General features: G+C 41.2%; 2 protein-coding genes and 1 pseudogene across 4 annotated transcripts; 1 reads left to right on the top strand and 2 right to left on the bottom strand.

Moving 5' to 3' along the window:
* Window positions 1–1,215: 1,215 nt before the first annotated feature.
* Window positions 1,216–12,690, bottom strand: LOC130465605 (uncharacterized). Of its 3 annotated transcripts, none has more exons than XM_056834436.1 (6): window positions 12,039–12,690; window positions 2,597–3,437; window positions 2,101–2,412; window positions 1,877–2,017; window positions 1,696–1,803; window positions 1,216–1,619 (listed from the first exon to the last, which is right to left on the bottom strand). In XM_056834436.1, exons 2-6 carry the CDS (start codon window positions 3,239–3,241, stop codon window positions 1,383–1,385), a joined length of 1,443 nt encoding a protein of 480 aa, XP_056690414.1. In that variant the 5' UTR covers window positions 3,242–3,437; window positions 12,039–12,690; the 3' UTR covers window positions 1,216–1,382. The 3 variants fall into 3 exon arrangements, with proteins under 3 accessions (XP_056690414.1, XP_056690415.1, XP_056690418.1); XM_056834437.1 differs by lacking the exon at window positions 12,039–12,690 and adding an exon at window positions 11,985–12,003; XM_056834440.1 differs by lacking the exon at window positions 12,039–12,690 and adding an exon at window positions 3,942–10,110.
* Window positions 12,691–24,931: 12,241 nt separating this feature from the next.
* LOC130466602 (uncharacterized) lies at window positions 24,932–25,032 on the bottom strand (annotated as a pseudogene).
* A 25,606-nt stretch (window positions 25,033–50,638) lies between these two features.
* Window positions 50,639–51,106, top strand: LOC130465441 (uncharacterized). The gene has a single exon (XM_056834197.1). It carries the CDS (start codon window positions 50,639–50,641, stop codon window positions 51,104–51,106), a length of 468 nt encoding a protein of 155 aa, XP_056690175.1.
* Window positions 51,107–60,948: the final 9,842 nt, after the last annotated feature.

The following is a 60,948-nucleotide window of genomic DNA, read 5'->3' as shown; positions in this document are numbered from 1 at the left end:
TCCCTCCCTCCGAATCGTCCTAGAAAGCAAGCTACCCGAGGCCGATTGGGTCCAAGCTAGGTACGACGAGCTCGTCCTTTTAAACGAACGGAGATTGAGAGCTTTACATCACGTGCAAGTGTATCAAAAGCGTATCGCAAGGCAATTCAATAAAAGAGTAAAACCTCAAAGAAGGTGATTTCGTGTTAAAAGAGGTCCGTGCACCTACCACGGACCCCCAAGGAAAATTCCGGCCTAATTGGACCGGACCATACTTTGTAAAAACCATCCTACCAGGCGGTGCAGTCCAATTGGCTGACATAGAGGGAGCGGAATTCGCTAACCTCACGAATTTAGACCAATTGAAAAAAATATTATGTTTAATAAAGTTCAGTCCGGAGTTAAGGCATTTTAATAATACATATTAAACTCATAAGCAAGCATTCTGCACACTACTCTAAACGGCATAAGACTCACTAAAATATTAAAAAAAAACGACGAAAACGAAAAGCTTGCAAGAACTGAGTTTCAACGCCCAGGGCTGGGCGTCATAATTTGTCACGCCCAGACCTGGGCGCCGATCTTTTCCAACGCCTTTACCTGGGCGTCATTCTCTTCTGCCACCAGTCCTCCCGTTTCTGCAAGTGTTGGTACTTCTTTCTCGAATTACCAAAAGAATCACGAACACTTAGGGGGGTAGCAGACGAATAATAAACACCCATTTCAAAAAACATATATAGTAAGAACTACGCACGACCTGATTCTGACAAAGATACGTAGGCAATCCGTACCAAGGATTCGGTCCAATAAAAAAAAAGGAATAATAAAGTCATGGAACACATCGAGAGGGAAAGACATTACAAAGGGCACTATACCCCGACCCATGCACGAGTAAAGCTAAAAGTCCAAAGATACATAGAAAAGGATAGCCACAAGAAACTTATGAAGGCACAAACCCAACAGAGGAGTATGCCACGAGTTGACAAGGACAAAAACCCCAAATATAGACATAAGAAAATATACATATGTAATACCCCCCAAGTAGTCGGCTAGTCTAGTACGTGTGCACTCTTGTACGAACTCATTTTTGTTTACAATATATAGAATCCTTTCTTTTTTCAAAAATTGTCGTTGGTTTGAAAGTTTAGTACCGTCATAATGCTACGTGTTGAGACCTCATGTGATAAAGGCAACCTAGCAAGCCCAATGAAGGCTCAAACATTCTTGCACCAAAGATTCGCAAAAAAAAAAAAAGTATATATATATATAATAAATCATATGTACATGCGAAATACAAGAATGAATAAAATACAAAAGTGGAAGTAAGCCTAAGGCTCGTCCTCGGCTTCACCACTCCAAGCCTCACGGGTCCATCCCGTCCACCCCCCATGGTGCGAGGACCCCTAGGGTGAACATCCCCAACGCTGAGGCTGCGGCTGCAACTCGGGGCTAGACTCGCGAGCCACTGACATGGAACGCCGCCCACGCTCCCGCTCAGGTCGTGCCCCAGAAGTACTCGTCCCCACGTCACAACGGCGATGCCGTAAGGGCGAGTGCCGTTCCCGTTCTCTCTCCGCGGGGCCGCGTCCCCCGAACCCCGACGGCCCTGTGTCATCGGCCCCGGCTCGCCCTGTCTCCGTCTGTAGAAACAAAAAGAAAAAATAAGTGACAAGAATAAGACAACCAAAGAAAATGTACAAAAAGCAGGCACATCACCTGAGTAGAGCGGGGGCTCCTGCAAGAAAGTGCGGATCGGGCCCGAACCAACGCGGGCTTCAACCGGTTGATCACCCCCACCATCGCATTGGCCGTACGGGCCGGGACCTGAAATGGGAATGTCAGTAACAAAAGAAAACAAAAAGAGAATAAGAAAGATGCATAAATGAAAGGTGCATACCGCCTGTACTCCCTCAGGGAGCGGAGCATGGAAAACCCGGCCCTCCGGGATAATCTCCACAACCTCGGATCCACCCTCCCCAATATATGAGATCCGAGCATCGGGAGGCACCCATCCTCCTAACGAAGGATCAGGATGCTCCTGCACGAAACACGATAACATGAATACATGGGCACGAGCATGGGAATACAACAAAAATAATGAGAATAAAAAGAGCGACTTACAGCGCCAGGCTCCGGGAGACGAAGAGAATCCAGGATGAACTGATGGTAGTTAGCTCCCGCTATCACCAACTCCGTCGCCGGGACGCCCGCCCTCGAATGAACCCTCCAGGCCTCGCCTATCGAACGGGTGGCCAACATGGTCGCAGGTGGAGGATGAGGCACCGAGAAGACTCCAACGGTCTGCATACGTACCCGCTCTCCCAGATACCAGACGGGGTCACGGCGACCAACGAATAAAACCCGCATCTGGCTCAGGGCATAACTGACCGAAGCGTATGCACCCCTAAAAGAGAGCCATGGGGTCCAGACCACCTATTTGTAAATAACAATCACAATCAGATCTCGCACACCAAAAAATAAATAAAAAGAAACCAGATAGGGAAAAGGTAAATGCTCAAAGGCCCAAAGCTATAAAAGAAAGAAAATGGACAGTAAAACAAAATGTATATCAAAGAGCCCAATAAAGACATGAAAGCAAAAAGAGCGAGGCACATACCTCAATAAACCGCGGCACCCCCGCCAATGCAATGACGAAATGACGTCTACGCGGGTCCGACTCTCGCACCGCCAGACTCATCTGGCCCACGAGCGTCGCATAGCCGAAATCGCCCCAACAGTAGGCGCCTAGCGAAGATACGTCCTCCACCCAGTCTATCCACATCGGGTCAAAGGTGTCAGTAGGGCCCGACAGAAAGGTAGAAGTGGTGAAGTGGAGGTAAAACAGCCGGGCCTTTCTCAAAGGCGACTCCTCCACCCCACGTTCCAGGCCCCACATCAAGTCAGCATAGGGTATCCCACGGGCCTGGTACGAAGGCAATCTCTGACCTAGCAATGAGCCCATGAGCCTAGTGCCCTCAGCAACAGTCGGCGGCGGGCCATCAGACCTCAAACGAACGAGAATCCCTGTAAAGGCCAAGCCTGTCAAAGCAGTGTAATCCTCGGGAGTAATCGTCATCTCGCCCCAAGGAAAGTGGAAAGTATTGGTGGTATCCCACCACCATCTTATGAACGACCGCAAGAAAGATAGGGAGATGTTGAGTCGCAGTACCTCCCAGAAAGTCTCAACTACCGGGAACATCGAACTCTCCCTCACCAAAGCATGGGCGTCCGAGCTCAGGAAACCAAAGACGGTCTCGCTCATCGCCGCACCGTAACCATGGACTGTAGTATCCCTCCTCGCGTGAAGACGAGTGGTCACGTGATGCTTCAGGTCGTAGTGCAGATCCCGACCGTCGTAGTATTAAGGACCCACCCATAGGGGTCCCGCACCGATGGACTGACGTGTCATGCCACGCTCCGCATGGTCACCAGAGGAAGGTGATGACTCGCCAGACATGCTGGTCAACGACACAACAATAAGGCATTATACCTTTAACAAAGTTGGCACTCACACCATCCCTAAAAAGAGGGCATTCCGCTCATGAAATGGAGTCATACAATTTTTTTTCCCTAAAAACATAGTACTAAGTTCATATTTAGCAAAAATTCTCTAAACAAAAATTAACTCCAACAAAGTCGAAATTCTTTCATAATTTGTCACTCATGAATTATGAGGAACGCAAGCAGTATACCAAGAACACCTACATTGCAAGAAAATACTAGAATCGTAGGTACACTTGGGGGCTAGTATAAATGTGCCCAAATTCAACAAAAACCAACATACTTGCGAAAACTAACATGCACAAACTAATTAACATGTCATATAGAACATTTTCAGCTATCTAATTGAAAGAAAGGGGCACGAAATCAAAAACCCCCAAATCAATTTTCAAAGTTCAAGAACACTCAACAAAAAATGCTCAAAATTGACAAAAAGCTTAAAATTACTCAAAATTACTTACATTGGGAGGATTAGGAAGTGACTTGGAGTAGAATTCGTGAAGAAAAATGAAAGAAACGAGTGGAAAATGAGTAAATTGAGTGAGAAGCTCGAGCGAAAATGGCGAAAGAATGGAGGAAGAAGGAAATGGACCGCGCTTTTAAAGGCCAGCCTCCCCCTTGCATTTTCAACGCCCAGCTCTGGGCGTTAGAAATTCTCGCGCCCAGTCCTGGGCGCTGAAATTGCTTACCCAGACAGCGAATATTCGCTGTCGGGGCATGCGCAAGTTTCCTTTTGTAAGAATTATCTGTTGTCTTAATATTCCTTTCCCGCAGAAAAACAAAGGCATTCCAAAAATCTCGTTATTTATTAACGAGAGACATACACGGCGTGGACCCACTTATAGGACACGACCACTTGGAAAATATTGCGACCCACAAACAGGTCGTAATCATGAAAGCCTTTTATAAAGAATATATATAGGTAATGAAAAAAGAAAATGAATTCTCCAAAAACAAAAAAACAGGCTCGCCATCTTCAGCCGGCGGGGTCTGCGTCACTAACCGCGCAGGTCCTCAGTTTTCAAAAATAAAATATTCAAAAACAAAAACAGGCTCGCCCACCTTCAGCGGGCGGGGTCTGCGCCACTAACCGCGCAGGTCCTTACTTGTTGCAGCAATAACTTTTCCCGGTTTATCCTTTTCCAAAAATCAAAGGATGGTTTATCTTTTTCCAAAAAACAAAAGGTGGTTTATCTTTTTCCAAAAATCAAAGGGTGGTTTATCTTTTTCCAAAAATCAAAAGATGGTTTATCTTTTTCCAAAAATCAAAAGATGTTTTATCTTTTTCCAAAAATCAAAAGATGGTTTCCCTTTTCCAAAAATCAAAGGATTGGTTTTCCGCTTTTCCAAAAAAGAGCGATGTGCTGGATTTTCCTTCGTTTTACGTCCTATAAAAACAAGGGGGTTTTCTCGTTTAGCTAACCCTGAAAATGAGAATCTTTAAAAACATTTTTGCCTCGTGATCGGGCTTGGCCAGGCCTGGTTACACTTTATAGCTTTGGTTTCGAAAATGTCTGTAGATACTTCCAATGACAAAGTGAGGGAGTTTCTATACATCTGTAGGTACTTCCAATGACAAAGTGAGGGAGTTTCTATACTTAACAAATTCCAATGACACGTGAGGAATATGTTAACACTTCAAGTGATGACCCTTAAGTCAAATGTTATCACTCGGGGGCTCGTGAGACCCTCGCAAAACAGGTCACATATACCATGGCTTGTATGACCCACTCCGTCTGATACTTTGACCATCGTCTTACTCCAAGACTCAGTCAAAGTGGGGGCTAACTGTAGACACCTACTTTTGTCCCCATTCCCGAAAGGAAAGGTTCGATGATGAGAACATAAATCTCCACTTGGCAACGCTTCTCCTATAAAATAACGAATCTCGATCACCCTTTTCATTTCAGCCAAACCTGCTATTTATAGAAACCTGCTAAAAATAGTAACTACCATAACGGGTAGTTGTTAAAAGTGGCATGACATAAAAGATAGAAATCTGTCGGAATTAGGTGTTGCACTCCAACATAAGTCCTAAAAGAGATAGAATTGGCAAAGGAATTCTATTCCTGCTATAATTCGGAAATAAGAGTTACGTATTAATTAAATTCCTAACGAACCTAGAGTTCGTAACGGGCCCAGACGCATTCCGTCATAAGTTGATACGCACTAAGAAACTCGGATAAGTCTCAAAAGCTCCCTGATTAAGAGTCCAAATCTGACAAAAGGCTCGGCTCAGACCCTATTTTCAACGCCTGGGTCTGAGCGCCAAAATCATCGGCGCCCAGCCCTGGGCGCTGAAAATACCTGGGGCCGTGTCGTCTCCGAATTCTCTTTGGGTTCGGATTCTAAAGATCTATCTTTCCGCAAACTCTTTCCCTATAAATACAGCCTCAAAACCGACGTGAACAGAACACACAATTCATAATCTGAGTATTCACTCCAACCCTAAGCCTAAGCCTCACGCTGCGAAATTGTCCTCGCGTTCTGTCGCAATCGACCCAAAAGTCGAACAGAACGTATCCTGTCCCCGTAGCTGATGAATTAAGCCTAAATACTGGAACACTGCTCAGAAACCCGAGATTCGTTAAATATAAGGAGAAATAGCAAAGCCAAGTGGTTAGTTTTCTGAGAACCGTGACGCACCTCTCAAGGGTGCGTTGTAATGTGTCCCTTCGCATGATTTAATCGCTTTCATCACCCTTTTATAAAATTGTTAAACTATTAATTTGATTGATCTATCACGCCTAATAAAGATAATACCTTGGACAATTAAACTATCATGCTAGGTACCTTAAATCAATCTAAATAAGATAATCACGACCGATTTAGTATTATGTGTTGCATATTGCTAAAATCAATTCAGAATAGTTTAATAGTTTAAACGCATGTCCCTTCAATTATTTATGTTGAGCTAGTAAGGATAACCTGCCTCTCGAGTTATCGATGAGCACTCCTCTCTGTAGTTACAGTCCCCCGAACTCTCAATCTCTGCCCTGCGGGTGTACGTTGAGCGATCCCCACACCAGGGATCACAAGGGAACCTATGGCCGTCGTGGTCGAACATAATTGCACTCCCTTTATGTCACGATAACCGGGTTTTGTCAGTTTTTCCCATTGTCGTTAAAAACTGAATGGCGACTCCTATATTACTAGTCGATTGGGTGTAAACTCACAGGAAATCTAACTACACTTGATCTGACAACGTCACGCCCACGAGGAACGAGGTCACGCATTAGCCTCGTGCTTTTTCGACCCCCTCACAATAATCAAAAACTTTTATATTTTAAATTTAACGACAAATTAATAATCCATATTAATTTCACTAAATTTAGGCGAAAAATCGAAAATTTATTATTCAAATTAATTTCCGATTACATATTTTCTTAGGGATTCAAATCTAGGTCATAAAGTTTTAAAACTTTTCAGTTTTGACAAATTTTGTGGTGGTTTTTAATTATAGGATCCTAATTAAATTATCAATTAATTATGAAATTCAAAACAAATTCTAAATTATTTGAAATTCAACGAATTAATTATAATTACAAATTAGCTTGTATAATTAACAAAATTAGACCTTAAAATTGTTAAACATATACAGTAGGTCAACCATAGATTCAAGATTTACATACAAGATTCGCAAATATTTAATTTAACATCATAAAAATTACAAATTTTGCATTCTAAAAACTAAAACCTCCGAAAAGTCATAGTTAGGTTTCGAATTTGGGAATTCTGGGTTCGGCATCAAATCTATGATTTTTGTCAAAATTTTAAAACGTCGTTTACATGCGAAATTCACTATAAAAACAGAATTATTGACAAAACTGCCGAAAAATCCTACGAACATATAATCAAATAATCGCACGAATTTGCAATCAATTACATCCACGAAATTAATCTCTCCTTTAATTCATTGCAAGTTTATAAAATTTAATCCATGTTAACTATAATTGATTATAGAATTAATTACAGGCTCGTGATACCACAATTAGGTTATGAATAATACAACAATATAATTCATGTGGAAAAACCATAAAGCCAAAATCCAAATTAATTACCACATAGTCAATTAGAATAATTTAAGTGACATACAATGTGATGCGTGCCTTCCCTAGCTCCTCCCGAACTGAACAAAAACAAGTCTTTAGAGCCCCAAACGTTGCCCCTCCGTACAAAGTCCACAGCACGTTCGGATCCACCTTAGGTTTAACCAACTAGGATTTTACTTAAGGATTTATGTATTCGGTTAGGCTTGTATTATGTTCTCCCTTGAACACAATGGGAATAAATAATATGATTTCAATTCAATTGATGTGTATAATTATGAGCGCCTAGCCTCATATTTATAGTGTAGGAAACAAGGAATTTGAGTCTTGCTAGGAATAGAATTACCAACCCTATTAGGATTGAAATTCTTATTCAATTAGAATTGCAACTTTAATTAAACTCTTAATTTTTTGAATTCTAGTAAGATTAGGAATACTTAATTCAAGGCTACTTGGGAATTAAGTAGTCAGGTATTTCTTGGAGCCCAAGACGAAACAACCCAACGCAGCCACAACGGGCCACGTTGGTGTGCGTGCTGCCTCGGCCCAGTGCATTGTGGCCCTCGCCTCGGCAGGCCTTGCACTCGCTGCTCGTTGGCTGGGCGCAGCCCATGAGCTGCTGCCTTGCCGCAGGCTTGGCGCGGCCCATGACCTGCTGCCTTGTCGCAGGCTTGGCGTGGCCCATGAGCTTTTGTCTTGCTTGCAGCTTGGCAAGGCCCATGGCTGCTGCCTTGCTCGCAGCTTGGCGCGGCCCATGAGGCTGCTGCCTTGCTCGCAGAGCACGGCCCATGGTGCTGCCTTGCTTGTCGAGCGATGGGCCGGCTCGCTTGCCGGCTTGTTGCTCGTCGAGCTTCCGATTCGTTTTCTTATTCCGAAATTCATTTCCGTTTTGAACAAATATTTACGTTTCCGTTAATATTTCCGATTTCGGAAATAATTTCCCTTTCCGGTAATATTTCCGATTCCAGTAATATTTCCGTTTCCTGCAATATTTCCGATTCCGGCAATATTTTTATTTCCGATAATATTTTCCGATACGAACCATGCTTCCGTTTCTGGCAACATCTACGACTTGGATAATATTTATATTTCCGTCATGAACCATATTTCCGTTTCCGACAATATCATCATTTCCGGAGTATTCTTTATTTTGCCATTTGACGATTTCAGCTCCCACTGGAACCGAGATCCGTCGTTTCCGAATGTTCATAAATGGAGTACTTAATGAATAATATATTCACTTAAATACTTGATCCGTTCACGTACTATTTGTGTGACCCTACGGGTTCAGTCAAGAGTAAGTTGTGGGTTAATATCATTAATTCCACTTGAACTGAAGCGACCTCTAGCTAGGCATTCAGTTCACTTGATCTCATTGAATTTATTAACTTGTTAATTAATACTGAACCACATATATTAGACTTAGCATTAAATGCATACTTGGACCAAGGGCATTATTTCCTTCATTAAGAACCCCCAATCATGTTGAAATGGCTAGTTTCATCACTGTTGTTATCAAAGGATTTATTACCTTCAAATTCAACATCAGCATCAAAAAATTCTAGTCACCCACATCAGTATCCACACCAGGGAATTCAGTTTGGATAAAGGGTGGGAGGAGGCCATGAAAATGCATCGGGGATGATGTTTTGTTTTGCTCTTTAGAGGGAGCAACTGCAGCAAGACTGTTTTCTTCACCCACAACAACCTTGATAGTTGGAGGATTTACAGAAGGGATCACAACATCACAATTCTAATCATCAGAGGACTCGTTTTCAAACATGATCATACGCTCAGCAACATTTAACTTTGACTTACCTTTATCCTTGGATTGGATTGGAACTTTTGTGCTGGTTTCATTAGCCTTTGCAGCAGCTATTTCTTCATTAATGAAAACCCCCTTTGCAAGAGGCCTTTCAGAGACAGTATTAGACACTGAAGACCTTTTCTTTGAAGTTTTCCATTCTAAAGGTTTGCAGAGGAGCTTGCATTGGGAACTTGAGCTCGTTGCTTAGACTTAGCATGAATCACATAAGCTTTATGGGCTGTGAATTCATGTTGAGTCTAGGCAGCAGGGGGAGCATCATGTTTTTCTTAATTAATTTTTCAAGCAGGGATTTTTTCTAGAATGATTTGAACACTCTTCTGGGGGGAGTGAGAGGAGAGGACAAGCTTTTATGGTGTGAACTTCATCACCACATAAAGCACATCCTTCAGAAAAGTCTCCGTACCATATCAGGTACTTGAATAGCTACCACCATGCCTCATAATTTGAGCATAAGTTTTCAGAGGCTTGGAGATGTCGACTTTAACACATTCTCTAACAAACATGATTTTTTTACGCAGCAATGAGCATTGATCAAGCCTTACCAAAGATCCAATATTATTTCTTGACAGTAAAGTAGCAATGGACTCAAAGTTGATGAGCTCAGATGGGAACCTAGAGATGCGGATCCAAAGGTCGACCCATTGAATTTTTTCTGTAAATTGGTCGAAAATAGGTCTCCATGGCTGGAGAACCAAAATTTCACCTTGCACATGCCACAGTCTTTCATTCCAGACAATCTGCATATCATTGTGGTTAGCAAAACGCAAGAGAATCCAGTGATTACCTATATCAAGGTACTCCACATATCCCATTACCATTCTCCAATCAGCCTTAGTCCTTGAGATAATCATCCTCAAGCCAAGAGGCTCACCGAGAAATTTAGCAAACAAGAAGGTCTTAGTGAGTTCCTCAATGTCCTGTTGGACTTGAGGAAGGTCATCTATGAAGGAAATAATGCCCTTGGTCCAAGTATGCATTCTATGTTAAGTCTAATAAGTGCGGTTCAGTATTAATTAACAAGTTAATAATTCAGTGAGATCAAGTGAGCTGAATGCCTAGCTAGAGGCCGCTTCAGTTCAAGTGGAATTAATGATATTAATCCACAGCTTACTCTTGACTGAACCCGTAGGGTCACACAAATAGTACGTAAACGGATCAAGTATTTAATGGCATTAAATACTCCATCTATGGATATTCGGAATCGACGGATCTTGGTTTCAGTGGGAGCTGAGATCGTCACAGGCAAGAAATGAATACTCCGGAAACGATGATATTGCCGGAAACGGAAATATGGATCGTATCGGAAATATAAATATTATCCAAGTCGTAGATGTTGCCGGAAACGGAAACATGGTACGTATCGGAAAATATTATCGGAAATAGAAATATTGCCGGAATCGGGAATATTGCCGGAAACGGAAATATTGTCAGAATCGGAAATATTATCGGAATCGGAAAATAATTCCGGAAACGGAAATATTAAATATTTGTTCGAAACGGAAATTAATTCCGGAATCGGAAATATTAAATATTGTTCGTGTCGGAAATGAATTCCGGAATCGGGAAATTAATCGGAAGCGTATCGTACGAATTAGCATCGGACGAGGCCTGCCAGACGAAGGCCCAGCACGAAGCCGGGCCATCGCCCAGCAAGCCAGCGCGCCACAACGCACCAGCCAAGGCTGCGCCAGGCCCACCGCAAGGCAGGCCCAGCGCGCGCCAACACTGCGGCAGCGTGTGGGCCTCGCAGCAATGGGCTGCGAGCTCGCGGGCTGCGCGCGCGCGCATGGCGCCCCTCGTGGGCTGATGTGCGTGCGTGTGTGTTGGTGTGCTATACGAATCCTAAAGCTATCAGGTTTCGACTAATGATTAAATTCCTAAACCTAAAAGGATGAATTAATTAAATAAGAATTCTATTAGGATTCTAGTTTAATTAATTCGTATCTTAATAGGATTACAATTCCCTTTCCATACCTCTTTAAATAGGTGCCTAGGGTCACATATTTACATAGAGTATTCAAGTATTCAAAGTGATTTTTGAGAGCAAAAATTCAGTCATACAATTGCCTATACTAGCCGAAAGTTCTAAGTACCTTAAGGGCGATCCTAGTTGGTCAAGCTTAAGGCGGATCCGGACGTGCTGTGGACTATCTACGGAGGGACGACACTTGGATTCCTAAAGACTTGTTCTTGTTCGGTTCGGGCGCAGCTAGGGAAGGCACGCAACAAAGTGTATGCATCTAAACTATGCTAAATGATTATGTGTAAATAATATGCTTTCCTGGCTTTATGGTTTTTTCGCATGATTTATATTTTGTCATATGAATCATAACCTAACAATCTAGACTGATATCAGAACCCACAGAGGGAGCAGAAGGGGAGTTAGGCTTTTTAGGGGAATTTGGAACAATAGGGGAGCTTGGCTTATGGGGGGAATCAGGAGCAGAGACATTATCCTCTCTGTTTGGGGAATCAATGGGGGAAACTCCTTCCTTAAGGTCATTTAAGACAACATTTTTGTAAGAATAATCAGACATAGCTAAACTGACACAATTTAGAGCTAGAAAATAATCCAAACTATTTAAAACGGCTAGGGCGTAGAAACGAAATGGTGATTGAGAACATACCTTTGTATCCCTTTTATATAGGGATGTTGGAAACACTTAACCAGGAGGTCTTACCATATTTTGGAGTTGTAGATCAACTTCATGACAAGTCGCTCTCTTTCATGTCCTTGGTTGCGTGGTGGAATTTTTGTATCTGTAAAACCCAGAAAGATAAACTTTCTTGCTGGAATAGTTAAATGGCTCCGGTGTCAGACACACTCGATTGATTTGGCGAGTCTTGCTCCACATGTGTTTCTTCACATGAAAACCCAGTACGGAGATTTCAGTAGGTAGCTTAACCCGATAATTAATAGCGAAAACATACAAATCCTTCTGAGTAGCTCCATCATCTCGCGGATTTTCGAGCAGAGGAATACACCTATACTTAGGTTTATGGTAATAAAATGATACTTGCTCTGAAAAGCTTAATCTACTGTTGAGGTGGCGTGGAGATTTGATAAATGGGTCTGCAAACCTTACCCACTCAAATCTTATTGTTTCTTGCAAATTCACTCTGTTTTGACTTTTGGGATAAAATCTGCCATGCCAGGCATGGGAAAGTAAGATCTTTTGGAGATTTACGATTTGAGGATAAATTGACATGAGAGAGGAGTATTGTTACTGCGGCTGTAAGAAGGAATTGAGCTAAAGTTCTAGGTTTTCTTTGGTGTTCTTTTCTCTTTCTCTCTCTAGCTTTCTCTCTCATCTTTGATCAGTATATGGGGATGACTTGAGCTTTGGTATTCTTTTTTTATCTGCGCTTGTTAAGAGTCTTCCTTGTTCGATATTTCTTCACGAATGTGCTCTTTGTGTTTCGAGTTTTGAACGATCTTGATAAAATAAACGGGTAAGTTATCTCTACAAAAAAAAAAAGTACATTTATTTAACAGGTTTTTCATAAAATTCTCCAGAGGTTTCATGGTACGCACCAAATACACATGCGTGTTTCAAATAACATAATATATTCCTATTTAAACTTATTTGGACCAAATGCCCTTAGACTTGACGAAAGTCTTACACCGTTGGTCATTAGTTCGAATTAGCCCTTAATTAACCTAATTAACTAATTAACTCTAATTTTTTATATTCTTAATTTAATTATTATTTTCTCTTTTTTCTTTATTTTCACTCACCCCTTCCTTCTCTTCTTGTTCAAGAAGTTCAACACCATTAAAAAATGAATTTGAAAATCCCTAATTAACTAATTAACTCTAATTTTTTTATTCTTAATTTAATTATTTTTTTTCTCTTTTTTCTTTATTTTCGCTCACCCCTTCCTGCTCTTCTTGTTCAAGTTCAACACCATTAAAAAATGAATTTGAAAATCCCTAAAATCCTCCATCGAAAAATCGTCAATTTTTTTTGAAACCTTGAAAACTTAGATTCAATCTCTAAGAACAAAACCAAGAAGAAGCATTGATTCGAAACCAGCCTTAAAGACGCAAGCCGAGATCTCTCACTCTTCAAGTTCAAATCCGGTGTCGTCGTTACGCTCAATCTCTTCATCGATTTCGGATTGCTCAACTCATTGTTCGGTGGTAAAGCTGTGGCTAAAATAGCATTCGTAACACATTTTCTGAAAATTGAAGAACAAACTCAAGACCAAGAGAAAAAGAATTCAGAGTTTCTGAATTCTAATCCTAGAATCGGAAATCTAAAAACCAAAATTGAATTACTAGGTGCTCTAATCTCTACTAATCGCTGCTTCTATATCTCCTAATTACGCTGTTGCTACTGCTTTGTGCGAACAGAATAAAAAAAAATCCAGAAAGAAGTTAAGGAAAATCGAAGAAGAAGAAGAAGAAGAAGAAGAAGAAGAAGAAGAAGAAGAAGAAGAAGAAGAACAACAAAACTGAAGAACGAAAAACTGAAATTCTAGCTACAAAATTAACTTTCTCCTCTTCTCTAATCTAATTCTATGTGCTATTGTCCTGTACTCTCACCAACATACAATTCGCATTTCTAGAAATCGAATTGAAACAATCTGGGGAAAAATTGAGAATTTAGAGTGAAGATTTTTTTTTTAACTGGAGTTAGATTGAAGCGGAGATCAGTGGTGGTGTGGGCGGAGGCCGGTGGGGCGGAGATCGGTGGTGGATGGTGGTGGAACCAGAAGGGAAAGGGATGGATTGTTGTTGAGCTTGTTGAACCAGAAGAGAAGGAAGGGTGAGTGAAAAGAAGAAAAAAGAGAAAAATAAATAAATTAAAGTATAAAAAAATAGAGTTAATTAGTTAATTAGGGGTTAATTATTAATTAATTAGGTTAATTAAGGGCAGATTCGAACTATTGACGAACGGTGCTAGACTTCCGTTAAGTCTATGGGTATTTGCTGAAAATAAGTTTAAATAAGAGTATATTATGTTATTTGAAACATGCAGGTGTATTTGGTGCGTTATGTGAAACCTCAGGGGCATTTCATGAAAAAACCGTTCATGTAATTTAGGTGGAAATAGTTCATAGTTCTTAATTTACATTTTCATATCAACAGGCTAATATGGAGGATGGTTTTTTAACATTTTTTTCCATGACAGTGAAGAATATGAGCATTGTTAACCATGTGTATTTTTTTTTGCACTTGGGGAGAAATAAGGGGGAAAAGCTAAAATTAGGGTTTTAATGATTGGGGAATTTGCACTTTGGTGATGAAAAACCAAAAACCTCCTTGGTATGGGGATTTTTTAGATTACGGGTGGGGAAATCCACTCAATCTTAACCCGTTACGTGGCATGACATGAATTGTAATGATTATTTTTCAATTAATATTTCTGATTCATAAATAAAATAAAATAAAATTACCATCTGTCATAAAAGTTCGAGTTCCATAATATATATCCATTTTGATATAATTTAACATATTTTTTTGATTTCTCTCTCTAATTTGCTTATTTACAACTATATGTACCAAAAACTTATATTACCTCATCTAATTTTTTGTTTATATATTATTGTTGTTATTTATGTCATGATATGTGACTTATTTTTAACGTTGGCCCCTACCAACCTACCGCAACCCTCCTCTTTTATCCGGGCTTAGGACCATCAGTGAATGCCAAATACGCGACACTCTTATGATATGTATTCTTATTTTACTTTCATTAATCACTTTTTTGTCTTCCTTGTTTATTCTTTTAACTTCTCGTTCCTTTCTTGTTTGATTGGTCACAATGACGATCTCCTATGACGAATCATGTTAGCCGACCTCAAATCATTTTGGGACTAGGCTTTGTTGTTGTTGTTCTATTGTTATTGTTATTGTTATTATTATTATTATTGTTGTTGTTGTTGTTGTTGTTGTTGTTGTTGTTGTTATAGAGATAAGTAGGGGTAGAGAAAGACGGGTGGAAAGTTTTTCTTTTGCTCATGAATAAGAGATAGATGGAGAATTTTTTTTATTAATGGGAAAATTGAAAAAAGAAGAGTGAGAAAGTGGATAGAGAGAGAGAGGTGAGGACTTTTTTCCCCATGATTAACAATGGTCTAACTAATATTGGAGGATAAACAAAAAATACTACTGTACTATGCCAATTACTAAATTTACATTCTACATTATCTTAAGTTTAGACACAAAAGACTTAGGCCCGGTTTAGTTCACCTTATTTCTCCTTATGTGGTCTGATTTGATCTGAACTGATATTATCTGAACTGATTTGATTTGAACTGATTTAATATGATCTGTTCTGGTTTTTCATAATGAAGATTTAAATAACAAAAACTTTAATTATTAAAATTAAATGATTTCATGTAAAATAAATTTTATTAAAATTTATAATATTATTATGAGTATAAATTATTTATTTGACTTTAGTAATTATTTAACTATTCCATATTATTAGATACACTTAGGCATGGTCTGAAAGATCGGTTCTAATCTGGACATGACTTGGACATACTGGTTTTAATATGGACATAATAGATCTGACTTGGACAATATTAGAACACACCATTTCTGATCTGGACGTATGAGTTCTGATTTGGACAAATTGATTCAGATTTGGACATGATCTGTACAGATTGGTTCTAATCTGGATATGAGCTGTACAGATCGATTCTGATTCGGGCATGATCTTCACAACCCGGTTCTGATCTGGACATAATTGTAACACCCTAATAATTCCTTGCTATAATAAAACCATTTCCAACTCCAAATAAGGAATTACTAAAGTATTACCGCCACCGTGATAACGGCTAAGGCTATTACCAGAATTACGCAGCGGAATTAATTAACTTTTAAAAACAATAAATAATAGTTCATGGCCTCCATACAAGTTGGAACCATTACGGCCCAAACCAAAATACTTTAAACAAAATCCATTAACTAATTAAAAACGTTATAGTCTAGACTAAATAGATAAATAGAGTTTAAAACAATGCAAGTGAAAATAAACTCGCTCAACCAATCTCATTTCTAGATAACTTCACTTGCAAGTCATCTCTACAAACATGTTACTAAGATTCTACTCCCCAACAATGCCAATGCAAAAGATGGATCATCGTAGGGTCATTAAGGCAAAAGCCATAACCAAGACACAAAGCACGTAATCAGCGAAAGCTAGTTGAGTACAAACAAGCTAGAATGAAATCCTATATCTATCATGCTTCATTACAACGATAAATTAAATCACACGCGAAAGCCAATTAAGTAAACAATTAATCATGAATACACGACTCGACTCTTAACACGACTCTTGACTCATAGATTAATTAGAATAAGCTTCGAACGGGCCTTAAAGAAATATCCATTACGGAAGAGTGTTGGGAGCCAACCAACAACAACAACAATAATAAAAGAAAGGAAACAACGTCTTGTATCATTCATAAGAGTACAAGCCCCTTGGTAAGGTACTCCCCCCAATGTTTATACTCAAGGTATATATACGTTCCAAGATTTTTGAACCTTGTTCTGGTTGCACTTTACGTTTATTAATATTTATTCACAAAGCCGACTCAACACAAAATCAAGCAAAGCATTTAATAAACAAACAACCAAACAATACTCATGCTTAGATCATTAGGACTTGTGGTCAAACATTCAAGACTCAAGTGGAATTACTCCCATTGTTCCTTCTCAACATACCGTTGAGTCCACGACATGCCTGTTAACATGCGGATTATGCACTAGGCACGAATAATCCTTAATTAAATTCACCTTGACTCATTTTATATATGCGGTGGCATACGTGAGAATATCCTTCATATGTACTTAATAAACATGACTCGAAAGTCTACCCAACACATGCGGTGGCTTACATGAGCATACCCTTCATATGTGGTAAATAATCATAGTGCAACTAGGGACAATATACTTGGCTCATAACATGCTAGACATTACGTGCAATAGCATAAATCATTCCTTGCATGCGAATAAACCATACATGCATAACCATACTTGGACAACATGTTTGTTATTTAAATTCAACAAACATAACTAATCATAACATGATTGTTATATCAATTCAACAAACATAACCAATCATAACATGCTTGTTCACTTCAATTCAACAAACATAAACCCTATCCATAACATGTTTTCTCACGCATTCAAACATGAATCCATAAATATTACAAGTACATGAATCAAAATATAAAATCATCACATGAATTCCCATGAAAATAAGGTGGTCACCCTAGACTTGTACGTACCTTGAATTCCTAAGTACGGGAGCCACTTTGTGATTCAATCCACTAATTTAGAAATCTCCTCCTATCATTAAAATAATGAAACTTAATTATTATCCATGTTCATTAATTTTCAGCAACTTTATTTAGTTTCAAAACGCTTGAATATTTAGAAATTAATCGTTAATTGTTAAAATAATAATTCGAATTAATTGTTTAAAACCCTAGCATTATTTTCAATTAATTTCATGCTTAAAACCATTAAAAATTGACACTTTAGGTCTCAAAACAAATCTGAAAATTATAATTTATTACCATCATTAAAATTGTCATCTAATTATGTTAACCAATTAACCATAAGATTTAAGCCAAAATCCTAACCCTAAATCATCATTAAAATTAATATAATCCTTAAAAATTGAAGATTTATTTATCAAACCAAATATGAAAATTAATGTCCTTCAATCAAAAATAGTCCTCAACATTCTAATCAACAAAATCCTCAACTTTGGTGTTCATAACCAATCAGAAGTACAATAATAAATCAAAATCCAATATTAATCATAATAAAAAAAAATCAATGCTTTAAAATAGAGAAGATTAGGAAGAAGAGAACTTATACCAAGCCGGCGTATAGCACGGCATAGTTACTTAGTTGGTGTAACCGGGCGTAAAAATGGACCAAAGAGGGGGTGATAGTGCACGACACAACAACAGCGACGAGCAAGGCCTGATGTGTTGCTTACTAGTGCGGGCAGAGGTGCGCGAGAGGGAGCAGGGGCGCACACAAATGGGCAGCAAGCTGGCGTGGGATGTGCAGCAAGACGCAGCAGCAACACGAGTGTTGGGCACCGAGGTAACCACGCAGCAGCATCATCAAGGGCGTTGGGTGCTGCTCGGGCTGCGAACGAGAGAAAAGAAGAGAGGAGAGGAAGAGAAACTTGGGGAAGGAGAAAAAAAGAGGAGAGAGAATTTGATGCTTAGAAAAATGTGTGGGGATTTGTGAAGCATTAAGGGGTATATATAGGCTTCATGCCCCTTGGAGATTAGATTTTAGGGAAACTCCTTGTTGGGCTTCATTAACTCAAGTTGGGCTTGCTTTAGTTTGTTTGGGCTTGAATTGAATAGGTTTTTGAATTATTCACTTGAGCTTCTTATAAAAATTGGATTAGGCTTTAGAATAATTCAAATCGTTTTAATTTCAAACCCCAAATAAATTCTCAACTTGAAAATTAAATTCGCTTCATAATTAATTAATATTATAAATACTTTTAATTAATTAAACACAATTAAATAACTTATTTGAATGCGATTTAAATTCGTAAAACAAATAAAAATACTTTATAAATATAATAAAATATATTTATAATTACTTAAAAATACGAGGTAATAATTCAAAAAGAAGTTTTGTCCCAAAACTTGGGCACGATAACTAACACTTGAAGTTCAAAACTTGAGACTTTATTGCATATCTAGCAAAATTTTAAGTTGTTGTACCCTGTAAATGATTAGACATTATAAACTTGGAGTGCAAATTCAATAGAAAGCACTAAATTAAGCATAAAATAAGGGGAAATAAGGTAAAAGCATGAAATTCTACCGCATTCTACCCTCCTTAAAAGACACGATTTTACGACCCCGTAACTAAACTAACCTCGGGAAAAATCTCGGGGTATTTCTTTCTCATTTCTTCCTCGGCCTCCCATGTCTCTTCTTCTGATTCTTGATTAAAGCATAACACTTTAACAATCTTAACATCTTTGGTTCGCGTACTACGCACTTTACGTACTATCAAGGATTTTAACTGGTCTTTCCTCGAAAGACAAACTTTGGTCTAATTCAATGGTTTCCGGTTGCAACACATGCGACTTATCCAGAACATAATTTCTCAGTTGAGAGATGTGAAACACATTATGCACTCTATGCAAGTCCATAGGTAAGGCTAGTCTATAAGCTACCTTTCATATTCGTTCAAGGATCTCATAAGGACCTATGTACTTTGCGCTTAACTTTCCCTTCTTGTCAAATCTCATCACACCCTTCATTGGTGAAACTTTGAGTAACACCTTGTCACCCACTTGGAATTCTTCGCCCCTGCGTTTCAAGTCTGCATAGCTCTTTTTGTGGTCTTGCGCTGGTTGAAATTTGGATTGAATAGTTCTAATCTGGTTCATTATGTCCTCTATCATTTGAGGTCCTAACACAATTGTCTCACTAATGTCGCTCTAACATATTGGACTTCTACATTTCCTTTCATACAAGGCCTCAAATGGTGTCATTCCTATACTGGCATGATTGCTATTATTATGGGAAAATTCAATCAAATCTAAGCTATCTTCCCAACTTCCTTGGAAATCAATCACGCATGCACGAATCATATCCTCAAGTGTCTGAATGTTTCTCTTAGTTTTTCCATATGTGGCTGGATGGAATGCTGTACTCATTTTCAATGTTGTATCAAAGTTCTTCTGTGCACTTTTCCAGAAGTTTGAAAGAAACCTTGAATCCCTATATGATGCGATATCCTTAGGAACTCCATGTAGTGTCACAACATACTTAATGTAAGCCTTAGCAAGTTGCTCCATCTTCCAGGTCTCCTTCATTTGCATAAATACTGTTGACTTGGTAAATTTATCTACCACAACCGAAATGGTATCATTTCCACTTTTTGACCTGGGCAAATAAGTGACAAAGTCCATCAAAATACAGTCCCACTTCCAACTCGGGATTTCTAATGGTTGAACCTTTCCTTGAGGTCTCATATGCTCTATCTTGACTTTCTGATAAGTCAGTCATTTAGATACAAACTCAGGTACTTCATTCTTCATTCTTGGCCACCAATAGATCTTCTTTAGATCCTTACATAACTTGTCAACTCCTGGATGAACATAATATGGTGTATTGTGACCTTCTCTCATAAGATTTTCCTTTAACTCTTCACACTTTTGAGGCACACACCACCTTCCTTTGTACCTCAAACTTCCATCATCGTGGATCTTAAGATCCGTTTCCTTTCCTGCGAAATCTTTTTCTTGATTCGCTCCAACTTAACATCTCCATCTTGATTCTCCTTAATCTCATCAAATACTGATGGTTGAATAGTCAACGCATTCATCATTCCCTCCAGACATTCACCACTCAAGATCTCTAGATTCAATCGTTGCATATCCTTGCACAACTCATTAGCAACTACCAACGCATTCACACTATGGCTTGATTTCCTACTCAAGGCATCTGCAACTACATTAGCCTTTCCCTTGTGATATGGATGTCTATATAATAGTCTTTAATCAATTCAAACCAACTCCTTTGACGCATATTCAAATCCTTCTGTGTGAAACTCTTATGATCTATGAATATCTTACATTTCACACCATACAGGTAGTGCCTCCATATTTTCAATGCAAACACTATGGCTGCTAGCTCTAAGTCATGGGTAGGGTAATTAGCTTCATATGGTTTCAACTGCCTTGATGCATACGCAATAACCTTTCTGTTCTGCATCAATACACACCCTAAACCATTCTTCGACGCATCACTGTACACATCATAGTTATCACCTCCATCTGGTCGAGTTAGCACTGGCGCGGTTGTCAATCGCATCTTCATAACTTGGAATGAAACTTCATACTTCTCATTCCACTCAAACCTAGCTTCCTTTTTCATCAAAGTAGTCATTGGCTTAGCTATTCTAGAGAAATCTTGCACAAAGCGCTTATAATATCCAGCTACACTAAGAAAACTTCGAACTTCGTTGACACTCTTAAGTGTAGGCCATTCACTAACAGCTTCCTTATTCCGGGAATCGATTTGACGTTCAAATTAAGCATCTTTGCAGGGTCTACTACAACTCCTTCTTTATATATGAAAAAAAAATGATGGAAATTGTGACGCTCCAAAGGGTCTAAATTATTGAATATTTCGGGTGCGAAAAGCATCGGTATATGGTGGATAGTGGTGGAGAAATGCGTCTATAAGCGTGCAAAGAGTGACGCTTTTTTTAGTCTAAATATTGCGACGATCTATAGAGTCCCTATACCCCAAATAGTGACTGCGAAATACATCGATATTTTTGCAAATTGTGACACTCTATAGCGTCGGTAAATAGCGGCAATAAAAATTGCGACCCTTTACCAGAGTGTCGCAATGTGAAATTGCGACACTATTTTCGGTCGCAATTTGACCCAAAAAGCGTCACAACGTGCCGTGTATTTTTGCAGTGGATAAGGACAAGTGGGAGAGTGAAAGAAATAATTCCCTTGGTCCAAGTTTGTATTTAATACATTTAATGCTAAGTCTAATAAATTCGGTTCAGTATTAATTAAGCAAGTTAATTATTCAGTGAGATCAAGTGATCTGAATGCGTAGATAGAGGACGCTTCAGTGCAAGTGGAATTAATGCTATTAATGCCACAACTTACTCTTGATTGAACCTGTAGGGTCACACAAATAGCTAGTATGTGGACGGATCAATTATTTAGGTGAATGTTATATTCAGTAAATACTCCAATTATGGATGTTCTGAAATGACGGATGTTGGTTTCAGTGGGAGCCAAACAAGCTGTCAAAAGGCAAAGAAAGAATATTTGCCGGAAATAAAGATATTACCGGAAACGGAAATTTGGTTCATAACGATAATATAAATATTATCGAGGTCGAAGATATTGCCGGAAACGGAAATATGGTTAGTATCGAAAATAGAAATATTTCCGGAATCGGAAATATTACCGGAAACGGATATATTACCGGAATCAGAAATATTATTGGAATCGGAAATATTGTCGAAATCGGAAATATTATCAGAATCGGAAATATTATCGGAAACGTAAATATTGTTTGAATCGGGAATAAATTACGGAATCGGAAAAACAAATCGGAAGCTCGACGAGCGACAGGTCAGCGCATGGGCCAGCCCATCGCTCGACGAGCCAGCCCACAACGCACAATAATGCACGCAAGGCAGCAAGGACTAGCGTATAGCAATGCACGTGATGAGCAACATTTATGTCGCTCTTAGCCTAGGATTTTATGTTAGTTTTTATGCTTTTTTATAGTTTTATAGCTTTTTGTGTGAGATTTATAAGTTTTGTTCCATCTTGTGCTTTATAGGTGATCTTGATGAAAAATGATGGAAAACAAGTGAATTCGAGCCAAAACAGGGCTTGTGCGGTCGAGTGGCGTTTTGTGCGCCCGAATAGAGTAGTGCAAATGGAGTTCATGGAATTTCCAGTTTTGTGCGATCGAATGCCCTCTGTTGTTCGGTCGCACAGAATGGATTTCTGAGACAGAATGTCCCAAGATTGTAAAACGTCCGCACAACCCTGGTAATTCGACAGCACTTGTTTTGTGCGATCGAACGTGCTCTGTTGTTCGACCGCACAGGAGTTGTACACCCACACAAGGCATTTCGTTCGAGCGAATCGTGCTGCAGAGGAATTATGAGCCAAAGAAACCCCATTCGACCGAACAGGGTTCTTCATTCGGTCGCACATGACGAAGGAAATGTTCTTCGCTGCCTTCGCTCGCACAGGACCCAGCATGTGCTCGAATGACTCTTTTACGTTCGGTCGCACAAAAGGTCTGTGCGACCGAATGGTTGCGCGGGCTGCTCTTATTCGAATTTTGGCTTCTATTTGGGGAAACTTATAAATAGATTTTTCCATTATTTTGTTAAGGGTAGAATTTTAGTTGATAATTTTAGATTCTCAAAGTAGATTTTCAGCAATTCTAGAGAGAGAAACTCTCCTCCATTCAACCTTCAATTTGTAATCCTTCTTAACTCTTCTTCAATTTTGCAATTTAATTCTTAGTTTCTTAATTCTTGCTCTTGCTTTGTTGTTGATTGTTCTTCAATTCCTTAATTTCTTGAATTCTTGATTTCATTGATTGAAGTTACTTTGATTCTTAATTCCTAGTTGATTGTGCAATTGAATTCTTAAATTCTCTTCTCTTACTCCTTCAATTTCATGCTTGCTAGCTTAGAATTAATGGATTGCTTAATTTCTAGAATGACTAGTGAGTAGAATTAGGTTAGGGAAAGGGGAGAATCTAGGGGCTTAATTAGGGGAAATTGTTGATTGATTGTTGGTTGATTCATGTGATTAAATATGATTTGATGATAGGATATCCATGCTAGTTGAGTGGTAGTTGCAAATGCTATTCGATTAGAGTCACGTGGAACCATAGGATAGGTTTGGCAAGAGATTGTGGGCCTATCTTGTGTGATCAAATGGCGGTGCCTATTATATGCTAGTTAGTTTAATCTAGGATTAGGCTAAAGCTCTTCCGTGGATTAGACGCTTAGCGTTCCCTATCCGAGAGGTGGCGGGTTCATCTTTAGATGCCATTTGCCTAATCACCATTTCGTTTCATGATCACCATTGCTAAATAGTTGAATTCATTTACCCCGGTTTCCCTAGCCTATCCCCGATTCCCTAACGTTTCCCTTTCTTGATTCAATTTAGCGTAATTCTTCGTTTTTAGATTCTTAAAAGTGACAATTCAAAACCAAATCCTTGTTCGAACTAGATTGACTTTAAAACTCATTAACCACCGTTTTTTGGGATGATCCCTTTGCTTACCGCTAGCCGGTAGTTGAGTGGTTTTATAAATATTGTTTGCATAGCTTGTTTTCTATCAACGACGGAAAATACACCTATCAAAATGGCGCCGTTGCCGGGGAACGGTTGTTGTTTTTGAGTTTTAGTTGAGACTAGTTCATCATTAAAAAAATACAAAAACATTGCAATTTCGCTTAGCTTTCTTTTTCCTTGGCATTGCTCACGGTTTTTCTTGAGTTTGTATGCTTGTTAGGGGGCGTGCTCGTCAAAGGATCCTCCATCCTCTTGACCTTGAATTGAAGAGGAAAGTTAGGAGACAAAGGCGTGTACGGTCTAGCTCATCAAGCAATAACAGATTCGCATCGTTGAGTGTTTGTGAGGAACAACAAGAGAGTGAGCAAGTGTTTGAGAACATGGCGCTCCCGGTTAAGAACTTGGGAATACCGGGGGCATTCGAAGCTATATGTGGTATTCAAGACCCAACAACGGGTGCCAACAACTTTGAGATCAAGCCCGCCTTGATCAATTTGGTGCAAAGCCACCCCTTTTGTGGGAAGAGTAATGAATCACCTCACGAACATCTCAAACAGTTCGAGCACTATTGTGACACAATCAAGCACAATGGTGTCACATCGGATTATGTGAGGTTGACATTGTTTCGGTTCTCTCTACTTGGGCGAGAAAGTGATTGGCTTGACAAGGAGGTCAAGCCCAACTCACTTCTCACTTGGACCGAAGTGACAGGTGCATTCTTAAACAAGTTCTACTCGCATGGGAAGACAGCGGAGTGTCGCCACAAGATCCAATTCTTTGAGCAAAAGCGAGATGAGTCACTCTTCGAAGATTGGGATCATTTCAAGGAGTACCAAAGGGAATGCCCACACCATGGGATTCCTAAATGGTTGTTGCTCCAAACATTTTACTTGGGGTTGAGTCCAAGTTCGAAGACAAGTCTTGATGCGGGCGCGGGAGGCCCCATCATGAATAAAACTGAGGATCAAATAGAGGAAATCATTGAGGATGTAGTTCAAATCTACCAATCTTGGCATGTAGGCACAAGGGATTATGATGGGAAAGGTAGGAGTGAAGATGGTAAGGGTTCGGTGTACGCCATAGAGCAAGCACGGATGATAGAGAAGCTTACCTCGCGCTTGGAGAAGCTTGAAAACACACAATTCGCGGGGAGAGCTTCGAACCAACCGCCATCACCGTCTACAATCCCTCCTCCCTCGCCACTCTTCTCTCTAAGGGGAAGGGCAAGGTTAGTTCTTATGGCTCAATGCCTCCGGGCACATTCTTTTCGAAAATTGCCAAGACTATAGTCATTCCCCTGATGCATGCCCCTTAGTTCATAACTTGTCATTTGTGGATTATGGCCCTTCGTATGAAGGAGAGTTTGATGTAGAGTATGCTAATACCATCAATGAGAGGTCTAGGAATGATAACCCTAACAATCCTAATTTTGCTAGGCAACCTAGAGGGCCCTCCATGTATGGTCCCCACCAAGGCTATGGCCAAGGAAGTGGGTGTGATAGCCAAAATCGAGGTGGCTATAGAGCACAAGGCTATCAAATCCAAGCGCCCTATGGTCAAGCTCAAGGTTTTGGCAATCAAGGCCTATACAACCAAGGGGGTTATAATCCCAACCATCAAGGTGGAGGGGGTTATAACTACTCTTATGGGAAATTTAGGGGTGCCTCAAGTGGGGGTTATCCTTTAAACTCGGGAGTTCCTTATGGTGAATCTCAATTGCCACCTCCCGGATTCAATGGACCGAGGACCTTTGGCAACCAATATCAAGCAAACCTTAGTGGTTATGGCGTTGCACCTCCACCACTCCCGCCTCTCAAGTCTAATCTTGAGGCTCTCATGGAGTCGTTTGTGGGGGCGCAAGCCAAGAAGAATGTCGAGTTTGAGGACGGATTCAAGCAATCCAACACTCACTTGAAGATGATTGAGACCCAACTTGCTGAACTAGCTAGCACTATCAAAGAGCAACAAGTGCATATAAGTCTCCCACCCCAAGGTCAACCTCCTAAGCAAATGTATGCAATCATGACAAGGAGTGGGAAGACTTTGGATGATGTTCCTAGAGCCAATGAGGATCCTAAGTCCAATGGGAAGGATCAAGAGGGAGTCTTTGAGTCTAGCGACAATGATGTGGTTGTGAGGGGGTCAAAAAAGCACGAGGCTAATGTGTGACCTCGTCCCTCGTGGGTGTGACGATTCTTTTTATTCAATCAAGTGTAATTGGATTTCCTGTGAGTTTACACCCAATTGACTAGTAATACAGGAGTCGTCATTTAGTTTTTAACGACAATGAGAAAAACTGACAAAACCCGGTTATCGTGACATAAAGGGAGTGCAATTATGTTTGACCACGACGGCCGTAGGTTCCCTTGTGATCCCTGGTGTGGGGATCTCTCAATATACACCCGCAAGGTAGAGATTGAGGGTTCGGGGGACTGTAACTACCGAGAGGAGTACGCGCTCTTCGATAACTCCAGAGGCAGGATATCCTTACTAGCTCAGCATAAATAATTGAAGGGACATGCGTTAACTATTAAACTAATCTGAGTTGATTTTAGCAATATGCAACATATAATACTAGTTCGATCGCGATTATCTGATTTAGATTGCATTAAGGGACCTAGCATGATAATCCAATTTCCCAATATTATATTTGTTAGGCGTGATAGAACAATCAGATTTAGTTAGTTTAACAGTTCATAAAAAGGGCGAGGAAAGCAATTAAATCATCGAAAAGGGACACATTACGATGCACCCTTGAGAGGTGCGTCACGGTTCTCAGAAAACTAACCACTTTGACTTTGCTATTTCTCCTTTTTATTTAACGAATCTCAATTATGGGACATGATACATTCTGTTCGATTTATGGATCGATTGCGACAGAACGCGTGAACAATTTCGCAGCGTGAGGCTTAGGCTAAGGGTTAGAGTCAATACTCATAATATAATTGTGTGTTGTCTTTCACGTCGAATTTGGGGCTGTATTTATAGGGAAGAGTTCGTGGAAAGATAGAATTGCAGAGTTCTAATCCACAAAGAATTAGGAAAAAACACGTACCCAGGTATTTTCAGCGCCCAGGCTTGGGCGCCGAAGATTTCGGCGCCCAGAGCCAGGCGTTGAAAATAGGGTCTGGGCTGTTTTCTTAGTCAGATTCGGATTCCTGAAATCCGTAGTGTTTGAGACTTAATCGAGTCTTTTAGTGCGTATTAATCTTGTGACGGGATGCGTCTGGGCCCGTTACGAACTCTAGGCTCGCTAGGATTTTAATTAATACGTAACTCTTATTTCCGAATCATATTAGGAATAGGATTCTCGCAGTTTTCTATCTTATCTAGGATTTATGTCGGAATGCAACACCTAATTCTGACAGTTTTCTATCTTTTATGACTTGCCACTTTTAGAAGCTACCTTTACGGCAGTTACTATTTTTAGCAGGTTTCTATAAATAGCAGGTTTCGGGTGAAATGAAAAGGGGAATTGAGATTCATTTATTTTATAGGAGATGCGTTGTCAAGTGGAGATTTATGTTTTCATCATCGAACCTTCCCTTTCGGGAATGGGGACAAAAGTAGGTGTCTACAGTTAGCCCCCACTTTGACTGAGTCTTGGAGTAAGACGATGGTCAAAGTATTAGACGGAGTGCGTCACACAAGCCATGGTGTATGTGACCTGTTTTGCGAGGGTCTCACGAGCCCCCTAGTGATAACATTTGACTTAAGGGTCATCACTTGAAATGTCGACATATCCCTCACGTGTCATTGGGATTTGTCAACGAATAGTATAGAATACTCCCTCACCTTGTCATTGGAAGTATCTAAAGAGGCGTAGAAACTCCCTCACTTTGTCATCGGGAGTAGCTACAGATATTTTCGAAATCAAAGCTATAAAGTGTAATTGGGCCTGGCCAAGCCCAATCACAAGGTAAAAATGTTTTTAAAGATTCTCATTTTCAGGGCTAGCTAAACGAGAAAAACCCCCTTGTTTTTATGGGACCTAAAACGAAGGAAAATCCAGCACATCGCTCTTTTTTGGAAAAAACGGAAAACAAATCCTTTTAATTTTTGGAAAAGGGAAAACCAGAAAAAGTTATCGCTGCAGCGACGAAGGACCTGCACGGTTAGTGATGCAGACCCCGCCGGCTAAAGATGGCGAGCCTGTCCGCTAAGGGTGGACACCCCGTCCGATAGAAGTGGACGAATCTGTTTTTGAAATTTTGAAGGTAAGGACCTACGCGGTTTGTGACGTAGACCCCACCGGCTAAAGACGGCGAGCCTGTCCGCTAAGGGTGAACACCCTGTCCGATAGAAGTGGACGAATCTGTTTTTGAAATTTTGAAGGTAAGGACCTACGCGGTTTGTAACGTAGACCCCGCCGGCTAAAGACGGCGAGCCTGTCCGCTAAGGGTGAACACCCGTCCGATAGAAGTGGACGAATCTATTTTGAAATTTGTTTTGTGTTTTTGAAAATAAGTACCTACGTGGTTTGCGTCGTAGACCCTGCCGGCTGAAGATGGCGAACCTATTTCATTTTGTTTTTTGAAGACTTCATTTTTGGGAAAACTGAGGACCTGCGCGGATAGTGACGCAGACCCCGCCCGCTAAAGGTGGGCGAGCCCTGTCCGCTAAGGGTGGACGCCCCGCTCGCTGGAGGTGAGCGAACCTGAATTCGTCTTTTTTGATTTGGGATTCGCGTGCCACGGTCTTGCCAACTGAAGATGGGCAAGTTCCTATTTCTTTGGTTCTTTGTGATTTCTTTTGAGAATTTCTTTTTATTCATTCTTGCAAGAGCGAATTCTTTCGAGAGATGCTCGAATTTAGTTGTAACCTGAACGTGGGCCGACAACGTGTTCAGACGGACCTTTGTCTTGTGACCGTCTGCTTTCGTGATTTTGAGCTAGTCTTTACGGCTCGACTTGGTCTTCTATCAGAGGACTGTGCACAAGTGTCAATGACGACCTTTCGATGAGGTCGAACCTGTTGTTGTTTTTTTTTGAGATATCCAAACATGATATGGTGTATGGCGCAGTCCGGGAATGTGATTTTGATCGTGCGCTCCTTGTTGGAGTCTATTTTTTGCAAGCCCCCAAGCACTGGGGCTCGTCGGCTGTTTTTCGCATCATGTTTGGGGTCATACTCGTATGTGCGAGCGACCTTTTATAGTAATGTGCTACTTCAGCGAAGCCGTGGAATGCGACTTTAGTTTTCAGGCGACATCCGGTTTTAGCTTGGCCCGGATTAATCCTTTGACAGACAAACATTTTTTTATTTGGAAAACCAACGACTTAACGACACATATTTTGGTGTTTCGAAGAATGGCCATGATATTTTATTTGTTTTTGAAAGGTGTACATAAGCATTTTCTGAGACAAGCCTAAGTTTCGACCAAGTTTTTATGTTTATTTTTTGCTTATTTGGGAGCTAAAGGTGCTTTGGGCTTGATCCTATTTGCAATAGGGCCTCGTGTTTAGCAACACGGTCTTAAGTCCTTTCCTGTTCCGCGTTTTGTGAAAGCTTGGCCTTGGGCTGCATTTTCAGCGCCCAAGGCCAGGCGTTAAACATTTCGGCGCCCAGCCGTGGGCACTAAAAGTCTTTTCCTGGTGATATTTGACTTTCGGATTTCCTAACACGTTTCCGAATGGGATCAGGATGTCACTGGGTGCGTCCAGCTATATATAGGGGCTAGATACGTCCCTATTTTCCACCACTCTCAAATTCTTTCCCTCTTTTTTTGCTGTGTTTTAATTACTCATTGCTTTTGCCATGTCGATCCTTACTTTCTCACTCCAACGGACTGTTAGGCGTTGGCTACGGGCCCTTACTCCCACAAAAAAGGCTTTGTTAAAAGAATACCACTTAGAGGCACTTTTAGGCTTACAACAAATTAATATTGATTATAACTTTCTGCATGCTGCCCTAAGCTTTTGGGACTCCGATCATCATGTTTTTGCCTTTCGGGGCAACGAAATATGTCCTTTGCCCGATGAATTTGCTGCGATCCTTGGTTATCCTACTAATGCTACTCCTGTTACCCCTGGCACTATTGAAGAGGGTAAAACAACCATAAGGCTTTCCTAGGACTAGATGATAACATGTTTGCTGAAATTGTTGTAGATGATAAGGTTAACTTAGCAAAACTTGTAAAACATCACTTTAGGCCTAGTAAGAATATGACCGAACAGAAATTGAATATTCGAGCCCTTGTATTTTGCTTGTTGAATCACTATTTGCTATCGACTAACAATGGTGAGTTCGGTGACATAAGGTTGATCCCCTTGATTAGCCAGATGGAAAGTTGTTATTCTATTATGTCGTTGGTTGTTGCCGAGACTTTGCTGAGTGCGGATGAGCTGAAGAAGGATGCCAAATCTGACCATTTTAAGGGAAGCCCCATATTACTGCAGGTAATCGATTTTTCCTTGCACACGTATACGTCCCTTTTGCATATATTTCTTTTTGCCTGGGGCTGAGTTTCAGCGCCCAGGGCTGGGCGCTGGAATTTTCGGCGCCTGGTCCTGGGCGTTGAAACTGTGCCCCAGGAACCGTTTTTTTTTTCTTTTCATTCTTTTGATTCGATCGTACCTGTTTTTGCAGATTTGGCTTGCGGAACGGCTTAGACTTTTGGAAGCTCCTGCCGATCCTAAACATTATCGCCCCATAGCCTTGGGTAACCGAAAATACTTGCACCAAGGCCAGGACGAGGCCGAATGGACCTCCTTTTTTACTTATGGCATTTATTCTATTAAGTGGGTGGTACCATGGTGGGGTGAGGACCGAGGCTCGAAATGGGGAGTCGGCTGAGCTTTTGATACCTCGTATTCGTGTTAAGTATGAGGGTCCTGATTCTGCCAAACCTCGTACCTATAGTATTAAGACTGTGAAAGCTCGTCTGGATCGAAAGCGAAAGGAAGTTCTTCCCCGTTCCAGTTTCAGGCCTAAAAAGATGCCTAACATGAAGGGGCCTGCTGTTGTTAAAAGAAATGCAGGCTCTCGCAGAGAGCGTCGCCGGAACAATGTATGGGTTAGGAAGGCTCAGCCGCCTGTAGAAACAGTGGCTAGTCTAGTTGATGATAATAATCCTTCTCCCACCATTGTCTGTGCCCTTGAGGCTGAGCGGGCTATAACTGAGAATGTTTCTGAAGCCTTGGCATCTTTGGAAGTCAGTGTCCAGGAGCCGGTTCTTATGGAGATTGATATTGGGGCAGCGCAGAAGACTGTGGGGGTGGATCCTGCGAACATTGCCCTCTACAAGACTTTATTTGATGATCCGGAAGAACTAGAGTAGTGTAGTTCTTGCTAGGGTGTAGGTGCCCTTTATTTATTTCAGTTGTGTTTGTTTTTATTCCTAGCACTTTGTTTTCCTTCTTATTATTTCTCAATAAAGGCGTATTTTTATTTTTTCATTTTCATTTATTTTTGTTTCTCCTCTTTTTTATGTATTTTATATGTCTAACACTTTTTGCACAAAGAATATTTGTTTTTTTTATTGGACCGAATCCTTGGTAAGGATTGCCTACGTATCTTGTCAGAATCAGGTCGCGCGTAGTTCTAGCTTTAGAATAAGTTCTAGTATGCCGGATTTCGGTAGATATGCCCTGAGGTGGAAACATATTACTTAATCGGTCAAATGAGTGAAGTATTATCATTATTTTCATCTGCCGCTTTTTTTTTTGCCATAAGTCGCGTAAAATATGAAATTCGAAATTCGACTAATTTGTATGGCTATATTCTTGGTTGGTAAGCCTATTTGGATACATACTGTACCCCCCAAGTGTTCGTTATATTTCTGTTGTGTGCGGATAAAATGACGAGCACTTCTGAAAAGAAAATTTTTGTCAGGCAGAGAGTTTCAACGCCCAGGCTGGGGCGTCAGAAATTTCGGCGCCCATCCCTGGGCGCTGAAAATGACTTGGGCGGTCAATTTTTGACGCTTTGCTTCACATGTTCTTGCATTTATTTCTTTTTTTTTTGTGCCTTGATATTTTGCTCGTATTTAAAGCCAATTTTGAGGCTATTTTGGAGGCTTTTTTTTTACAGTTAGCGTGAAATGCGTTTTTGTCCGGATTAATTTTTTCTATTCGTGACTCGAAACAGTTTTGAAAATGGGGTTAGGGTACGGAAGTTATGAAGATCTTTGTGTAGGCTTTTTCTATGTTTTATGAATCTGTTTTTTGGTAACATTTGCATTGTTTTGGATTTTGATTTCCTTTGATTCAAGGTTGCATGGATTGACTCTTATGATGACACTGGTTTGGCTTTTTAGGTTTTGGGGATATGAATGGGATAGTGTGGTTTATTTTGTGGGTTTTGGGAATTGGTTCCCATGGCACTATTTCAAAACCGAGTGGGCTTTGTTTGTTGGGCCTGGAGTGGGCCGCCTCTTTATTTTTGTATTTTGCAAGTACATTTGGTGTTTATTTAGTGTTAGAATAAAAAAATTTAGGAGAAATACTACGCCTTTATTGATTCGGAAAGTAAGGAAAACACACTGAAATAAAACTGACCCATATTCTAAGGGGCCTTAGGACCATCTAAAGTCTCTATTATTTTTTTCTATCAATCTAAAGAACTACTAGGCGCTTTTTACTAATGGTGATCTATGTGGCTCAAGCCTGGGGTTTAGTCTCATAAAACTCCGGTCCTTCACCGGTACTCATCTTGGATTCCATTCCTTTTGCATTGACCCACTGATATGTCTTCACCCATCCGTTCTCGACCTCTTCTAGTGTTGATGCAGGAGAGATTAACTGGGTTGGATCGAAACCTTCATCTTGTAAAGCTAGGGTAGTCATCACAGTCTCATTCTCCATAGGCCTCGATTCGTTAAACAATGTCCACAGAGCCTGGTTGTCCAATATTTCGGCTGTTTTAGTCTTGGTGAGGTGGGGTGCCTCATCCAAGGTGTGGCAGTCATGGAAAATTTCAAATCCGGGTTTTAGCAAGCCATCCTAAACGAAGGGTTCAGGGAAATCACAGCATGGGTGTTCTTCTCCTTCCCGAACGAACATCCCGTTAAGGGTCCTTTGATACGGGGGAAGGAGGGTGGTTTGTTTGGTTTTGCTAAGGCGTAGCCTAGATAGACGGTCAGCAATATCTTCCTCCGTTGGTTCATAACCTAAGCCAAAGGGAGTATATTTGTCGGGAAAAGGATGGAATGTGTATTCCTTCTTCCTTATGCCCAATGGGGTTCCTGGGAAATAACCTTGAGCTAACAGCATTCTAGGGATGATTCGGGATGCATGCGGGTCTAGGAATGCTGGATCATAATCTTCGATGAACTGGATTGCTTCTTCCATTTGAAACCCATAAAGGTCGTCTGCAGTTTCGGCCGTTCCAACCATAGTACAACTGACGTCGAGGGGAGGGGCGCGGATTTCTAGTATTACCCCGTTATGGTTAAGTTTAACCATTTGGTGCAAGGTAGAAGCCACACCTCCTAAGTCATGGAGCCAAGGTCGCCCCAAGAGGAGGTTGAAAGTGGGCTTGATGTCGATTATTTGAAACTCCGTGGTGCGTGCCACAGGCCCGGTTTGTATGGTAAGGTTGATTTTTCCTAATACAGGCCTTCGGGGGTTATCATAAGCTCGTACCCCTTGCGTGGAGGTTTGGAAGTCATCGTTTCCTAGCCCCAAGCAATGGGCGGTTCGCAATGGGCAGACATTAACCGCCGAACCGTTATCTACGAGCGCTAGAGGGATGTTTTGTCCTTTGCATCCAACCACTAGATAAAGGGCTTTATTGTGAGCACCCCCCTCTTTGGGCAAGTCTTTGTCAGTGAAAACTATGGCCTTTTCTCCAGCATCTCTCGTGACATGGCTAACCAATGAGTCAAGTGTGATATCTGTAGGTACGGAGATGAGGTCAAGTGAGCAAATAAGCTTTTCGCGATGTTCCTTTGAAGTACACATGAGATCCCAGATGGTAATCTCGGCATTGGTTCTTTTTAGTTGTTTCAGGAGAGGATTTTCAATGACTTCTGCGACGGTGGCGTGCCGTCTATTCTCAGGAGTTTGCCTAACCGGGATGTCGTCCATAGGAGGTGGGTGAATATCCGGTTGGTATATTCTTCCGGATCGGGTGAGGTTGTCGACCTCGGGCTCCTGAGGGGTGGTGTCAATGAGAGCATACCCGGGCCAAGTTTCAGTGAAGAGGTCTTGGCCCGGCACTTGAGATAGGTAAATATCTTCAGCATCATCATTCCACACACCGCACACTTCTCTCTCGATTCGATCCATAGGGACCACAGCGAGTGGTGCACCTTGAGGTGTAATATACACCGTGGGGTCGAAATTCTCTGGTTGGTCGAGAGAGATGTGACAAGATCCGAGTGGGCTCTTGTTGTTGTTGGGTTTGCCAACGTTAGGGAGAGGTATCACTTCATCCTCTATCATGTCCTGGATCGTATGTTTTAGATTCCAGCAGTTTTCAGTGTCATGCCCATTTCCTTGATGGAATTTGCAGTAAGTACCTTCGACCCAATATTTTCTTTTGACAGGAGGGTCACGGGTGGGGCCTATAGGTCTCAACTTTCCTTGATTGGTTAGTCTTTCAAAGGCTTGTACCAAAGTCGACCCGAGTGGGGCAAACTTTCGGTCTCGGACCCATCTTCCAGGGCTTCTTCGGGCGGGAGTCTCTTCTACAGCATGGACTTCTTGGGCTTGGGATGTGTTACCCCGATTATAGGTGTTGTTTTATATGTGGGTTTTCTTTGTATGGTTTTGGCGAGGTCGTCCACGATCTTTATTCCCACATCATAAACTCTTTTGAAAGTGTGAAGTCCCAAGTACCTAAGGTGTTGTCTGTAAGCCGGGTCCAGGTTGTCAATGAATTTTTGGACCAATTCTGTTTCGGGAGGCCTATTGATTAGCTAGGCCGCCTGGTCCCTCCATCTAGAAAAGTAGGTCGTGAAACCCTCATTTTTCTTTTGGAAGAGAACTTCCAGCTCGCGCATGGTGACTTGGAAATCCATGTTCGACGAGTATTGCTTGATGAAGACATTGAAAAAGTCTTCCCAAGTGGGGAAGAGCTTAGGGTCCTGGTGATAGTACCATTTGAGCGGCACAGGTCCCAAGGACAAAGGAAAGGCAGGTAAATACATGGACTTGTCCACGCCTTTCAAGTTCATGGCATTCACAAAGCTCAGTAGATGATCACGGGGGTTGTCCGTGGCCTTGAACTTTGGTAAGTCAGATGAACTGAACTTTTCTGGTAGTTTGCCAGGAAAAGGTTCAGGATCGAGGGAGAAGTATTGGCTCCCCATGGTTTGCTGTAGGACCATTTTTTCAATCCTCTTCTCGTTATCGAGGTCATTTTTGGCTTGCGCAGCCGCTAAAGCTTCATTTTCCATTTTCAGTTAGCCCATGAGTCGGGTCATTTGAGCCATCTGCTCTTGCAAATCTTCGATGGACATGTTTGAAGGTGCGAATCGAGGTTGGGGAAGCGGAGATCCTTGAAATGAGGGATGACGGACGGAGCTTGGAGTCACTAAACCTGATGTTGGCGATGTATCTTCGAGACGCACTAACCGTTGATTCCCTGATCGGCACCAAGTGGCAGGACCAGTCCTAGGCATAAGATAGCTAAAGTTTAGGTTCCCAAAGTTTCAAGCATTACTTAGTCTAGACTTCGACTCTCTAAATTGGTTTTTCACTCTTTCTTTTGTCGGTTCACTTTTTAGTTTTTTTTTTTGTCATTCTTTGGATTTTCGAAACACTCGCCCGTGTGACATTCATAGTTATTAGTATGTTTGGTTTTGGTGCCGAGCACTGTCGTCGTGGGAGGCCTAACAACGACACAAACAGTTATTAATTTTTTTTTTTTACGAGTCGCTTTTGAAATCGAGTGCTTTTCTTACGCCCTCGTAGCATTTCTTTTTACGAACATTTTTTTTGTGCTACGCATTTTCCTTTCGCGCGGGCACCGAGGCTGCTGCGCCTGACCAGAAGGCCAAGCAGCAACTTCAGCGCCCAGCGAGGGGCGTGAGAAATTCTGGCGCCCAACCAGGGGCGTTGAAAATGCGTCCCTGACTGGTGCCCGATTTCTGTTTGCGTATATTTTTTGTTTATGCGACTTGATTTTGCGCGCTTGCCTTATAACGTCCTTTACGCGTTGTACAGCGTTTATGGGATTCGTTATGGGCCATCCCGAGCGTCGCTTATTTTTGTGGCGATCGTTCGGGTTTGCGGAACGCGTATTTCGGTATAACTCTTTGGCAAATTAGTCTTTGAATGTTTGGGCAATTTTTAAGGTCGTTGGTTTTCTAGGATAGTTTGTCACACACAATCACATATTTCGCTACACATAACTACATTACAAACATGGATTTGAAAATTAAGTATGTCACGTAGTTTATGATAGGCTTCTATGGGTAGTTTATTTGCGCCTGGCTTGGTACCGCTTCTATCGTAGATCCAACACATGCCCCGGTCGAGGTAGTGTCTTCAACAGACGAATTTCGCCCAAGAGGCCAACCCGCAAGTGCAAGCCAAGGGGGCATGCAGGCGAGAGGGACCTAATGAGCGAGCGATTGGGTTCGGGATAGGTGTACTACCTACACAAGTACCGAGTGGGCAACATGCGCGGCGTATGCACCTCCCTATTGGCGGAAAAAGGTATCCTTAGTCCCAACTCCCGAGGGAGCCGAGATTCGTCGTGCGGTTCTGCCCGTTCACATTAATATGCTGATTTTCAGGTCGTCCCAACTTGATGGGGAAATAAACGCAGGGTAGGATCGTTTCACCCTTCGGCTATTTTGATTACCTACAAGCACGAGTATTTCCTTCACTTTCCCCAGTGGAGTCGCCACTGTGAGGGGGTCGAAAAAGCACGAGGCTAATGCGTGACCTCGTCCCTCGTGGGTGTGACGATTCTTTTTATTCAATCAAGTGTAATTGGATTTCCTGTGAGTTTACACCCAATTGACTAGTAATATAGGAGTCGCTGTGAGGGGGTCTAAAAAGTGCGAGGCTAATGCGTGACCTTGTCCCTCGTGGGTGTGACGATTCTTTTTATTCAATCAAGTGTAATTGGATTTCCTGTGAGTATACACCCAATTGACTAGTAATATAGGAGTCGCCATTCAGTTTTTAACGACAATGAGAAAAACTGACAAAACCCGGTTATCGTGACATAAAGGGAGTGCAATTATGTTTGACCACGACGGCCGTAGGTTCCCTTGTGATCCCTGGTGTGGGGATCTCTCAATATACACCCGCAAGGTAGAGATTGAGGGTTCGGGGGACTGTAACTACCGAGAGGAGTAATGCTCGTCGATAACTCCAGAGGCAGGATATCCTTACTAGCTCAACATAAATAATTGAAGGGACATGCGTTAACTATTAAACTAATCTGAGTTGATTTTAGCAATATGCAACATATAACACTAATTCGATCGTGATTATCTGATTTAAATAGCATTAAGGGACCTAGCATGATAATCCGATTTCCCAAAAATATTATATTTGTTAGGCTTGATAGAACAATCAGATTAGGTTAGTTTAACAGTTCATAAAAAGGGCGAGGAAAGCAGTTAAATCATCGAAAAGGGACATATTACGACGCACCCTTGAGAGGTGCGTCACGGTTCTCAGAAAACTAACCACTTTGACTTTGCTATTTCTCCTTTTTATTTAACGAATCTCAATTATGGGACAGGATACGTTCTGTTCGATTTATGGATCGATTGCGACAGAACGCGTGAACAGTTTCGCAGCGAGAGGCTTAGGCTAAGGGTTGGAGTCAATACTCAGAATATAATTGTGTGTTGTTGTGTGTTCTTTCACGTCAAAATTAGGGGCCTATTTATAGGGAAGAGTTCGTGGAAAGATAGAATTGCAGAGTTCTAATCCACAAAGAATTAGGAAAAAACACGCACCCAGGTATTTTCAGCGCCCAGAGCCAGGCGTTGAAAATAGGGTCTGGGAGTTTTCTTTAGTCAGATTCGGATTCCTAAAATCCGTAGAGTTTGAGATTAATTCGAGTCTTTTAGCGCGTATCAATTTTATGACGGAATGCGTCTGGGCCCGTTATGAACTCTAGGCTAGTTAGGATTTTAATTAATACGTAACTCTTATTTCTGAATCATATGAGGAATAGGATTCTCACAGTTTTCTATCTCATTTAGGATTTATGTTGGAATGCAACACCTAATTCTGACAGGTTTCTATCCTTTATGATTTGCCAATTTTAGAAGCTACCTTTTACGGCAGTTACTATTTTTAGCAGGTTTCCATAAATAGCAGGTTACGGGTGAAATGAATTGGGGAATCGAGATTCGTTTATTTTATAGGAGACGCGTTGTCAAGTGGAGTTTTTATGCTTTCATCATCGAACCTTTCCCTTGCAGGAATGGGGACAAAAGTAGGTGTCTACAGTTAGCCCCCACTTTGACTGAGTCTTGGAGTAAGACGATGGTCAAAGTATTAGACGGAGTGCGTCACACAAGCCATGGTGTATGTGACCTGTTTTGCGAGGGTCTCACAAGCCCCCGAGTGATAACATTTGACTTAAGGGTCATCACTTGAAGCGTCGGCATATCCCTCACGTGTCATTGGGATTTGTCAACTGATAGTATAGAAACTTCCTCACTTTGTCATTGGAAGGATCTAAAGGTGCGTAGAAACTCCCGCACTTTGTCATTGGGAGTAGCTACAGATGTTTTCGAAATCAAAACTGTAAAGTGTAATTGGGCCTGGCCAAGCCCAATCACGAGGTAAAACGTTTTTAAAGATTCTCATTTTCAGGGCTAGCTAAACGAGAAAACCCCCTTGTTTTTATAGGACGTAAAACGAAAGAAAATCCAGCACATCGTTCTTTTTTGGAAAAACGGAAAACCAATCCTTTAATTTTTGGAAAAAGGAAAAACCAATCCTTTAATTTTTGGAAAAAGGGAAAACCGAAAAAGTTATCGCTGCAGCGACTAAGGACCGATAGATGGCGAGCCTGTCCGTTGAGGGTGGACGCCCCGTCCGATAGAAGTGGACGAATCTGTTTTGATGTTTTGACAATAAGGACCTACGCGGTTCGTGACGTAGACCCCGCCGGCTGAAGATGGCGAACCTGTCCGCTGAGGGTGGACGCCCCGTCCGATAGAAGTGGACGAATCTGTTTTGAAATTTATTTTGCTTTTTTGAAAATAAGGACCTACGTGGTTTGCGCCGTAGACCCCGCCGGCTGAAGATGGCGAGCCTATTTTAAATTTGAAGTTTTATTTCTTTCGAAAACTGAGGACCTGCGCGACTAGTGACGCAGACCCCGCCCGCTGAGGGTGGGCGAGCCCATTTTGAATTTCTTATTTTGCCTATGTAGAAGGGCTTTTGCGATTACAACCTGTTGGTGGGTCGTAATATTTCCTGATTAGATGTGTCCTATAAGTGGGTCCACACTGTGTATATTTTGTTTAACAATATATTTTTTGAGATATCCAAACATGATATGGTGTATGGCGCAGTCTGGGAATGTAATTTTGATCGCGCGCTCCTCGTTGGAGTCTATTTTTTCGCGAGCCCCCAAGCACTGGGGCTCATCGGGTGTTTTTCGCATCTTGTAATCATGTTTGGGGTCATGCTCGTATGTGCGAGCGACCTTCTACAGTAGTGTGCTACTTTAGCGTAGCCGTGGAGTGCGACTTTAGTTTTCAGGCGACATCCGGTTTTAGCCTGGCCCGGATTAACCCTTTGACAGACAAACATTTTTCATTTGGAAAACCAATGACTTGACGACACATTTTTTTTGGTGTTTCGAAGAATGACCATGATATTTAACTTTGCTTTTTTTAAAAAAAAAAAAAAAGTGTACATAAGCATTTTCTGAGACGAGTCTAAGTTTCGACCAAGTTTCGATGTTATTATTATTTGTTTCTGCTTATTTGGGAGCTAAAGGTGCTTTGGGCTTGATCCTACTTGCAATAGGGCCTCGTGTTTAGCAACACGGTCTTAAGTCCTTTCCAGTTCCGTGTTTTGTGAAATCTGGGCCTTGGGCTGCATTTTCAGCGCCCAAGTTCAGGCGTTAGACATTTCGGCGCCCAGCCCTGGGCGCTGAAAGTCCTTTCCTGGTAATTTTTGACTTTCGGGTTTCCTAACACGTTTCCGAATGGGATCAGGATGTCATTGGGTGCGTTCAGATATATATAGGGGCTAGATACGTCCTTACTTTCCACCACTCTCAAATTCTTTCTCTTCTTTTGCTGTGCTCTAATTATTTATTGCTTTTGCCATGTCGATCCCTACTTTCTCACTCCAACGAACTGTTAGGCGTTGGCTACGGGCCCTTACTCCCACAGAAAAAGCTTTGTTAAAAGAATACCACTTAGAGGCACTTTTAGGCTTACAACAAATTAATGTTGACTATAATTTTTTGCATGCTGCCCTAGACTTTTGGGACTCCGATCATCATGTTTTTGCCTTTCGGGGCAATGAAATATGTCCTTTGCCTGATGAATTTGCCGCGATCCTTGGTTATCCTACTAATGCTACTCCTGTTACCCCTGGCACTGTTGAAGAGGGTAAAATAACCATAAGGGATTTCCTAGGGCTAGGTGATAACATGTTTGCTGAAATTGTTGTAGATGATAAGGTTAACTTGGCGAAACTGGTAAAACATCAATTTAGGCCTAGTAAGAATATGACCGAACAAAAATTGAACATTCGAGCCCTTGTATTTTGCTTGTTGAATCATTATTTGTTGTCGAATAACAATGGTGAGTTCGGTGACATAAGGTTGATCCCCTTGATTAGCCAGATGGAAAGTTGCTATTCCATTATGCCGTTGGTTGTTGCTGAGACTTTGCTGAGTGCGGATGAACTGAAGAAGGATGCCAAATCCGAACATTTTAAGGGGAGCCCCCTATTACTGTAGGTAATCGATCCTTTCCTTGCGCACATGTATGTTTTTTTTTGCATATATTTTTTTTTGCCTGGGGCTGAGTTTCAGCGCCCAGGGCTGGGCGCTGGAATATTCGGCGCCTGGTCCTGGGCGTTGAAACTGCGCCCCAGGGACCGTTTTTTTTTTCTTTTCATTCTTTTGATTCGATCGTACCTGTTTTTGCAGATTTGGCTTGCGGAACGGCTTAGACTTTTGGAAGCTCCTGCCGATCCTAAACATTATCGCCCTATAGCTTTGGGTAACCGAAAATACTTGCACCAAGGCCAGGACGAGGCCGAATGGACCTCCTTTTTTACTTATGGTATTTGTTCTATTAAGTGGGTGGTGCCATGGTGGGGTTTGACTACTATGACAGGGGGTTCTGATGTATCGGTTTATGTTTCTTTGTTGGGGCTATCTCGTCCCATTTATATTTTTCCTTACCGAGTCATGCGTCAATATAGTTTAAGGCAGACTATCCCCTTTTCTGATACGGTACCACCTAAGGTAGCGGCCTTTTCACAAACACGGGTCCTAGCGTGGGCCAAGTATTATGATGGTCTCCCGCGTTGGGCCGTGGCTACAAATGGCTTCGTGGGTCTTTCTGAAAACTACAAGTTGTGGATGAGCTCCGATGACAAAGATGTGAGGACCGAGGCTCGTAATGGGGAGCCGGGTGAGCTTTTGATACCTCGTATTCGTGTTAAGTATGAGGGTCCTGATTCTGCCAAGCCTCGTACCTATAGTTTTAAGACTGTGAAAGCTCGTCCTGATCGAAAGCGAAAGGAAGTTCCTCCCCGTTCCAGTTTTAGGCCTAAAAAGATGCCTAACATGAAGGGGCCTGCTGTTGTTAAAAGAAATGCAAGCTCTCGCGGAGATCGTCGCCGGAACAATGTATGGGCTAGGAAGGCTCAGCCGCCTGTAGAAACAGTGGCTAGTTTATTTGATGATAATAATCCTTCTCCCACCATTGCATGTGCCTTCGAGGTTGAGCGGGCTATAATTGAGAATGTTTCTGAAGCCTTGACATCTTTGGAAGTTAGTATCCAGGAGCCAGTTCTTATGGAGATTGACATTGGGGCAGCGCAGAAGACTATGGGGGTGGATCCTGCGAACATTGCTCTCTACAAAACTTTATTTGATGATCCGGAAGAACTAGAGTAGTGTAGTTCTTGCTAGGGTGTAGGTGCCCCTTTATTTAATTCAGTTGTGTTTGTTTTTTATTCCTAGCACTTTGTTTTCCTTCTTATCATATTTTAATAAAGACATATTTTTAGTTTTCATTTATTTTTGTTTCTCCTCTTTTTTTTGTTTTTTATGTATTTTATATGTCTAACACTTTTTTTGCAAAGAATATGTTTTTTTATTTGGACCGAATCCTTGGTGAGGATTGCCTACGTATCTTGTCAGAATCAGGTCGCGCGTAGTTCTAGCTTTAGAATAAGTTCTAGTATGCCGGATTTCGGTAGATATGTCCCGAAGTGGAAACATATTACTTAATTTGTCAAATGAGTGAAGTATTTATCATTATTTTCATCTGCCGTTTTTTTTTGCCATAGGTTGCGTAAAATTCGACTAATTTGTATAGCTATATTCTTGGTAAACCTATTTGGATACGTACTGTACCCCCCAAGTGTTCGTTATTTTTTCGTTGTGTGTGGATAAAATGACGAGCACTTTCAAAAGGAAAACTTTTGGCAGGCAGAGAGTTTCAACGCCCAGGCTGGGGCGTCAGAAATTTCGGCGCCCAGCCCTGGGCGCTGAAAATGACTTGGGCGGTCAATTTTTGACGCTTTGCTTCACATGTTCTTGCGTTTATTTCTATTTCGTTTTTTGTGCCTTGATATTTTGCTTTGTAGTTAAAGTTAATTTTGAGGCTATTTTGGAGGCTTTTTTGACTGTTAGCGTGAAACGCATTTTTGTCCAGATTAATTTTTTCTATTGGTGACTCAAAACGGTTTTGAAAATGGAGTTAGGGTGCGGAATTTATGAAGATCTTTGTGTAGGCTTTGGAGGTAGGTTGGTAGTGAAGGGTATGATGGAATCTATGTTTTATGAATCTATTTTTTTGGTAACATTTGCATTGTTTTAAATTTTGATTTCCTTTGATTTTGGGTTGCATGGATTGCCTCTTATGATGACACTGGTTGGCTTTTTAGGTTTTGGGGATAGTGTGGTTTATTTTGTGGGTTTCGGGAACTGGTTCCCATGGCACTATTTCAAAACCGAGTGGGCTTTGTTTCTTGGGCCTAGAGTGGGCCGCCTCTTTATTTTTGTATTTTGCAAGTACATTTGGTGTTTATTTGGTGTTAGAATAAAATTTTTAGGAGAAATATTACGCCTTTATTGATTCGGAAAGTAAGGAAAACACACTGAAATAAAACTGACCCATATTCTAAAGGGACTTAGGACCATCTAAAGTCTCTATTATTTTTTCTATCAATCTAAAGAACTACTAGGCGCTTTTTACTAATGGTGCTCTATGTGGCTCAAGCCTGGGGTTTGGTCTCATAAAACTTCGGTCCTTCACCAGTACTCATCTTGAATTCCATTCCTTTTGCGTTGACCCACTGATATGTCTTCACCCATCCGTTCTCGACCTCTTCTAGTGTTGATGCAGGAGAGATTAACCGGGTTGGATCGAAACCTTCATCTTGTAAAGCTAGGGTAGTCATCACAGTCTCGTCCTCCATAGGCCTCGATTCGTTAAACAATGTCCACAGAGCCTGGTTGTCCAATATTTCAGCTGTTTTAGTCTTGGTGAGGTGGGGTGCCTCATCCAAGGTGTGGCAGTCATGGAAAATTTCAAATCCTGGTTTTAGCAAGCCATCCTGAACGAAGGGTTCAGGGAAATCACAGCATGGGTGTTCTTCTCCTTCCCGAATGAACATCCCGTTAAGGGTCCTTTGATATGGGGGAAGGAGGGTGGTTTGTTTGGTTTTGTTAAGGCGTAGCCTGGATAGGCGGTCAGCAATATCTTCCTCCGTTGGTTCATAACCTAAGCCAAAAGGATGGAATGTGCATTCCTTCTTTCTTATTCCTAATGGGGTTCCTGGAAAATAGCCTTGAGCTAACAGCATTCTAGGGATAACTCGGGATGCATGCGGGTCTAGGAATGCTGGATCATAATCTTCGATGAACTGGATTGTTTCTTCCATTTGAAACCCATAAAGGTCGTCTGCAGTTTCGGCTGTTCCAACCATAGTACAACTGACGTCGAGAGGAGGGGCGCGGATTTCTAGTATTACCCCGTTATGGTTAAGTTTAACCATTTGGTGCAAGGTGGAAGCCACACCTCCTAAGTCATGGAGCCAAGGTCGCCCCAAGAGGAGGTTGAAAGTGGGCTTGATGTCGATTATTTGAAACTCCGTGGTGCGTGCCACATGCCCGGTTTGTATGGTAAGGTTGATTTTCCCCAATACAGGCCTTCGGGAGTTATCATAAGCTAGCACCCCTTGCGTGGAGGTTTGGAAGTCATCGCTTCCCAGCCCCAAGCAACGGGCGGTTCGCAATGGGCAGACATTAACCGCCGAACCATTATCTACGAGCGCTAGGGGGATGTTTTGTCCTTTGCATCCAACCACTAGGTAAAGGGCTTTATTGTGAGCACCCCCCTCTTTGGGTAAGTCTTTATCAGTGAAAACTATGGCCTTTTCTCCGGCATCTCTCGTGACATGGCTAACCAATGAGTCAGGTGTGATATCTGTAGGTACTGAGATGAGGTCAAGTGAGCGAATAAGCTTTTCACGATGTTCCTTTGAAGTACACATAAGATCCCAGATGGTAATCTCAGCCTTGGTTCTTTTTAGTTGTTTCAGGAGAGGATTTTCAATGACTTCCGCGACGGTGGCGTGCCTTCCATTCTCAGGAGTTTGCCTAACCGGGACGTCGTCCATGGGAGGTGGGTGAATGTCCGGTTGGTATATTCTTCCGGATCGAGTGAGGTTGTCGACCTCGGGCTCCTGAGGGGTGGTGTCAATGAGAGCATACCCGGGCCAAGTTTCAGTGAAGAAGTCCTGGCCCGAGACTTGAGATAGGTAAATATCTTCAGCATCATCGTTCCACACACCGCACACTTCCCTCTCGATTCGATCCATAGAGACCACAGCGAGTGGTGCACCTTGAGGTGTAATATACACCCTGGGGTCGAAATTCTCTGGTTGGTCGAGAGAGATGTGACAAGAGCCGAGTGGGCTCCTGTTTTTGTTGGGTTTGCCAACGTTAGGGAGAGGTATTACTTCATCCTCTATCATGTCCTGGATCGTATGTTTTAGAGTCCAGCAGTTTTCAGTGTCATGCCCATTTCCTTGATGGAATTTGCAGTAAGTACCTTCGACCCAATATTTGTTTTTGACAGGAGGGTCACGGGTGGGGCCTATAGGTCTCAACTTTCCTTGATTGGTTAGTCTTTCAAAGGCTTGTACCAAAGTTGACCCGAGTGGGGCAAACTTTCGGTCTCGGACCCATCTTACAGGGTTTCTTCGGGCGGGAGCCTCTTCTACATCATGGACTTCTTGGGTTTGGGATGTGTTACCCCGATTATAGGTGTTGGTCTTATATGTGGGTTTTCTCTGTATGGTTTTGGCGAGGTCGTCCTCGATCTTTATTCCCACATCATAAACTCTTTTGAAAGTGTCGAGTCCCAGGTATCTAATGTGTTGTCTGTAAGCCGGGTCCAGGTTGTCAATGAATTTTTGGACCAATTCTGTTTCGGGAGGCCTATTGATTAGCTGGGCCGCCTGGTCCCTCCATCTAGCAAAGTAGGTTGTGAAACCCTCATTTTTCTTTTGGAAGAGAACTTCCAGCTCGCGCATGGTGACTTGGAAATCCATGTTCGACGAGTATTGCTTGATGAAGACATTGACAAAGTCTTCCCAAGTGGGGAAGAGCTTAGGGTCCTGGTGATAGTACCATTTGAGCGGCACAGGTTCCAAGGACAAAAGAAAGGCAGGTAAGTACATGGACTTGTCCACGCCTTTCAAGTTCATGGTATTCACAGAGCTCAGTAGATGATCACGGGGGTTGTCCGTGGCCTTGAACTTTGGTAAGTCAGATGAACTGAACTTTTCTGGTAATTTGCCAGGAAAAGGTTCAGGATCGAGGGAGAAGTATTTGCTCCCCATGGTTTGCTGTAGGACCATTTTTTCAATCCTCTTCTCGTTTTCGAGGTCATTTTTGGCTTGCGCAGCCGCTAAAGCTTCATTTTCCATTTTCAGTTGGCCCATAAGTTGGGTCATTTGGACCATTTGGTCTCGCAAATCTTCGATGGACATGTTTGAAGGTGCGAATCGAGGTTGGGGAAGCGGAGATCCTTGAAATGAGGGACGACGGACGGAGCTTGGAGTTACTAAACCTGGTGTTGGCGATGTATCTTCGAGACGCACTAACCGTTGATTCCCTGATCGGCACCAAGTGGCAGGACCAGTCCTAGGCATAAGATAAGCTAAAGTTTAGGTTCCCAAAGTTTCAAGTATTACTTAGTCTAGACTTCGACTCTCTAAATTGGTTTTTTTCGCTCTTTCTTATGTAGGTACACTTTTTGGTTTTTTTTATTTTGGTCATTCTTTGGATTTTCGAAACACTTGCCCGTGTGACATTCATAGTTGTTAGCATGTTCGATTTTGGTGCCGAGCATTGCCGTCGTAGGAGGCCCAACAACGACACAAAGAATTATTAATTTTTCACGAGTCGCTTTTTGAAATCGAGTGCTTTTCTTACGCCCTCGTAGCAATTCTTTTGATGAACCTTTTTTTTTTTGCGCTACGTATTTTCCTTTCGCTCGGGCACCGAGGCTGCTGCGCCTGACCAGAAGGCCAAGCAGCAACTTCAGCGCCCAACTAGGGGCGTGACAAATTCTGGCGCCCAGCCAGGGGCGTTGAAAATGCGTCCCTGGCTGGTTCTCGTTTTCTGTCTTCAATTTATGCGACTGCGACTTGCGTGCTTGTCTAATAACGTCCTTTATGCGTAACAGCGTTTGTGGGATTCGTTACAGGCCATCCCGAGCGTCGCTTATTTTGTGGCGATCATTCGGGTTTGCGGAACACGTGTTTCGGTATAACTCTTTGGCAAATTAGTCTATGAACGTTTGGGCAGTTTTTAAGGTCGTTGGTTTTCTAGGATAGTTTGTCACACACGATCACATATTTTGCTACACATAACTACATTACAAACATGGATTTGAACATTAAATATGCCACGTAGTTTATGATAGGCTTCTCTGGGTAGTTTATTTGCGCCTGGCTTGGTACCGCTTCTATCGTAGATCCAACACATGCCCTGGTCGAGGTAGTGTCTTCAACAGACGAATTTCGCTCAAGAGGCCAACCCGCAAGTGCAAGCCAAGGGGGCATGCAGGCGAGAGGGACCTAATGGGCGAGCGATTGGGTTCGGGATAGGTGTACTACTTGCACAAGTACCGAGTGGGAAACATGCGTGGCGTATGCACCCCCCTATTGGCGAAAAAAGGTATCCTTAGTCCCAACTCCCGAGGGAGCCGAGATTCGTTATGATGTTCTGCCCGTTCACATTAATATGCTGATTTTCAGGTCGTCCCAACTTGATGGGGAAATAAACGCGGGGTAGGATCGTTTCACCCTTCGGCTATTTTGATTACCTACAAGCACGAGTATTTCCTTCACTATCCCCAGTGGAGTCGCCACTGTGAGGGGGTCGAAAAAGCGCGAGGCTAATGCGTGACATTGTCCCTCGTGGGTGTGACGATTCTTTGTATTCAATCAAGTGTAATTGGATTTCCTGTGAGTATACACCCAATTGAATAGTAATATAGGAGTCGCCATTCAATTTTTAACGACAATGAGAAAAACTGACAAAACCCGGTTATCGTGACATAAAGGGAGTGCAATTATGTTTGACTACGACGGCCGTAGGTTCCCTTGTGATCCCTGGTGTGGGGATCTCTCAATATACACCCGCAAGGTAGAGATTGAGGGTTCGGGAGACTGTAACTACCGAGAGGAGTAATTCGCTCGTCGATAACTCCAGAGGCAGGATATCCTTACTAGCTCAACATAAATAATTGAAGGGACATGCGTTAACTATTAAACTAATCTGAGTTGATTTTAGCAATATGCAACATATAACACTAATTCGATCGTGATTATCTGATTTAAATAGCATTAAGGGACCTAGCCTGATAATCCGATTTCCCAAAAATATTATATTTGTTAGGCGTGATAGAACAATCAGATTAGGTTAGTTTAACAGTTCATAAAAAGGGCGAGGAAAGCAGTTAAATCATCGAAAAGGGACACATTATGACGCACCCTTGAGAGGTGCGTCACGGTTCTCAGAAAACTAACCACTTTGACTTTGCTATTTCTCCTTTTTATTTAACGAATCTCAATTATGGGATAGGATACGTTCTGTTCGATTTATGGATCGATTGCGACAGAACGCGTGAACAGATTCGCAGCGAGAGGCTTAGGCTAAGGGTTGGAGTCAATACTCAGAATATAATTGTGTGTTGTTGTGTGTTCTTTCACGTCGAAATTAGGGGCCTATTTATAGGGAAGAGTTCGTGGAAAGATAGAATTGCAGAGTTCTAATCCACAAAGAATTAGGAAAAAACACGCACCCAGGTATTTTCAGCGCCCAGAGCCAGGCGTTGAAAATAGGGTCTGGCAGTTTTCTTTAGTCAGATTCGGATTCCTAAAATCCGTAGAGTTTGAGATTAATTCGAGTATTTTAGCGCGTATCAATTTTATGACGGAATGCGTCTGGGCCCGTTATGAACTCTAGGCTCGTTAGGATTTTAATTAATACGTAACTCTTATTTCTGAATCATATTAGGAATAGGATTCTCGCAGTTTTCTATCTCATTTAGGATTTATGTTGGAATGCAACACCTAATTCTGACAGGTTTCTATCTTTTATGATTTGCCACTTTTAGAAGCTACCTTTTATGGCAGTTACTATTTTTAGCAGGTTTCCATAAATAGCAAGTTACGGGTGAAATGAAATGGGGAATCGAGATTCGTTTATTTTATAGGAGACGCGTTGTCAAGTGGAGTTTTTATGCTTTCATCATCGAACCTTTCCCTTGCGGGAATGGGGAAAAAAGTAGGTGTCTACAGTCGCCATTCAGTTTTTAACGACAATGAGAAAAAATGACAAAACCCGGTTATCGTGACATAAAGGGAGTGCAATTATGTTTGACCACGACGGCCGTAGGTTCCCTTGTGATCCCTTGTGTGGGGATCTCTCAACATACACCCGCAAGGTAGAGATTGAGGGTTCGGGGGACTGTAACTACCGAAAGGAGTACTCGCTCTTCGATAACTCCAGAGGCAGGATATCCTTACTAGCTCAGCATAAATAATTGAAGGGACATGCGTTAACTATTAAACTAATCTGAGTTGATTTTAGCAATATGCAACATATAATACTAGTTCGATCGCGATTATCTGATTTAGATTGCATTAAGGGACCTAGCATGATAATCCAACTTCCCAATATTATATTTGTTAGGCGTGATAGAACAATCAGATTTAGTTAGTTTAACAGTTCATAAAAAGGGCGAGGAAAGAAATTAAATCATCGAAAAGGGACACATTACGACGCACCCTTGAGAGGTGCGTCACGGTTCTCAGAAAACTAACCACTTTGACTTTGCTATTTCTCCTTTTTATTTAACGAATCTCAATTATGGGACAGGATACGTTCTGTTCGATTTATGGATCGATTGCGACAGAACGCGTGAACAATTTCGCAGCGTGAGGCTTAGGCTAAGGGTTAGAGTCAATACTCAGAATATAATTGTGTGTTGTCTTTCACGTCGAATTTGGGGTTGTATTTATAGGGAAGAGTTCGTGGAAAGATAGAATTGCAGAGTTCTAATCCACAAAGAATTAGGGAAAAACACGTACCCAGGTATTTTCAGCGCCCAGGCTTGGGCGCCGAAGATTTCGGCGCCCAGAGCCAGGCGTTGAAAATAGGGTCTGGGCTGTTTTCTTAGTCAGATTCGGATTCCTGAAATCCGTAATGTTTGAGACTTAATCGAGTCTTTTAGTGCGTATTAATCTTGTGACGGGATGCGTCTGGGCCCGTTACGAACTCTAGGCTCGTTAGGATTTTAATTAATACGTAACTCTTATTTCCGAATCATATTAGGAATAGGATTCTCGCAGTTTTCTATCTCATTTAGGATTTATGTCGGAATGCAACACCTAATTCTGACAGGTTTCTATCTTTTATGACTTGCCACTTTTAGAAGCTACCCTTTACGGCAGTTACTATTTTTAGCAGGTTTCTATAAATAGCAGGTTTCGGGTGAAATGAAAAGGGGAATTGAGATTCGTTTATTTTATAGGAGATGCGTTGTCAAGTGGAGATTTATGTTTTCATCATCGAACCTTCCCTTTCGGGAATGGGGACAAAAGTAGGTGTCTACAGTGGTAGAAAAGGAGCCTCCCATCGATGATGAGGGAGACACTCCTATACAAAAAGAGGCAACTCTTCTACCTCTCCTCACTCCTAAACTTCCCTATCCCCAAAGATTCATAAGGCACAAGTTAGATGTGCAATTCTCAAAATGTCTTGAGGTTCTTCGAAAATTGCATATCACTCTCCCCTTTATGGATGCGTTGAAACAAATGCCTACCTACTCAAGGTTTCTTAAGGAAATCTTGAATAGGAAGCGGAATTGCGACGTAAAGGAGACGGTGAACCTCACCGAAAATTGTAGTGCTATCATTCTTAACAAAACGCCGCCCAAACTCAAAGACCCGGGAAGTTTTTCTATCCATTGTGCTATTAAGGAGCTTGAAATAAGCAATGCCTTGTGTGATTTGGGTGCTAGCGTTAGTATACTACCTTATTCGGTGTTTGCCAAGCTTGACGTTGGAGATCTTGTCCCAACCAACATCATCTTGCAACTTGTCGACCGTTCGGTCAAGTATCCTATTGGCAAGGTTGAGGATGTTCCCCTAGTGGTTGGCGAGCTTACTTTCCTTGTGGATTTCGTCGTCTTGGACATTGATGAGGATGCCATACCCCCATTATCTTGGGGAGGCCATTTTTGGCCACCGCGGGTGCTCTTATCGATGTGCAAGAAGGACTAATCACTTTGAAAGCGGGAGACGGCAAGGCTAGTTTCAAGCTTGCAATTGATGAACATTGTTGCTCTAAAATGAAAAGTTGCATGAAAATTGACACTCTTGCCTTTGTTGAGAACAACCACTCTTGTGCTAATTCTTCTAACAATTTTCATGTTTCTAAGTGTGCTAATGAGCTTGCTAGGTCCTCTCTTGATGACAAGATTGTCCATGGAATCCCAAAGGCGCTTGGGGATGAGTTTGATGATGTTGTAACCATCCCCGAGATATTTGAAACGCATGTTGATGATGATAATGGAGCTAAACCCTCCAAAGTGTTTCATGGATCGGCTAAGAAAGCCAAGCAACCCAAGAAAGCCAAGAGTCCATCGAATGCCGAGGAGAGGCACGTTGGTGGATTGTTTGGTTTCCGCCTCTTGAATGGTGATGTCGGTAAGATTTTTGTGCCCAAAGGGGCAAAGAAATGCATGTTGACTAGTGTTAACCCAAGGTTGGTTGTCTTTGACCCCCCTTGACCTTTTGGGGGGGTCCGTCAAGCTAATTACGTTAAACGAGCGCTAGCGGGAGGTAACCCGTGTATTGGTCTCTTTCTTGTCCCCCCATGAGCTTTGGGGGGATTCGTCAAGCTAATGACGTTAAACGAGCGCTCCCGGGAGGCACCCCGCGGCTTCTATGCATTGTTTTGGTATGTTTCATTGCGGTGGGTTCACACTGTCCACCTTTTGCCTTACCCGTCTTTATTTTGGTGAGTTTGTTCGGGTTTTAACGGCTCTTTGCGAGACTTGCTCCCACGACAATTCCAGTAACATCCTTCTAACTCTATTGCATACTTTGGGGGACGGGCATACATCATGTGTTGGAACATTTATAGAGTAAATGGGTTTATGAGTTAAATGTGAAAGTGTATTATACTAGGAGTTGAGGAGGTAGTATAATGTTTAGAGTTTATTCCAAGCGGATGCAACGGTTATTTGGGCACCCGTCGGGCGAAACCTGCCCGTCGGGCGACTTTCTCCAATCGCCCGCCGGGCGAAGATCCGCCCACCGGGCGAAAGGAGAAAGTTAAATGTTTTCACGCGCGCCCGACCGGGCGAAGCTCGCCCGTCGGGCGACTTTCTCCAATCGCCCACCGGGCGAATGGAGAAAGTGTCTGTTTTGAGCGTTTTTGTGACGGTTGCTTGGATGTAACCGTTGGATATTATTTCCAATGGTGACTCTTCATTAAGAACTCTATATATAGAGTACTTATGACACATTTAAGGTAGTGGTTAACATATTAATATACTTGCATACTTTTGAGAAATCTTCTTGCAAATTATTTCTTCAAAGTGAGACATTTGAGTGCTTAACACAAATTCTTGTTGGATTGATTTTGTGAGAACACACAAGATCAATTGATTCTTCATTGTATCTCAATAGTGTTATCGTGAACCCGATTGTTCCTTTGTGGGTCGATAAAATACTATTAGGAAAGCGTTTTATTTCGTGCCTTGAAGATTTTATCCGGTCTCCCCACAGTGATATTTCTAACAATCTAATAGTATTTTAATCTTTGGATAATGGCGTCTTCATTGCGTGATATGGCTATGAATTTCCAGAAGTTGGACAAGTTCGAGGGTGCGGGTTATCGCCGTTGGCAAAAGAAAATTCACTTTCTTTTGACAACATTGAACGTAGTGTACGTGCTAACAACTCCCATGCCAGATCCTCCCGCCGATGGAGAAGAAGAGACTTTGGAGAATACACGGCGTAGAACCGAGTGGGAGTGATTACATTTGTCGTGGGCACATATTGAATGCGTTGGCTGACCCGTTGTTCGATCTGTACCAATATGAGGAGAGTGCAAAGAAACTTTCGGACAAACTTGATTCCAAGTATATGGCCGAGGATGCTTCAAGTAAGAAATTTCTTGTTAGAAATTTTAATAATTCTAAAATGTCTAATGATAGGCCTATTATGGAACAATTTCATGAAGTTCAACATATTTTGAGTCAAATTAGATTGCATGGTATGGTAATGGATGAGGCTATAGCGGTAACATCTATTATTGATAAATTGCCATCTTCTTGGAAAGATACAAAGAACTCTTTGAAACATAAAAATGAGGAAATGACCATGGAATAATTGGGTACTCATCTTCTTGTTGAGGAGGGTATCCGGGTTCAAGATGGTGTTAAGGAGGCTAATGTCAATGACAAGATTACTCCGGGTTCTTCTATCAACATGGTGGAAGAAGGGCAGTCTAGTGGGACTAAAAAGTTCAACAAAAGGCCACATAAATCCAACAATAAAAATGTTGCAAACAAGAAGGATAAAAAGACAAAATCTGTTTCTTGTTGGGAATGTAACGGTCCTCATTTCAAGAGGGATTGTCCAACCTTCAAAAAGAAGAAGGCTAGCAAGGGTCAACATAACAATGTTGACAAGAACCAAGGTATGGTTGTTTCACATGATGCTACAAATATAGAAATGAATTTTGTGGCTATGATTTCTGAAATCAATGTTGTGCAGGTTGATGACTCTTGGTGGATTGATACGGGAGCCTCTAGACATGTGTGCAAAGATAGGAATTATTTCAAGTCTTTTGAAGATTTGGAGGATGGTCCAATTTTGTACATGGGGAATGATTCTATGGTCAAGGCTAAAGGAATAGGTCAAGTAGAATTATTGCTAACATCTGGAAAAACTCTAACTCTTAGGGATGTAGTTTTTGTACCAGAAGTTAGGAAAAACTTAATGTCTGGAGGTGTATTAAATAAGTATGGATTTAAGATGGTTTTTGAGTCTGATAAGTTTGTATTAAGTAAGGGTGGTATTTATGTAGGACAAGGATATTATTGTAATGGGATGTTTAAATTAAGCATTAATAATAAAGTTGTGGATTCTATTTACTTGCTTGATGTTTCTTCTCTATGGCACAATCGTTTATGTCATGTTAATTATCGCCGCTTGTATGACATGTCTAAAGTAGGAATGATTCCTCCTTTTGATTATAATATAGAGAAGTGTAAAACATGCATGTTAAATAAAATTACAAGAAATCCTTTTCCTACCGTACAAAGACAAACAAAATTGCTTGAATTGGTGCATAGTGACTTATGTGATTTTCATAGTTCACCTTCTTTAGGAAATAAGAAATATATTGTAACTTTTATTGATGATTATTCAAGATGGTGTTACATTTATTTGTTATCTTCTAAAGATGAAGCTCTAGATAAGTTTAAGATCTTTAAAATCGAAGTTGAATTGCAAACTAATGAAAAAGTTAAGAAACTTCGAACGGATAGGGGTAGAGAGTATTATGATCCAAGTTATTTTCAGTCTATTGGTATAACCATATTCTCCTCAAAGTAATGGGGTTGCGGAAAGAAAGAATAGGATTCTAAAAGAAATGGTTAATTCCATGCTTTCTAATTCGGGTCTTAGTGACGGTTTTTGGGGTGAAGCTATGTTGACAGCTTGTTATGTCTTGAACAGAATTCCTAACAAAAGGAATAAGACTACCCCATATGAACTTTGGCACAAACGAAAGCCTAATCTCAATTACCTTAGGGTATGGGGATGTAGGGCTATCGTTAAAGTGACGGAACCCAAAAGGAAAACTTTGGGTGAAAAGGGAATTGATTGCATCTTTATAGGCTATGCTGAACATAGCAAAGCCTATAGGTTTTATGTCATTGAGTCTAATGACTATGTCTCTACACACACCGTGGTAGAGTCAAGGGATGCAATTTTTGATGAAACTCATTTTTCATCAATTCTAAGGCCAAAGGATATGTTACCTAGTACTAGTTCCGGTATAGTAGATGATATTGGAAAAGATCATGATACTATTGTACCGGAAATAAGGAAAAGTAAACGAATTAGGAAAGAAAAGTCTTATGGACCTGATTTTCGGTTGTACTTAGTTGAAGGGTCAAGAGAGTCAGTTTTGACTCTATCTTCATATTGTTATAATGTGGAGGAAGACCCTAAGACTTTCAATGAGGCGGTCAAGTCTTATGACTCTTCTTTTTGGAAGGAGGCAATTGATGATGAAATGGATTCTTTAATGGGTAATAATACTTGGATTTTATCTGATTTACCCCCCGGTTGCAAACCACTTGGTTGTAAGTGGATTTTCACAAGGAAAAAGAAGATCGATGGAACCGTATTAAAGCATAAGGCCCGGTTGGTGGCCCAAGGCTTTAGGCAAAGATATGGTATCGATTATTTTGACACTTATGCTCCGGTGGCAAGAATTGCTACTATAAGGTTATTAATTGCATTAGCTGCGATTCATAACTTGGTAATTCACCAAATGGATGTTAAAACGGCATTCCTTAATGGTGAATTGGAGGAGGAAGTGTATATGAATCAACCAGAAGGCTTTGTTGTTAAAGGACAAGAGAGCAAGGTTTGCAAGTTAATTAGATCTTTGTATGGGCTAAAAAAAGCACCTAAGCAATGGCATCAAAAATTTGATGAAGTTATCTTGTCTAATTGTTTCAAAATAAATCAAGCCGATAAGTGTGTATATAGCAAGTTTGATCACAACGGTAAAGGAGTTGTAATTCTCTTATATGTGGATGACATGCTTATCTTTGGGACTGATTTGGAACAAGTTGAAAAGACCAAATTTTTTCTCTCTACTTGTTTCTCCATGAAGGATTTGGGAGAAGCGGATGTTAATCTTGGAATTAGAATAATAAGAGAAAATGGAGCAATATCTTTATCACAATCTCATTATATTGAGAAAGTGATTGAGAGGTTTGGTGAATCAAATTGTTCACTGGTTTCTACTCCTATGGATCCAAGCATTAAGTTGGTTCCTAGTAGTGGTACTCCAATTTCACAATTGGAGTATGCAAGCTTGATTGGAAGCTTGATGTATGCTATGACTTGTACTAGACCGGATATAGCTTTTGCTGTTGGAAAGCTAAGTCGATTTACTAGTAATCCTAGTATGTTTCATTGGCAAGCTTTGAGGCGAGTACTAAAGTATTTGAAGAAAACTATAGATTATAGTTTGACTTATACGGGAGAACCTTCGGTATTAGAAGGTTACTCGGATGCTAGTTGGATAACAAACCAAGAGGATTATTCATCTACAAGTGGTTGGGTGTTTATTCTTGGAGGAGGTGCCATTTCATGGGCTTCTAAGAAACAAACATGTATAACTGATTCAACTATGGCATCGGAGTTCATAGCATTAGCTTCATGTTGCAAGGAAGCGGAATGGCTAAGGGATTTGTTGAGAGAGGTAGACTTATGGGTAAAACCAATGTCTCCTAATGCTATACATTGTGATAGTGCTTCAACAATAGCTAAGGAATATAGCCAAGTGTACAATGGGAAATCAAGACATATTGGTGTAAGACACAGTTATGTGCGTGAATTGATTAAGGATGGAGTCATTACCATTGATTATGTACAGTCTAATCTCAATTTGGCTGATCAGTTTACTAAACCTTTGCCAAAAGAGTTAGTGTACAAAATGTCTCAAGGGATGGGTCTTAAGCCTATTGGAAAATCACAAGTGAAGGAAAACTCAATTTAACGTCTAATAAAACATTAGATCTTAAATTCAATGAGGATACTACTTCATTTGATGATTTGAAACACTCAAATAATATACATCCCAAAGGTGAGTGTCTTGTGACTGCAATGTTAAGAGGTTGAATTAATTTTCTTAATAAATCTTTGACATGGGTGCTCAAATTGCAGGAGCATACTTCATGAAAGATTTACCTATATGAGTAAGAAGTTTGGCCGCTTCACCAAGTTTAAGGCTTAACTTGGAAGACTCACGAATGGATATGGACCCCATGGGCTTCAAAGGTGTCGAGGAAACAAACTTGTTTGTGTTATGCTTGTGTGTATGATATCTTCAATAGTTCAAATTGATTGTATGATTCAAAGCTTAGTCTATCATTACAATCGGAATTGTTGTAAAGAATATTTATACTAAGTGGAAATTCAATCGTTAGATATTTTCATTATGCATAAGTATGATCTTTTATGTCTAAGGCAAGTGATAAACCATTCAACATTTATTATATAAATGGAGGAGGATTGTTGGAACATTTATAGAGTAAATGGGTTTATGAGTTAAATGTGAAAGTGTATTATACTAGGAGTTGAGGAGGTAGTATAATGTTTAGAGTTTATTCCAAGCGGATGCAACGGTTATTTGGGCACCCGTCGGGCGAAACCCGCCCGTCGGGCGACTTTCTCCAATCGCCCGCCGGGCGAAGATCCGCCCACCAGGCGAAAGGAGAAAGTTAAATGTTTGCACGCGCGCCCGACTGGGCGAAGCTCGCCCGTCGGGTGACTTTCTCCAATCGCCCACCGGGCGGAACTCCGCCCACCGGGCGAATGGAGAAAGTGTCCGTTTTGAGCGTTTTTGTGACGATTGCTTGGATGTAACCGTTGGATATTATTTTCAATGGTGACTCTTCATTAAGAACTCTATATATAGAGTACTTATGACACATTTAAGATAGTGGTTAACATATTAATATACTTGCATACTTTTGAGAAATCTTCTTGCAAATTATTTCTTCAAAGTGAGACATTTGAGTGCTTAACACAAATTCTTGTTGGACTGATTTTGTGAGAACACACAAGATCAATTGATTCTTCATTGTATCTCAATAGTGTTATCGTGAACCCGGTTGTTCCTTTGTGGGTCGATAAAATACTATTAGGAAAGCGTTCTATTTCGTGCCTTGAAGATTTTATCCGGTCTCCCCGCAGTGATATTTCTAACATCATGTTGGGCCATTTGGTTGGATGGGTAGCTGTGCCCCTCCTTGCTTGGTTTTAGGCCGTGAGGACATGGCCTAATTCTAGCTTGGGGGGAGTTTTGTTGTGTGGTTGGCTACTTGTTGATGCTCATTGCTATGAATCATACCATTATGTGCTTGTTTTTTGTTTTTAGATTGATTTAGTTTGATTTTAGTTTCTTTTCTTTTTGTTTGTTTTGTTTGTTTCTTTTTGTTTCCCTTTTTGGTGTGTTTTCTTATTTTCTTCCTTTTTCTTTTGTTTTGATTTCCTTTTTGTCAAGGCAAGTTTTTCTAGGTTTTCTTAGGCAATATTCTTGATTGGGGCATATAAAATTGGAACTTGTAGATTAGAATGCTTTTATTCCTAATTGGTAGATTTTTACACGGTTCTTAATTTCTTGGGTCGAGTCTAGGATTTGGTGTCAAGAAAGTTGGTTGAACTATGGGTAGCATGCGTCATGAACTCTTGGCTTGTGGTAAGATGGTGTCGATTTCTCTAGTGATTTGAAGCCGGAGAGAATGGCATTTTCTCCCTTGTGAGGTTCATGCTAAAAAATAAGCCCAAACACATTTTCATATATTGAGTGGCATGGATCCTTAGCATTGACTTTCTTGTCTCCCGAGTTTGACCATTTCCTTCCCGAGACCGCGACCGAACTACTTTAGGGGACGATAGAGGCATTTCTTTCGGTGACTATTTTCTTTTTAGTTTAGGACTATTTCTTATTTTTCTCATATGTTTTTGTTTGCATTTGCCCCTTTGCTAGCCATTTGAGCCTTGACCCTTCGTTTCTTATGAGAACATTACGAGCCTAATAGCCTTTGTTTTGTTTTCACCCTTAGAAGTGATAGTGAAGCTTAGAGTTATGATGCTTGTTGTTTTGGAGTAATTATGCAAAGTTGAGGAATGAATGTTGTTTGGTATGAATGGCAAAGTTTTGGAAGAATGTTGTATATAGTGAATAATTGTTGCAAAAGCGAAAAAGAGAGTAAAGTTTTGAAAAAAAAAAAGGCCAAAAATAGAGAAAAAAACAAGACATGAAAAGTTTCATTTGAAACACAAAAAAAAGAGGAAAATCAAATCAAGGAAAAAAAACGCAAAAAAGAGTTGTAGTTTAGAATTGTTGTTGAATAAGCTTGGGGGTACCCCAAATAAGTGGTACGAGTTTGTGTTTGGTTCAAAATGCTTGAGTTTAGTTCTATCATTGCGCTTCACTTTAGGTATGAGCACTAAATGGCCAAATTTGTTCCGCGCTTTACCCCTAGCCTACGTTACGCCCTAAAAGCCCTCTTCACCCTTTAGAGTTGAGTCATTGTCGGTGGAGGGAGGATTTGGTCAAGCTTAAGGAACAAGGTTGTCATGCTAAGATGTCGGGTAGCCTAATGTTGATTTTCTGGCGCCTTCGCGGTGTCTTGAGACGCTATTCTCAAGGGTGGATAAGATCTAGAGATTTGACGTGGTATGCCCGGATGTAGGGGGATTGACTAGTGCTTGCCCTTAGTTCACTTTGCTTGATGCTCGAATCTTTCACTCGGTTTAGGACATTAGTTAGTGTGTACTCATTTATTTTATTAGTAATATTAGTGTTCTTCTATACTTGTTCCATAATAAAGCCCATCTTGAATTTTGTAGTTTAATTTCTTTTCTTCTCTTTTCTTTTCTTCTTCTTTTCTTTCTTTCTTTTCTTGGTTTGTGTTTTCCATTTTAGTCTTGCCTTGATTAGATTTGCTAGATTTTGATTTTGGTAAATTTTTAGAATCTGATTAGTTGCTCAATCTTCCTTAGTTGAGTTTAGTTTGCTAGAGACTAGCAAACGCTTAGCTTGGGGGAGTTTGATGAGCGACATTTATGTCGCTCTTAGCCTAGGATTTTATGTTAGTTTTTATGCTTTTTTATAGTTTTTATAGCTTTTTGTGTGAGATTTATAAGTTTTGTTCCTTCTTGTGCTTTATAGGTGATCTTGTTGAAAAATGATGGAAAACAAGTGAATTCGAGCCAAAATAGGGCTTGTGCGGTCGAGTGGCGTTTTGTGCGCCCGAATAGAGTAGTGCAAATGGAGTCCATGGAATTTCCAGTTTTGTGCGATCGAATGCCCTCTGTTGTTCGGTCGCACAGAATGGATTTCTGAGACAGAATGTCCCAAGATTGTAAAACGTCCGCACAACCCTGGTAATTCGACAGCACATGTTTTGTGCGATCGAACGTGCTCTGTTGTTCGACCGCACAGGAGTTGTACGCCCACACAAGGCATTTCGTTCGAGCGAATCGTGCTGCAGAGGAATTATGAGCCAAAGAAACCCCATTCGACCGAACAGGGTTCTTCATTCGGTCGCACATGACGAAGGAAATGTTCTTCGCTGCCTTCGCTCGCACAGGACCCAGCATGTGCTCGAATGACTCTTTTACGTTCGGTCGCACAAAAGGTCTGTGCGACCGAATGGTTGCGCGGACTGCTCTTATTCGAATTTTGGCTTCTATTTGGGGAAACTTATAAATAGATTTTTCCATTATTTTGTTAAGGGTAGAATTTTAGTTGATAATTTTAGATTCTCAAAGTAGATTTTCAGCAATTCTAGAGAGAGAAACTCTCCTCCATTCAACCTTCAATTTGTAATCCTTCTTAACTCTTCTTCAATTTTGCAATTTAATTCTTAGTTTCTTAATTCTTGCTCTTGCTTTGTTGTTGATTGTTCTTCAATTCCTTAATTTCTTGAATTCTTGATTTCATTGATTGAAGTTACTTTGATTCTTAATTCCTAGTTGATTGTGCAATTGAATTCTTAAATTCTCTTCTCTTACTCCTTCAATTTCATGCTTGCTAGCTTAGAATTAATGGATTGCTTAATTTCTAGAATGACTAGTGAGTAGAATTAGGTTAGGGAAAGGGGAGAATCTAGGGGCTTAATTAGGGGAAATTGTTGATTGATTGTTGGTTGATTCATGTGATTAAATATGATTTGATGATAGGATATCCATGCTAGTTGAGTGGTAGTTGCAAATGCTATTCGATTAGAGTCACGTGGAACCATAGGATAGGTTTGGCAAGAGATTGTGGGCCTATCTTGTGTGATCAAATGGCG

This window comes from Spinacia oleracea, chromosome 1, assembly GCF_020520425.1.
Source record: "Spinacia oleracea cultivar Varoflay chromosome 1, BTI_SOV_V1, whole genome shotgun sequence".
NCBI classification, from domain to species: Eukaryota; Viridiplantae; Streptophyta; class Magnoliopsida; order Caryophyllales; family Amaranthaceae; genus Spinacia; species Spinacia oleracea.
The sequence above is the reverse complement of the archived record's forward strand: the minus strand, read 5'-3'. Positions and strand labels throughout refer to the sequence as shown.

Coding starts and splice junctions, on each gene's coding strand:
- LOC130465605 (XM_056834436.1), bottom strand. CDS start 3,241: ATGAGCGAGACCGTCTTTGGTTTCCTGAGCTCGGACGCCCATGCTTTG. Junction 2,413..2,596: donor GGGTGCCGCGGTTTATTGAG/GTATGTGCCTCG, acceptor ATTTACAAATAG/GTGGTCTGGACCCCATGGCT. Junction 1,804..1,876: donor TCCCTGAGGGAGTACAGGCG/GTATGCACCTTT, acceptor TTCCCATTTCAG/GTCCCGGCCCGTACGGCCAA.
- LOC130465441 (XM_056834197.1), top strand. CDS start 50,639: ATGCCTACCTACTCAAGGTTTCTTAAGGAAATCTTGAATAGGAAGCGG.